Source organism: Saccostrea cucullata, unplaced genomic scaffold (assembly GCF_032062105.1).
Source record: "Saccostrea cucullata isolate Sc308-1 unplaced genomic scaffold, CSIRO_AGI_Scuc_v1 ctg1116, whole genome shotgun sequence".
NCBI classification, from domain to species: domain Eukaryota; kingdom Metazoa; phylum Mollusca; class Bivalvia; order Ostreida; family Ostreidae; genus Saccostrea; species Saccostrea cuccullata.
The window spans coordinates 129183-201271 of NW_026925174.1; the positions used below are offsets into that span (position 1 = coordinate 129183).

Here is a 72089-nt window from a genome sequence, read left to right on the forward strand (position 1 = left end):
AAATGCTGACTGACGTTTTTCATTCTAATTGTTAGTCCACTTTTATACACTGAATTGACAACGGACTTTTCCGTTATTTTCCGGTCATGACAAGAAGCACACGGCGGGTGTCAGCAGGGGATGCTCACTACTCCATGGCTCCTGATCCCTCCTCTGATGTTTCTGAGGTCTGTCTTTGCTCTGCTCCTATTTTGTATTGTTTTATGGATTTTGACATTGCATACTGTTCGTAATCACCATATCCTTATACTAATAAACACATTACAAACATTTCATACAAAAACACTTTGAATATAATAAATATACGTGTAACTAGATGAGATCTCGTTGCGAGCAACGAGTAGGTCTTCCGTCCGATTTTTCGATAAGATGAGATATGATTTTGATAATGATCTTTGTAACAAAATAATGATATCAAGACTTCCCTCACTTGATTGAATTGTTTTGATTTATTAAACAATATCTAATACTTATTGATGACAGTGATTTGGCCCCTCTCGGTCCCTTATTAAGGGGGCCAGCCCCTTTTTCTTGATTTCAAATGAAAGGTCTCGTGATTTTTAAGACTTTTTGTTCAACACCTATTCACATATTTCTTTTCGTTGAAAAGATATTTTGCATGGAAATATTTAGGGGTCACCTATGCAAGTCCTTAATGGACCGTTTTTCAAAAACTCAAACGATGCATATTGTTTGAATCAGTATTCTGACCATCCTTTGTTCAAAATCACTTATTATAATATTCCCAATTTTGAGATATAAACGTCAAAGATTTCACATTTTGGCCCCTTTTGACCCCCTTTTACGTAACATATGATCAAAATTTTATAATATATAGTTGCAAATCCTCAAGATAAGCATTTTTTCTTCAGTAATGTATTAAAAAATATTGATCGTTAACGAGCTTAAAGATAAAAGACTTTTGGCCCCTCTGGGCCCATAATTTGAGGAGTCAGCTCCTTTTTCTTGATATCAAATGAAAGATCTTGTGAATTCAAAGACTTTTTGTTCAACACTTATTCAGAGATTCCATTTCGTTGTGGAGATATTCTGAATGTAAATATTTAAGGGCTATCCATCCAAGTCCTTAATAAGGCTGTTTTGCAAAAAATTGAAGTATGAATATTGTCCAAAACATTTATTCTAACCATCTTTTGTTTAATATTGCTTATCAAAATATTCGCCCTTTTCGAGATATAAAACCTCAAAGATTTAGCATTCTGGCCCCTTGTGACCCCTTATTACGTAATATATGAAGAAAATTTTATAATATTTAGTTGCAAATCGTCAAGATAAACATTTTTTCTTAAGAAATCTATTACAAAATATTGATCGTTAACGAGCTAAAGATAAAAGACTTTTAGCCCCCCTTGGCCCCTAATCTAAGGAGTCAGCCACTTTTTCTTGATTTCAAATGAAAGGTCTTGTGAATTCAAAGACTTTTTGTTCAACACTTATTCAGAGATTTCTTTTCGTTGTGGAGATATTCTAAATGGGAATATTTAGGGGCTACCCCTCCAAGTCCTTCATGGGATCGTTTAGCAAAAATTTGAAGTATGCATATTGTTTAAAACATTATTCTGACCATCTTTTGTTTAATATTGCTTATCAAAATATTCGCCCTTTTCGAGGTATAAAACCTCAAAGATTTAGCATGCTAGCCCCTTGTGACCCCTAATTACGTAACATATGATCAAAATTTTATAATGTATTGATGAAAATTTTTAAGATAAACATTTTTGCTTCGGTAATTTATAACAAAACATTGATAGTGAACGAGTTATAGACGAAGGTCTATTGGCCCTTCTAGGCCCCTAATTAGAAAAAGCAGCCCCTTTTTCTCCATATCAAATCAGAAATCTCGCATCTTTGAATAACTTTTCTTCTGTATGTCTTAACAAAATGTTTACAGATGAGAAGATATAATAGAAAAGTTGTTAAATTTTGTGAGATATTTTTGTGTCATATTTTAAACCCAGGCTAGCTTCGGTGCCTTTTGGGCTCAAAAGATATAGGCTCAAAATGGCACTTCTACAATCCATCCTCTATCTACACTGAAAATCTCAACTCCATATCTTAAGTCGTTTAGGTTGAGTTACCCGGACAAGCTGACCCTCTGAAAATCAGAAAATCCCCATATCTCACGACCAGAAGTGACGAATTACATATAAAAAATTTCCAATAAGGTTCAGACCAATATCTAATAAATCTGAAAGTTTCATGAAAATCCATCGAGCTGTTTCTGAGAACTCGCGTGCACAAAATCGGTAAGAATATAGAAAAATAATAAGAAGAGGGAAAAAGAAACAGAACATAAACATTAACGTCTTCCGTTGGAAACGGAAGACCTTTATAAACATAAACAGCACCTATTTACTTACAGTGTATGGCAGCTTAAGTTAAAAAATCAAGATAAACGGCAAGGGTCTCATTGTGTGGGTCACACAAAGGAAATTAACACAGCAATTGAGGAATTTAGGAAAAGTAACTCCGGACTTAAAAGTAAAAAGATAACTCTTGAAATTATAATATAGATTACTATTTGATTAAGAAAGATTACTCTAGCTCTGAAATACATACAGTAATTTAGTACAATATATAAACATATAATTTTAATGTTCATAAACATTACAATGAAACCTATGCTTTTGGCCAATCAAAGCCTGACTTTACACTGTGATAAAAAAAAAAGTTAAAGGAAGTTTTTTTTATGTAGAAAAAAAAACATACAAGTCTTTGGTAAATTCAAAGAAATGGATTTTTTTTAATAAAGAGAAAAGAAATTAAAATTAAAATGTTGGCTTTGAAAGCGTGTTCAATTAAAAATCAAATCAGAATTTGATTAAAAATCAAATCGGAAAATGGGGGGTCAATACATTGTATGCCTCTTTTGGTAATAGAGTACATATAAATATGACCTTTGTGCACTGACCTCTTAATAAAAAATTACATCTTTGACTTTTTCCTTATTTATTCCAAACAAAGCATGGAACAAAATAAACTTTAAGTCAATTTAAAAATACACTTAAAAATTGTGATTAAGAAAAAAATTCAAATCGTTTTGTATAATCAATTATTTGACCTTTATGCATGTGATTTTTCTGGCATTAAAAATTTAATAAACCAGAAAATTATTTTGAAGTCTTACACTTTTGCTGAATTCATGCAGATAGGTCAAAGATATTTTACATATTTAGGAAAGATCATCTATATATTATAGTATATTATATAAATGTTTAGGTATCTTTAAAATCTTATGCTAAAATTGGCTCAATTTTTACCTGGATTTTCATAATACATTTACTATTTTTGTCAAAATTCGTCGAAAGAATTCATAAAAAATAATTTAAACGATGTTTCAGAACCAACATAACACATTTCATTGCAAAAACAGTTTTTTGTGTAACCAATAACCAGCATGGAAGAGAAGAAATATAAAATTAACTGTACAGTATAAAGTTCAAAAGGGAAAAAAACTCACCGCAACAATCACGTCTGTTGTATACAAGTACTTTAGATACGCTGGTAGTATTGGCCAGATCAATTCTTAACCACGGACTGAATTCAGCCAAGCTGTGAGGTAATTTATATACCCCGCATTTTGTCACACCATCTACTGCAAATGCTGATCCAAATTGGGAAGCTTGAATACTACTTAATACAGCCCCTGCTGCCACTGGATATGAAATACAACATAAACAATAAGAACATTTTGAAAGGAAACATTTGGATATAACAAACAGCATTCAAGATCATAAGTCCATAAAACAATACAAAATAGGAGCAGAGCAAACACGGATCTCCAAAACATCAATGGTGGGATCAGGAGCCATGAAAGAGTGAGCATCCCCTGTCGACCGGTCGCACCCGCCATGTGCTTCTTGTCGTGATCAAGAAGTAACGGACAAATTTGTCAATTCAATGTATACATAATGGACTAACAATTAGTATGAAAAATGGCAGTCCTATGGTGTATGTTATTTCAGACATTCACACATCAACGTAGATTGATTGATTTATTGTATATAGTTTTACGTCCTATTCGGTAATTTTTCACTCATGTAGAGACGACACAAATATAGTAGTTAAAGGTTTAAAATTTTGACCTAAACTCGGCACTCAGGGTCATTGAGCATTGAGGGATTCTCTCCGTGCCAACACATATCGTGACACCGGGCCTCAGTTTTTCAGGTCTCATCCAAAGGGTCCGCAACTTGTAATTCAAAGTGCCGAGAGCATGGCGAAGTAACACTTAAATGCTACCCATTTTTATCGACTTTGGTCAGTCGAGACCTACCGATCACGGAGCGAGTGCTCTACCGACTGAAATACCATGAACGTTTATCAAAGTAGAACGGAAATGTAAATAATTCCAATCTCATTTCTAAACCTGCATAAACACAGGTGAAGGAGGATATATTTGGTGATTGGCAATCTCTTAATGCTAGTGTGCATGTATCAAAGTTCTTAGTCTCCCATTTTATGAACATATATACCTACCTAGTCCTTGTTATACACACGCGCACATGGGGCAAGGAATATATTTCTCCACTTCTCTCTATCTTGAGCATTTCTATGCAGTTCTCCCAAAGTTAGTTTCTGGTCCCTCATTTCTTTTCCAACAGTTTTCGCCGGGTGGTTTTTGGTCGACCAGGTTTCCTCTTCCCTTCCGGTGTCCATTTAAGGGCTACTTTAGTGATGCTGTCGGCTGGTTTCCTCAACACATGCCCTATCAATCGCCATCTTCGTTTAGTCAACAATTATATTCGCATGTTGTCTGTGTTGGCCTTCTCATGGAGTTCCACATTGGTAATTTTATTTGGCCAGGAAAATCCTTACGATCTTTCTGAGGCATCTTTGGGGAAACTAGAAAGTCTGCATATGTCTCCTGTCATTCCCCAGCATTCCGCCCCATAGAGTAGGACATATAGGACGCAGCTATTATATATTTTTATTTTTGTCCTTCTACTTATGTCATTTGATTTCCAAATTTCTTGAGGTTGATGAAGGCACCTCTAGCTTTACTTAGTCTGGCCTTTATAATTTTGTCTGCACCTCCATCTGATGTTACTATGCTGCCAAGATAGGTAAATGTTGTGTTGCTCAGGTCATTTCCATCAACCTGTATTCTTGCTGGTTGTTTGGTGTTTAATGACATAACTTCTGTTTTCCTGGTATTGATTTTTAGTCCAATTTTTTGTCCTCCGCTTGAAAAGTGGGGGATATTAATTTGGGTTTGTCCGTCCGTCTTTCTGTCTGTCTGTAACGCTTTCGTTTCCACACGATATCTCGAGAACCCTTTGAGCTTTTGCAATGAAATTTAGCATAGCAACTCCCTGTGGACTAAAAAAGACCCCTATTGATTTTGAGGTCAAAAGGTCAAAGGTCAAGGTCATAAATAAGCAAATTCTGTCTGTTAAAACACTTTCGTTTCCACACGATATCTCTAGAACCATTTGAGCTATTGCAATGAAATTTTATATAACAACTCCCTGTGGCCTAATGAAGACCCCTATTGATTTTGAGGTCTAAAGATCAAAGTTCAAGGTCGTAAATTTATACATTCTGTCTGTGTGTAATACTATTATTTCCGGGCGATATTTCAAGAAGATTTTGAGCTTATGCAATGTAATTTTATATCAAAACTCCCTAGGACGTCTCTCGCCCCTCTCAAAGTGCCCCGCCCCGTTTGTTTTATTAGTATTTATAGTATTACATGTCGCTATTTTTAGTGCAGGGGCATGAGGAGAGTTATTGCGTATAAAACAGGTTCTCAGCGGACTTTATGTTCTTATTACATCTATTAGAACTGTTTAATAAAGGCTAAATAAATCAAACACCATGGATTGTGTAAAATTTTGAGAATACCGAACATGAAAACATGAATATATACATGTATGTGACTTTACTTCTGCATATACTTCACACCATGTAAAGCGATTCCGTGGTCCAGTGGTTATGTCTCTCGCTTCAAGTAAGAGGGGTCCCGGGATCGAATCTCGGTCGAACTTTCCCTTTTTTTTTTCTTTTTAAAAACTTTTTTTTAATGAATGATAGTATTCAGCATGTGAAATGAAAAATTTATGAGGTTATAAAATCATCATTACAGTGTGATAAAAATTCCATTTAAAAAATCTTCTATACACATAATGAAGAATAAGCAATCAAATCTTTATATGCATATTGACATACATGTATTTTATTTGCTTCAGTATACATGTATACATTTAATAATTCTACAAATTCAGTCAGGGGGAGCCGACTTTTTCCCTAAGCGGGGGACACGAATTCTCTGAATTAGCTTGTTTTTTTGCATTTCTCTGTAATTTTGATGTTTTACGTTGCATATGCTTTTCCAGATGTGATAGTAGCGCCAAGTCATCTGCGTAGTCTAGGTCTTCAAGACTGGTAAAGAGGGGCCATCTTATGAACATGTATATCAAGTGATAATTAATGCTATCATGGCTGTGGATACAGAAGGGTAAAATTATTTTTATAAAGCACTTATTATTGGGATTGCTTATTACTGTACAAGTAACTCATAAAAGATAAAAAAAAATGGCTACATAACTGAAATACTTTTTATTTTTAAGCTACAAAATTATTCAACGATTTACCTTTAAAATGAGCCTAGGATGGATTTCTGGAACTAAATTTAACTGAGCTATTGAAAATCATTTCAAATATGAATAAGCTGTAATGCATTGGTAATTTTACAATTCCTAGGTTTAAGTTAAAAAGCTATTTACATTGAGTAATGTGTCACTGGCGTGGCACAGTGGTTAGAGCAATGGTTAGAGCTTTCGTTATAGAGGAGAGGATCCTTACATGGCACGTTCGAATTCACTGCGGAACATGGAGACGGATCCTTTTGATGAGACCGGATAAAGCGAGGTATGTGTTGGCTGGAAAAAAGATTCGTAGCTGCTTTTTGGCCTAAGTGCCATGTGTTGGTTTAAAATTTGCAGCCCCCCACTGGCAAATGGTGGCATCTCTACAGGAGTGAAGAAATTTCGAAAGGGACGTAAAGCAAACAGAGAAACTAACAATTTATTGAACCATGCCTATGATATCACGGAAGTCTATTATTATTTCATATAGAATCTTTAGAAAATCTTAAACTTTTACGTCTATTTCACAATAGGACTTCTCATAATTCTCTCAAATTTTTAGATCGTATTTCTTTTCAATACAAATGCCCGCGCAGTGTCCAAATACTGTAAATGTATTAAATTTAGCGTGTACAATATTTGGCGGAAATTGAATTTTGAACAAGTTAGTGTACATTTGATTTAGCGCATTTCTAAATGTTGTTATTAATGAATATATGCGCAAGACATTTAGCGTTGTACTTGAATAAGCGGATGTTTCTTTCCGCCAAAAGCGCTAAAAAGAATACACAGCTAAATGTAATACGTTAACAGTATTACAATGCTTAAAAAAATAAGCCCCTTTTTCGTGGACCTTGTTGAATTTTTATAAAAACAAGTAATTGATGTAATAGCGAGAAATAACATTAATACTCTAAAAATTGTTCTGGAAGAACGATTTTAAAGATTTTGGAAACATAATGCTCATTGAATATTTTCATGCTAGAACAGGAAGTGCAGCTGATTATCTGTTCAATGATAGCAATCAATATATACATTTATTTCAAACACTGTTGAAAATATATTATCACTATGATAATGAGTATATATATATATATATATATATATATATATATATATATATATATATATATATATATATATATATATATATATATATATGTAGGACTCCAAAGTGCGATGGGACTCCAAGTCCGATGGTCACGCCAAAGTCCGATGGTCTGCGCCAAACCCCGATGGTCTGACACGCCAAAGCCCGATGGCGCAGAATACAATTAACGTCTATGACGTCATAGTACTGCTGCGCAAGAATTCGATGCCACGCCATGCCAAGTCCGATTTGTTTAAAATAAAATAAAAATAAACATTAAATGCAAAGATGAACCCTCATCTTTTAGATATAGGTGCGAGACTAACACTTATCAATCGAAAAATGTGTTAAAACTATAAGCTAGATATCCTGGATGGGTGCAGGACTAACCCAAATCAGTCCAATAGAGTCTAGTGAGTGAGGACTTACCTTAAAATTTCTCGGGGAAACACATTCGTGTTCAAGAACCAACCCTTATCAGTCGAATGGTAAACAAGGACTAGCCCTAATAGCTCTGGTGGGCGAAAACAATAAGCAGTATCAGTGAAAATGTATGTGAGACGAATACTGAATCAATGGATTTTAAATGCAGGGCAACGTCATGACGTCGGACTATTGTGACGTCATAAAAATTGATTGTTCCTCTGCACCATCGGACTTTGGCGTGTCAGACCATCGCACTTTAGCGTCGCGCGTCTCATAGGAAACGAGCAATCGGACTTTAGCGTGACCATCGGATTTTGGCGTCCATAAAGACAGCGAGCCATCGGGGTTTGGCGCAGACCATCGGGGTTTGGCGAGACCATCGGACTTTGGCGTCACCATCGGACTTTGGAGTCTTACATATATATATATATATATATATATATATATATATATATATATATATATATATATATATATATAGAAAGCACAAAGAAATTCACTTTTACATGGATACCCACTTCCGCCCCAGCCCGGGGTTGAACTCTCGACCTTCGGAATCTGTCTCCTAGCAGTGCAGGAACAGCGCGCTAGACCGCTCGGCTATCTAGGCAAGTCAAAAAAACTTGCTTTCGATGCCGATGGAATTTGCGGCGCTGCCCTACACTACACGGTCATTGAGAATAGAAGTGAGATACGGTTATTTTGAACATTAGTTTTAACAGAGGATTGTTACCAATACATGTTGTAATGAAATTAATTATTATTTATAAAGCACATTTTACAACAACTCTTAAACTAACATAACTGCCCTTAGTGAAGAAATATTAATATAGAAAGCACAAAGAAATTCACTTTTACATGGATACCCACTTCCGCCCCAGCCCGGGGTTGAACTCTCGACCTTCGGAATCTGTCTCCTAGCAGTGCAGGAACAGCGCGCTAGACCGCTCGGCTATCTAGGCAAGTCAAAAAAACTTGCTTTCGATGCCGATGGAATTCTCGCGGCGCTGCCCTACACTACACGGTCATTGAGAATAGAAGTGAGATACGGTTATTTTGAACATTAGTTTTAACAGAGGATTGTTACCAATACATGTTGTAATGAAATAAATGATTATTTATAAAGCACATTTTACAACAACTCTTAAACTAACATAACTGCCCTTAGTGAAGAAATATTAATATAGAAAGCACAAAGAAATTCACTTTTACATGGATACCCACTACCAATAATTGGTAACAATCCTCTGTTAAAACTAATGTCCAAATAACTGTATCTCACTTCTATTCTCAATGACCGTGTAGTGTGCGCCGCTTGTATTCCATGGCATCGAAAGCAAGTTTTTTGACTTGCCTAGATAGCCGAGCGGTCTAGCGCGCTGTTCCTGCACTGCTAGGAGACAGATTCCGAAGGTCGAAAGTTCAACCCCGGGCTGGGGCGGAAGTGGGTATCCATGTAAAAGTGAATTTCTTTGTGCTTTCTATATTAATATTTCTTCACTAAGGGCAGTTATGTTAGTTTAAGAGTTGTTGTAAAATGTGCTTTATAAATAATAATTAATTTCATTACAACATGTATTGGTAACAATCCTCTGTTAAAACTAATGTCCAAAATAACTGTATCTCACTTCTATTCTCAATGACCATGTAGTGTAGGGCAGCGCCGCGAGAATTCCATCGGCATCGAAAGCAAGTTTTTTTGACTTGCCTAGATAGCCGAGCGGTCTAGCGCGCTGTTCCTGCACTGCTAGGAGACAGATTCCGAAGGTCGAGAGTTCAACCCCGGGCTGGGGCGGAAGTGGGTATCCATGTAAAAGTGAATTTCTTTGTGCTTTCTATATTAATATTTCTTCACTAAGGGCAGTTATGTTAGTTTAAGAGTTGTTGTAAAATGTGCTTTATAAATAATAATTAATTTCATTACAACATGTATTGGTAACAATCCTCTGTTAAAACTAATGTCCAAAATAACCGTATCTCACTTCTATTCTCAATGACCGTGTAGTGTAGGGCAAAATTCCATCGGCATCGAAAGCAAGTTTTTTTGACTTGCCTAGATAGCCGAGCGGTCTAGCGCGCTGTTCCTGCACTGCTAGGAGACAGATTCCGAAGGTCGAGAGTTCAACCCCGGGCTGGGGCGGAAGTGGGTATCCATGTAAAAGTGAATTTCTTTGTGCTTTCTATATTAATATTTCTTCACTTAGGGCAGTTATGTTAGTTTAAGAGTTGTTGTAAAATGTGCTATATATATATATATATATATATATATATATATATATATATATATATATATATATATATATATATATATATATATATATATATATATATATATATATATCACTCATTATCATAGTGATAATGATATTTTCAACAGTGTCAATAGGGAAACTTGCATGGATAATAGAAGATAAGAACTAGTATTTTTTTTTTAATTGTAAACCTATCTCGTTTTATGAGTGACATGTTTTGAAATTTCACATAAATTATCATGGTAGTAGTGTTGTTGATTATCTTCTGCCTACCTACAGAATTTTTTTTTTTGCATATTTACAAACATTGTGATTGAAAAATATTCTAAAAAATCATGCTCTTTTGAGTTTGACACAAAATTCTACCTTCACATTTAATTGTGTGTATCTAAAACACGATATATATGATCTCATTTAAAACCGTGTAAATAGTGGCTCCTGCATATCTAACAAACCGTGAATGACATACAAAGGACAACATGTAAGTATATATACACTGGACAGAATTGCTAATGCATCACCTAAGAGAATTATTGTTTTTAAGTTTAAAAACCTGTTTATGATGTGTTTGGTATATAAATGTGTTACTTGAATGAAAAATGAGGCATATTAATATCAAACCTTATAAATTACTACAATGTTTACTGAAGTCTGACAAATTCAAAGAAAATGATAAAATATTTTCTATTCTATTTTCAAAGAGAAAAAAAAAATAAAACTTGTGTTCTTTACATTCATACTACTTAAAAACTAAGAAAAAAAAGTTACACCGTATGCGGCGTTTGACGCAAGAGAAGCGTGCTTAAGCAGACAGCATGGATTGTGCAGGGAGTTCCTTTACGGAAATCTGTAAAAAATGAAAACAATACAAAGCATACTAATTCCTCTCATGAAAACATGTTGCAAATAAATTAGCAAACATCAAACAGTTTACAATAGATAACCACGGAATAAAGTTAGAAGCATAGAATAATTAAGTTGAAAATTGTTCCACAAAACTAGGTCAACCGGAAGTTGAGTGGATTTGGTATGGACATTAAGGCACCGGATGATTACTAGGTGATATGAGAGTCAATAACAGTTTGTTATTTGATTTATAGCTGGGGGACTGCTCCTGCGGCAACCTCACAGACCACTTTTAGTAATCAAGAATTGTATATCTGGGCAGCTTTCAGACAGCTTTCCAAAGAATTTTAAATAAAATTCTCCATGATACTGAGGCGCCATGTAAGCGCTCTGACACACCACTGGAAACAGAAGGAAGGCGATTTGTAGGTACACATTTCCATTTGTTATCAGCATAATAATTCACTTCAATTCACTTCAATTCACGAAAAGAAATATTTTGTGGAACCGCTGTTCCCCTTTTTTGTGTTTGTTATGAATGTTTTCTATGACACCGTGTAAACTAAATACAAAATTAAGCCAAGAAATATTAATAATGAATATTTTTGAAAGTTTACGTCAAAATATGAATAAAAATTTAAGCTGTTAATAAGATAGTCAATATTTTCAAATTAAAATTGAGCATTCTTGAAACCTAGATGATAAATTATTTAGACGTCTAGGTTAGTTAACTTATTGTCCTCTATGCGATTTAAAATGCGAAACTCTCAATATGCATATTTTAAAACCTTTCATTAGAAAAGCTTTGAAAATTACAAGCCTATGTTAATTTAGTGCACTTTTAAATTTTGAAATTTTAATGACTGCATATTTCAAATCGTTCAATCTTTTCTACGATTTCATTGATGTAATATAAACTAGAAAAATATTAATGCAGCACTTGTTATTCCATTTGTAAATTGATCTGCATTTGACTAAATGATACTAGTATATCTAACATACCATCTTTCCCAGAAGTAAACGAAGACTTCATCGGATATGCTTAATGCAGCATTCCCAAGTAATGCAATTGTGCACAAGCTTGAAGACTGTAATTTAGATACACAATACCTCAGAGATCAGGGTTATGATGGGGCAAGCGTTATGTCTGGATCAAAACTGGGAGTCTGTTCTCCTTTACGGGACGGGACGTCCAACTGCTTGCTGAGTATCACCACTGTCGGGCACATGCATTGAATTTAGTTATACAGTGTATCTTCTTCATGCAAAAACATACCTATGGTCAGAAACCTCTTTGATGGTGTTAATCAGCTGACATGGGTTCTTGAGACCAGTCCAGAGAGAGTTTCGATTATGAAAAGGCATTTGCCAAGTGCAAAACAAAATTTATTATTTAAATATATATATCGAAAATGAGGTAACCGAAAGCAAATAAAACATAGAAAAATAGCTTTTGTGAACATTTTGTCAACGCTTTGTGAAATTAGATGTTCTGCTAGATTTGATACTTTTTCAGTTGTGCAGCCATATTACGCCCGAAGATGTCACAAATGAAAGCACTGTTTCTTGTACAAAAGCCACAGCATTTATAAATATGATGGAGAGGAGTTTAAACTTATAACTGAGTTATGTAAGGTCTCAAATTGTGGCTCTCCAAAGTTCAAAATGTGATGTATACAAAACCTTTGTTGACGCACAGAATTGCAAGAAAGTTATCAATGATCAGCATCGTGAGAAAGATTTTTAGAGGTGTATATGGTCAAAGGCCACAGAGCAAAAGTTGTTCTTGTCTGCACTGCTGAAGAATACAACAGAAGAAATACCTGCCATTTGTTGATCATTGTTTGAACGAACTCAATGACAGGTTTTCTGATGAGACACGTCCTTCATTCCTAGACTTCAAGCTTCTTCCAGGCCAGATTGACACACGTACCCAAGACGAATTCGCAGATAAGACCGCGGAACATTAACTGGCAAAATTGGAAATATACAGCTTACGTCATTTCTATCTGTTACAATCAAAACATTCAGTGATAGACAGCGTAATGGGCGGGTACAATTCGACGCGGACGTTTCGAAAACATCGGATTGAAATTGCAGATCGAAATTAATTTTCAATCCACCTCAGCTACGCTACAATTCGACGCGGACGTTTGGAAAACATCGGATTGAAATTGCAGATCGAAATTAATTTTCAATCCACCTCAACTATACGCTAGAAGCCACAGTGTTACTGACTTATCCAGAAGAAAAATAATTTCAATTTTGGTACAGTTCGAATTTTTGTCCAGTGTTAAAAAAAAAAAATATTAAGGGACAAATATTTCATTTCTGCTTGGTAAATATACGTTTGTTTTAGGGGAGGGGGGCTTAACAATTTTAAATAAAGTTGTCCAACATTTTTCAGTGAGAATAAGAATAAAACTCATGCACTCTAATAATCCTAGATATAAAATCTGTTGTCATGTAAACATTACATGTAAGTCATGACCTGACTCGACAATTTTTTACCCCCCCCCCCCCCCCAGCTTAGAATCAAATATCTCCTGAAAAATAATCTTTGTCTTCTATCATCTTTCGCGTCCCTAAAATTATAAGCTAAAACTTGTATTTATGTGAACTTCAAACAATATCCTCTGATATGTATTCGGGAGTTGAAATTAGTTGATTTTTGGATCATATATTCACTCTTAGCTTTGAAAACAGTTCAGGTGGATTGAAAATGAATTTCGATCTGCAATTTCAATCCGATGTTTTCCCCACGTCCGCGTCGAATTGTACCCGCCCATTACATTGTCTATCACTGAATGTTTTGATTGTAACAGATAGAAATGACGTAAGCTGTATATTTCCAATTTTGCCAGTTAATGTTCCGCGGTCTTAGTTTAGAAAGGTTCGAGGATGATTTGCCTGACAGAGATGTACTTAATCAAAAATCGAATATTTGAAACTGTTCTGTGGAAACTTTTCGAATGATAGTTTTGAAAGACATTCCTTAAGCAGTTTTATTATATTGGCTGACTAAGACTTTCACCCAAATTTGCATGTTATTTTTCGTATTTTGCTCACCATGCCAGATGGATCTGTGCCTTCCGCAATGAGACGTCTAAAAGACTGGGGGAGATGAACAATGAATGAGGGTTGCACGGTCGGCCTGGCCCTGATGTTCATTCACAGACACCAAACTGCAATATACTCACCAAATCTGCTGAACTTTAACAGCGGAGAACGCAATTGAAGTATCAAATCTAAAGAAAACTAAAAAAAATATGAATTCATTTTTAAAAGTGTAATTGAAGTTTGATTAAACATCTTTATTTACTTTATTATATAAATACTTCTGCAATAAGTAATATTAGATGCAAGCTGAAATATTCTATATTTATTATAGAAATCGATAAAATTACAAAATTTCTGTCCAGGACAAGTATTATACCTACCTTCTAACACCTTCAAACTCATTTTACAGACCCCGATCACAATAGTTTTGCCTCACTAGGCTAGGCTTTTAACTCAAGCTACCCCCTGGTAACGACTTCAAGGATATGCCGATAATACACAAGACCATTTGCAAAAATTCAACAAACATACTTAAAAGAATTCTCTTTAATTTTAACTTGTATAAGTTTTTTTTTTTTTTTTTTTTTTTTTTTTTTTTTTTTTTTGTTTTTTTTTTTTTCGGGATGATTATTGACTAGAGTGAAGCATATTAACAGTCCGACGATATCCTATAGTCCTATAACTGTACCTTATTCAAAGATTGGATTTCAATATACATTGTGTAGAAATCAGTCATCATAATCAGTCAATACAACATAAACAAGAGAACTGGCCCAGAACCTGTGCTTCTTCATCTTCATCTTCATTACAAAAGGAGTTTATCAATAATAGGGGTCTCTTTGAAGAAAAATAAAATAAATTATTAATTTGAACCTAAACAGTGATAAAAATATTTCATTAATAGGGGTTTAACTAAAATTAATTGGAGAGGCAGAAACAGAAAAGATAATACACATTTTTACTCGTATTTAAAAAGTTCTATTGTACTAGAGGGATTTTTGGTCAATTTAGAAATAAGAATAATTTCTTGATTTTTTTTAATTATTTCTGGATTCTAATAATTTCATTATCATCAAAACATTCAAGGATTTTTTAAATCGCTAGTAATTGCCTTATTTCTGCACGTCTAATCTTTCACAGTTTTGACAGTTTTCACTAATACATTTTTCAACCCATTACATGTATCTGTTTTAAGTCCTTGTGCACTTTTACGTTTTCATGCATGATATATTTCTAGGACGAATTCATTCCTCAAATGCAAATTGATTTCTATTTGATGATAGGTATAATCTGTAATTATTTTTAAACATGTAATTATCATGCATCAATAAATACAGAATGCATATCAAAATTTCAAACAAGATTTTTTAAAAAAGACTTTGTCTTCCATTTACTTTTTTAGTCTGTATTGAATACCTATTACTCTGTTAACTAAAAATGTTATGTCAACGATGAAGATGGATTTTGGAAATTATCACTTATTTGATAAAAGTTTTCCAGCTTCTAGAAGATTGTATTATTAGTCATTAGAAGTGTGCCTGATTGTGTATATGTATTGAAATATTTGTATATGAAAGTATTTACTAACAACATTTTTGTTCTCTCTTATTGCAATAACAAAATAATATTTTTAAAGAAAAGAATCGAATGAAGAGTCAAAGAATTGAGGAATGATTATAAATGTTGTCCATCAAAACCATATAGGTAAAAGAGTAATTGTGGTTCATGAAAAATGCAGGAATCTTAAAATGGATATTAGGAGTTTTCTTATGCATGACATCCAGTATTGAGAAAATGTCCCAGATACGTTTCTCCTTGAGAGAGTTTGGTCGGAGAATACTGGTATCTAGTATTTAAGTTACTTGTTTATGAGCGTTGTAGGACATAGTAATCAGAATTATGCAGTTATATTCCAGTATCGCCTAAGATGGCTGTTAATGCTAGAATCTTCCCTATAAATGATGAGAACACGGGTTTAAAAATTGCATGCAGCAAGATAAAATCAAACAAAGATACATGGAGATAAGTAAAGGTAATGTAGGTCAAAGTCCACTGAATGAAAAAAACGTGAAAAAAACAATCAATCTCTTAAAATACTACAAACACAAGATTTCTGTTATCAGGGTATAAACTACAAATGTATAAATTCCGGAAATTCCAGATTCAGGGGTGAGATCGGGTGCCTTGGAGGAGTAAGCATCCCAGGTTCATTGGTCATATGTATTCATTAAGAAGAGGGCGCATCCATAGTCAAATTTAGTAAAGAGACGCAAAGGCCTAACGATTGGTATGAAACAAGTTAGCTTAAATACGACCTTTATAGGTTATATTTGCTAATAAGGTCTTTAAAGTGACAATAAAATAACGAAATTCAATAAGAATTTAGAGCAAATTTGGACTTCTAACAACATCAAAGGGGGGTTACAGGGAGGGGTAATTAAGCACCCTCTGTCGATAAACTCACCATGTGTTCCCTGTGATACCGGGAAAACGGGAAATCCGTAGACAACTCACTCAAAAAATTGCCGAGGAATCTTGTCTTTATGATAGATTGAATTTGCTGGCCATTCAATCTACCATAAAATTAACGAAAAATGGATTTTCAACAAGACTGTTCATATTCGATTTTGTTTCATGAACGCATTTGTTATTAACTTAATTCGTTTAAGATACGATTAGTAGGTAGAATTTGTACTTGTGCATTGAATCGTTCGGGAGACAAAAAAAATCAAAATAAAAGTGAGTCATTTACTGTACTTTCCATTATTTTAAATGTTCTTAATTCATTTGCTAAAGAATTCATTGGGAGTGTTCATATAACCTTTGTCCTGTCAGAGCTCAGTTTTACCCTTGTTTCCCTTTCAACCACCATCATTTCTTTCCAACCCCATCGGGCTCAACGAGAAGGATATGGAGAAAACGAACAGTTTTCAACATGAATGTCCATGAAACAATACAAAATAGGAGCAGAGCAAACAAGGACCTCCGAAACATCAGAAGTGGGATCAGGTGCCATGGAGGAGTGGGCATCCCCTGCTGACCGGTCACACCCGCCATGTTTTTCTCACTGTCATGATCAGGAAATAAGTGGAAAATCCGTCGTCAATGGACTAACAATTAATATGAAAAATGAAGTCAGGATTTGGCTCAATGATAAATTGTATTTGCTGACAAGGACATTGTATCGACCATAGAGCTTACAAACTGAAGACTTTAAACGAGAATGCATATATTCTTGTTTCATCAACTTGCTTGTCAATAATTTACCTCGTGTTAGAAAGTGTTCATACGTGAGCATACATGTACAACGCCCTTAAAGTGCAACATTATAAATGCATTCTTTTTTCATATGCAATTATTTATTTATTTATTTTCTAAGGTCATTCACAGAATTGTGAGTTGTGTCAGTAAATGTCTGTTAACAGCTATTAAAAAATCATAATTGTAATTAAAGGATTCTTCAGATGTAATTATACATTGAATTGACTAGAAATTAACATAATATTGCGCTTTGTATTATCCCTCTGACATTTTCATTTGAATGAATTCCTTTCTGTTCATGTGTTTAAATCAATATCAAAGTTTTCCGAATACCTCTATTTCACACACATTGAGTATATCCTGTTCTCCATTCTTGGAATGAATCATTACGGTAACACTTTTACCCATGGCGCCATTTTCACAAAGAAACAGGAAGCTGTCGCCATTATTCGCCGGCCCAGGATAAAAGCCACATGAATAATTTCGCCCAGTCTCTGGTTTGTTTACACTCACAGAAACATCATGTAGCCGCCACCCTATAACAAATTTAGAAGCAAAATGTAATCAAAAATATTTTTCATAGAGGACACAAATTAAATTTAACCTTTATATCCTTTTATCAATTTTTTATAGACAATCGAAGTATTAATAATTTAATAAACAAATATTGAGGAATTGAACTTATTAAATTTTTTGAGTTTATAGTATACGATGGATTTCATTGTTTGTATTTTTTCAAGAATAATGCTTGCATTATGTACGAATTTAAGAATACTTTATCACAGCTATAATGATGAACAAAAATATAATTTAGTGACTCAGCCATGCTGAATGTTTGCAATATGAACAAAGTGTGACTTTATAAAAAGTTTTTCGATATTTGTTTTCAATATTTTTTTTATGCGTCAAAGTGTATTTTTAGATAAAAAACAACTCACCACAACAATCATGCTATGAGAAATTTCATTTATACTGCAATTTGTCACACCATCTACTGCAAATGATGCATGATATTCACCATAAACAGTGCTTAAGTGAGCCGTTAATGCCACTGAAAATACGAATATATTCAATGTCAATATCGAGGAAGTCAACAATAAAATGTCGATATCGAATCGTTACCGATCCTCACTAGTACTATATAAATTAGATATACCGGATACCATACATGAGAATCTAAGTGCTATATCGATGACGTTAATATCGACAATAACATACCAATATCCTATCTATATCGATCCTGATATGCACAATTTGCTTCAGGTTAAGGTATAATACAAGTAAACAAGGCCACACGAGATGTCAATATTAATTGATTATTGGCATGAAAATTTGAATTAGTAATGATGAGGAACAAAGGGTAAATAATGGGTTGTCATTGTCTTGGGTAAGATTTAGAGTTTTTAGTTAAAGTGAAATTAAAAAAAAATTATGTATTTATCAATCATGATTCGATATCGATACGATATTGTCGATATCGACTATATCGACAGTTCGGCCAAGAAGCTAATAACAAAAAAATATACACACTGGTATTGCATAAAGAAAAGCTGCCACTAAAGTGATGATGAACGTGATTCGATATTGATACGATATCATCGATATCATCGATATACAAGTACAATCTTTTTAAAAGTAAAGTATTTTGACATAGAAACAGATACAAAGTAGCAAAAAAAAGGTAGTACAAAAAGGAGTGGAGCAAACAATATGCGATATACAAGTGATATTGTTGCTATTACTGTAAATGAACTTTTATTTTTACGTAGATACATGAGACAATGTGCTCGCGAAAAAATGTCTTTTCGCGTATATTAGTATTTTAAAGATTATAAAGAGCAGAAACAATAATCGTGAAAACTTTGTCTCAGAATAAAGAGTAAATCTCTAGCTCACGAAAACAAGGTGTTGCGAAAAACTGAGTGATCTATAGTACCAGAAAGACCTTCATGAAGTGATAGTAATCAAGAAACTCACAACATTAAGGGTGATAACCAAAATCCACTGAACAATCATGATCCTATATTGGCACGATATCGTAAATACTGACGGTTAGGAAAGTTTCGTACAAAAGAAAATATTCTATGATATACACACCTAATGTTTTCGTATAAAAGAGAAAGAATGAAAACGGTTGTGTTTTTTAACCTTTGATGATTTTAGATGTTTGTGTTTGGTCTCTTTCTGATTTGTATTGCCTGAATGGAATTTTCAGCATGATCACTATGTGTTATCTTCCTATTTCATTATGCTTATCAGAGAGGCTTTGAATGTTTGTTTAGTATACCTTGACCCTCGTATTTAACTAATATTATATAATAAAACTTGTAATTCAAAATGCTTTCATTTTTTTTTACAGAGGATTCCTGTTAACCTTGATTCAATATTACAATACACACAGTTTACGTGCACAACTTACTTTTCATGAATACTCTAGCTAACTCTAACATTTGCTATAATTATATTTAACTATAGTTTACTTAAGCTGCCTATAGTAAAATAAAGTAAAACTTTAATTCAGTATTTTGACCTTGAACATTTTAGAAAATGGCTAATCTGTCCCCCACAGTCGATTGTTTAAATTATTAGTCCTTGTTTGTGTGTTTTCAGTATGGTGAAACATACAAGAAACAAATAAAGATAACGAACTGTATTCAAGACCAAACATATATAAAGCAAATACAAAACAGGAGCAGAGCAAAATGGACCTCCAAAACATTAGAAGTATGTACATATATTTATCCTGCAAACCCTCTTGTTATAATAAAAGTTACTGTGGAATAATCAATATTCATGGATTTAGTGGGTCTACCTTATCCAAGAATTTACATCACCATGACATTTATTTTGACAACATATTTATCCATTGAATCCTTTATATGTATGGGTTACCAACGAAATTACATTCCCAAGAACCAACAAAATTTTGCTTACCCACGAATTAAAATGATTCTACAGTATCTAATAAACCAAAGCTTTATTTGGTCAATGTCCTAATAAAACCTCTTGCGTGTATTTCGACGTTCTAAAAGCATTGTGACGCCACGTATACTACAATTTTTACGCTATGGTGTCTCAGTTTCCACTGCAAAGGGGTGTCTAAATCAGACTGAAAATTAATTTTGGAAGTCAGATGTCAATATAAAAAGGAAAATACATGTTCATTGTCTTGAAATATAAGCGATATTTGGGATAGGGTCGAAAACGTGACGGAGACTCGGCAAGCTCGCCCTCTATGACGTTTTCTTACCCTCGCCTAAATATACGCATATAGCATATATTTCAAGATAGTAACCATGTGTTTTATGTATATATTAATTCTATGTTTCAACATCTACGATCATGCTCTACTTACTATTTCTTCTATTCTCATTTTTCTATTAAAAAACAAAACACACATGGATATAGAATTGTATATATAAATCTTATATATGTATAAATCTAGATTTTTTACGTTCACGGTACAAACATGTATTTAACAAGGGAAAACATCATTTCTTGAAAGTCATCTATATCCTTTTTTAAAATGATTTATAATTTCTAATTAAATTTTATTTGTAAAAGACCGGCAAGTCAAGCTATTTAATTAAGGGGGTTTATGTGTATTTCTTTATTAAAAAACATTTTTAGTTTTATATCCTTTTTTTTTATATATATTTCTAATATTTGTTTTTTAAGATAACGAAGCTTTTAAGAATAATTTACTAGGTAATGTAAATACTTTGTTCATATTTAAATCTAATACACACTTACCATTTCTAAGTATTTACAATCAGGTTGGTCGTCAAGGTAATCCAAACCTATTTTCTTCCATTCACAGCAAACTCGACATTGGAACAAATCGTCTCTGATCTGACATAATTCTATCCCTATACACCGCTGATCATTGATACAGAAATGGGTACATCTTCCCAAAGTTTTAGCAAATGTCGTTCCTTGTGAGAAGAACACAGTCTTAGAACCTATATTGGAAAGCTTCCCAAAAGATCTGAAATGAAATTCACCACGAAATATATTCTGATGAACTACGCTTTCAGACACGGGAATAAGAAAGCAGGCAATTTGTAGGTATACATATCTTTTCAGATACATGATGTGTAATAAGAGTTATATCATTGTAGTCTACAACTGACACAGAGAACGGGAGAGTGTATATTTGGTCATTGGATTGTCCTTCTGTTCTCTTTACTCAGCGACAAATCTTTTTATCACATTTTAATTAAAGTATACTCTAATGATCTTTAAGACTAAAAGACATTAATATCACTTAACAAACGCTTTCCACTATTAAATTAGTCATTCGGTGAACCGAAACTAACTTGTAGACAATCAGTATTTTCTTTTCTGTTTTCTTTTATTGTTATTTAGAATTTTGATAAATTGTTTAATTGCAGGTGATGAATTATTTAGAAAAACTCTTTGATTTAATCGTTTTGACGATGTAGTAATGTTCAGATTGATGGGATGATGAAAGTAAAGAATATTCCAACAAAAAACCCTGAAATCTTTAGAAATATATTGTATTGATCGATATCTTAATATTTCATTGTATCTTATCTTATCTTATAATTAGTACATGTAGCAGAATGATTTTTCTTGTCTTGTAACTAGAAACAGAATAATTTTTTCTTATCTAATTACTGGTAACAAATGATTTTTTATCGTATTAATAGAAACAGAATGATTTTTCTTTCATTATTTCTAGAAACAGGATGATTTTTTTCTTATCTTATTACCAGTACCAGAATGAGTTTTCTTCTCTTATTACTAGAAACAGAATAATTTTTCTTATCTTATTACTAGAAACAGAATGATTTCTTATCTAATTACTAGTAACAGAATGATTTTTCTGATCTTATTACTAGAAACAGAATGTATTTTTTATCTAATTACTAGAAACAGAATGATTTTTCTCATCTTATTACTAGAAAACAGAATGATTTTTCTTGTCTTATTACTAGAAACAGAATGTTTTTTATCTAATTACTAGTAACAGAATGATTTTTCTTATCTTTTTAGAATGTTTTCTTATCTATAGCTAATTACTAGTAACAGAATGATTTTTATTATCTTATTACTAGAAACAGAATGTTTTTTTTTATCTTATTACTAGAAAACAGAATGATTTTTCTTATCTTGTTACTAAAAATAGAATGTTATCCTCTGTCCTAAACTACTTTGAAGAGCATCTATCTTGAATAAAGAATCGTATATGAAATATTGACGGATTTCCCGTTATTTCCCAATCATAACAGGGAGCACACGGCGGGTGTGACCGGTCGGCAAGGGATACTCACTCCTTCATGGCACCCGATCCTACCCATAATGTTTTAGATGTTTGTGTTTGCTCTCCTCCAAAATTTGTATTCTTTAATGGATTTTAAAATGGTGAATACTGGTTGAAAATTATACCTCGATATATTTCATGGAAAAGAAAATAGCATAAATGTGCGATTTCAGACTAAAACTGTAAATTGTTGATATTTTTCATTTCTTATCATAGTCTATTGAGTGGCTGTGTAAAATTTGTTCTAAGAATATGAATTCAGACCTATAGTTCATTTTCCTAGCGTATTGTAAAGGAATGTGTTCTCTCAGTTAAAAAACTATGGGACTAAGGTTCCAAGATACTAGTTTTAAATTAAACCAATTTGTAAATTTAAAAAAAAAAAATCTCTTCTAAATATACTTCCACCAAAAAGAAGAATCACTCATAAATCTGGCTTTTTTTTTTTACTTTGTAAGCAGTTTTTTTTAAATTATTCTAGGTGTAAGTTTATTGGAAAAAATATGACATTAATGCAATTTTTTAATACGTTCCTTAAATATATGTTTTGTATTTCTTGGTATTACAAAAATATACATTGTTGTCATTTTCTTGTTATTTCCACATTGTTTTCAATGTTTTTAAATATAAGTTCACCAAAAGTTGTGATCGAGATGGGCCATTCAAAGATATTTTACCCATAAGGGTTATTTAAGAAATATCAAATGCCTGGTAAATAACGTACTCTATTTTTTTTTTTTTTTTTTTTTGTGAGAAAACTTCCTTAAAGCTGAACACGACTCGTAAATAGGCATACGCCATTTTCGATAACATTTCTACGATACATCAATACCAGGGTATACTCGTCGCATTTGTTACACCTGACTGCTTTATTGTCACGGGTATCGGCGTGGAATGGCGACCCGTGTTCGTGCTGGTTATCTTGCATTACCTTTGTTTATATTTTATTGCAGTTACGTTTATCTGTGTTGTTTGTATACTGCACTGACTTATACAACTATAATTGTAAATTTATTTGGTATCTTATTTTCCTGCATTAGACGAAGTATTACGTTATTATTCTCGCTACCGAGTTCTGTATAGCATACGTCCGTCTACACCGGTGTCGACTGATTACACTGAACAGTGACCAAGTTTTGTCCTATTTATAGGGTTCTGCAGAGTAGCGAGACTCGGAACAAAAATGGCGGACAGATTCCTTTTACGAATCGTGTTCAGCTTTATTAAGTTCCTTGAATTCAATGACAAACTCTTGAGAAAAATTATATTTTTAGAAACGTGTCGACTGACCTTAAACCGATGCAAGCTTCTCAGTCATACGTTGACGTTACAGGGATTTCAACAACCTCGTTTAGAGTCAGCGTTTCGTTAATTCTGTAATCGTTATGATGACCTGATTAGCAAATATGACCTGTCACTGGGTGGAATTTTATTTCAAGTTAATTGTTGGATGTTGTTTTTGTACTATATTTGACTACGGAGTGTTCTGTCCACTTGGTCGGTGCATGGGGCTCGTGGTGGGTGTGACCGGTCGGCGGGGAATGCTAGCTCCTTGCGGGCACCTGGTCCCGTATCTGTAGTGTTTCGGGGGTATGTGTTCCTGCCCTGTTGCCCTGATTGCAGATTTGTATTGTTTGAAGTTTTTATGAGAAAGATCGCTGTTGTTATCTTGACCTGTTTCTGTTAAATACTTTTTTCTATAGGTTAAACAAACGTCCATATCCAGCTGGTTATTCTCAACTATGAAGAGTATGCCGGGTTCACTCTTTTACACAGACCATGAGAGTTGTTCTCTACCATAGGAAACGGCCTGAGGTCGCTCTTTGCTATTATACAGTATAGGATAGCTACTCAACCATAAAAGATGGGGTTTCTCTATGAATAAGAAGGTTAAGATAACGAACGGTGATTAACCTTTAGTTAGAAATCTTATAAAACAATACACCTCTGCAGGAGGGATTTAACACAGATCACTGGAATTTCCAGAGGTGGGATCCCGTGTCTAGGAAGAGTAATTATGAAAGATGTGGCAAAAACTTTGCGGTTTCTTTAATATCAAGTTCACTGGGATATATGGAATCGACCTATCAATAAACATAAATTTTGTTAATCGATACTTAAATTGTGGATATACTAAAATTTAAATGTTGAGGTGAAGGCCACAGCACATGTTTTCTTCTTTTCAAATAGAAGGTGTTTTTAAATAAATTCTGTTTCTTAGGAATATAAAAACAAGTCACTAATAAATGAAGGAGTACTATTCAATGATAACTACTCTTTATCATAAGGGAAGTTATGGCTTCACTATGCTGTACTGTACATGGAATAAAATATGTAGATAACATCAAGTCATCAAGCTCAGAAGTCCATTGAACAGTGTTGAAACTCTTCTCTTTCATTGAGAAATTTCTCTACTGTACTTGAAGTAATAGAAGATTTTCACATTTACAAAAGTCATTACCCTTTGTGGGGCCAGTCTAGAGTTAACCAGCATAACTCTCTGCTTTCTCTCTATATCATTTCGAACTTTATAGGGCATCTCTCTAAGATACAGAAGGTTACTTTCCAACATACAGGGAATGGTAATCACTCTACCATATAGAATTTAAATGAAAACTTTCTACCAAAGTCCACATGATGGCTTCGCTTTACCATGAATTCATGACAGCCTCTCCCTAACATAACTTTATGACGGCCTCACCCTACCCTTATTTCATGACAGCCTCTCCCTAACATAACTTTATGACGGCCTCACCCTACCATTAATTCATGACGGCCACTCCCTAACCATAAATTCATGATGGTCCTTCCCTACCATAAATTCATGACAGCCTCTCCCTACCATTAATTTAGGACAGCCTTGATGACTTTTTGATGACTTCTGTCAAACATCACATGATGGATTTTCTCAACCATACAATGCATGGTGATTCTCTCTTTACTATTCAATACATAATGTTTTATATTTACCATACAGAACGTAATGACCTCTCTTCACCATGCAGTACATGATGCTTCTCTTCAACAAAGAAAACATAAAGGTCTTTTTTTTACCATACAGTACACAATGACCTTTCTATACCACACAGTACATCATGGTATTTTTTTACCATCTTATACATAATGGTCTTTCTATACCACACAGTACATCATGGTATTTTTTTACCATCTTATACATAATGGTCTTTCTATACCATACAGTACATAATGGTATTTTTTTGACCATCTTATACATAATGGTCTTTCTCTACCATACAGTATATTAGGGCATTTTTACCATCTTATAAATAATGGTCTTTCTCTACCATACAGTACATCATGGTATTTTTTTACCATATTATACATAATGGTCTTTCTCTACAATACAGTACATCTTGGTATTTTTACCATCTTATAGATAATGACCTTTCTCGATCATACAGTACACAGTGCTAAGAAAGATTATTTTCTCACAAAATACACCTGTGAAATATGAATGACATAGCCCAACACACTCAAAAGTTACGGAAAAGGTTCAAGTTTTTGCTTATAAAACAAACAGCTTTTAAAGCAAACAGAAAAGACAAAACTATATACTCCCAAATCTCCTAACTTTATTTTACTTTTTTATTAGTCACACAGTAAGCATTTGGCTCTCCTTATTTGTTTATCTTCTTAGCTCACTTGTAATAAAAGTCAAATGACGAAAGGGAGGCACTATCTTGTATACAATTAACCTTTAGCCAGTAACAAAGACTAAGAATATTAAAACCTTGTAGAAACAATAATTTATTGAAATCATCATACTTAACATAACACATCACATGAATGTCTGAGTTTATATGTCACTGTGTACACATCTATCTCACTTTCCTTCCGGATTCCAGCATGTCATCCTTTAAATTGTTTATAAAATCCCTAGGCAAGGCATGTTCAGTATCGTAACCAATAGAAGTCGGCTCTGAGTGAGGGGTAGTCTGGTACGGCACCACAGGGTCCTACAGCGGGGGAAATAAAACAGTGATGGTAGAGTGATCATAAGGACGTAAAGACCGAGATCATTTGATTTACGTGACATAAAATGGGATTTAATAAATACTGAATAAACTCTCTTACCGACTGTGGCTAAAGCTGGACATCTGTCATAGATATATTTCATACATGTGTCTTTAACCTTCTGGGGGGTAACAGCCTGTTACATAGAGAAAAAAATGTCACCATACAATGTTTAGTGTAAACCAATTATTATTCCTGTCATCTTTTATTAGTGATTTGTCAGTTTAAAATCAATCTGCGATTGATGAAAACTTTTTGTGACTCAGGAAAAATTCTTTACAAATGCAAACCAAAAGAAATCGATCACAGCAGTTAATATGTGTGGGTAAATAGTAGGTCTCCAGTGTCACAAATATTTCTTGCATGCTAATAGAAGTTGGTTTAAAGTAAGAAAATATTAAGTGTTTACAATTATCATCAAGTCAAAATGTAATATACAGAAATTTTTCTGAAACATCGATGTGGATATACTTCATACCCTACCTATTCAAACTTATATAAATACTGCAAGCTCCTGTCAACATCCTACATTAAACTTACATCAATTCTATACTCCATCTCTTCTAGGGGAACCCGTCTTCCATAAGCCAACATTTGTCTGAAAGAAACAAGAAACACACAGTTAGGAACATTGTTTTTAACAACTGTCATGCTGAAAAAACTGTGATGTAGATGTACAAAAAGAAAAGGAGGGTAGAAACATTGCCCAGAATTCCTCATACAGTTCAGGAAATATTTCCTGCAGCGTTCACAATATCTAAATGTGTAACTGAAGTTCACTGATTGGATAACTAACTGTACAACATTGATTGGATAACTAACTGTGGCACATTGACTGGATAACTAACTGAGGCACATTAATTAGGTAACTAACTGGGGCACATTGATTGGATAACTAACTGGGGCACATTGATTGGATAACTAACTGAGGCACATTAATTAGGTAACTAACTGGGGCACATTGATTGGATAACTAACTGGGGCACATTGATTGGATAACTAACTGAGGCACATTAATTAGGTAACTAACTGGGGCACATTGACTGGATAACTAACTGGGGCACATTGACTGGATAACTAACTGAGGCACATTAATTAGGTAACTAACTGGGGCACATTGATTGGATAACTAACTGGGGCACATTGATTGGATAACTAACTGAGGCACATTAATTAGGTAACTAACTGGGGCACATTGATTGGATAACTAACTGGGGCACATTGATTGGATAACTAACCGCATCACATTGATTGGATAACTAACTGGATCATATTGATTGGATAACTAACTGGGGCACACTGTTTGGATAACTAACTGGGGCACACTGTTTGGATAACTAACTGGGGCACATTGATTGGATAACTAACCTGCCAATATCTTCACAGATGGGCGTGGTCCCATCCAGCTGCAGCCTCATATTGGCCTTGAGTACATTTTTAGCTCGTTCCACCTCCACATCTGATATCATCTGACAAATTCTCACCCTGAAACCACGGAAACACAAGGTCAGCATGTCCATAAAGAATCAGTGTCAATGTTTGGATGATTAGGGAGGAATAACCTATCTGGGACAATGTGAATTGTACAACAGGTTTTCATTATCATATACATCTCCAGCTCTCATAAACCTAAAGATGTTTCTTCAAAGAGTAAATAATGAATGCTCAGTGCATTACTGTATGTGAACATAAATTGAGATTTTTTAAAATTTAGCGGTTACTGGATATGGAATTGTTCGCGTAATCATGAATTAGCACTACACATATTTGTGTCAAGTGTTGTTTTTATAAATGAATTCTTAGTGGTAGTCAGGAAGTAGCACATTGTTGTTTGTACCAAGTTCGCTAAAATATGAAGCCGCTTATAATATGTATACAACAGTAATGCCATGTAAATGAAGATCTCAAAATGCAAGACAATTCTAATTATTACCATTCAGTTGAATTTATATAGTCTGTTATTTTCTAATTACCATTCAGTTGTTATGTAATCTGTAATTTTCTAATTACCATTCAGTTGTTATATAGTCTGTAATTTTCTGCATGTGTTGTCCCTCTCCAATGAAATATGCTCCCCTAGGAAAAAAATAATAAAATCTTAAAATACATTCTGAAGGTGCACTTAAAAGTTTCCACATTTTTATATGTGCACTTCTTTAAATTTTCTCAGTGCACATGCATAATAAAAATTCCTGAATTGTCTATGCAGAAAGTTTACATTTTTTGTACACTTCGTTTAATATCCACTTTCTATAAGATACTCATTGGCCAGATTGCTCACCTGGCAGGAAATTATTTTACAGATTTTCCCCCACACATTCCTTTTTAAAACTTTGATCCTTCATTGTGACCCATAACTCCCAACCCTGGTGTGTTATGATCAAAACATGCTTGATTCAACACCACCTGAGGATGTTTCCATATCAATATGCTGACTAAACATGGCTGTGGTGTTCTTGAGAAAACAATTTTTTTCCAATAGATTCCCATGTAAAACTTTGATCCCTCATTGAAATCCCACCCTAACCCCAGGGATCATGCTATAATCAGATTTGAATCTACACTATGTAAAGGAGGTTTTCCATAAGTTTATCTTTTGTCCCAGTGGTTCTTGAGAAGATTTTTAAAATATGCCACCTGATTTTTACAGTTTCTTTGTATGAGGATGTGGTCCTTTATTTAAAATCTGAATTCCCTTCATCCAAAGATGCTTTCTAGCAATTTTAGTTGAAACTGGCTCAGAGGTTCTGGTGAAGAAGTCAAAAAGGTGAAAAGTTTACAGATTTAGGCCAATTACTGACAGCTAGACAGACTACAGACAAACTGTGATCAGAAAAGTATACACGATTTCAGCCCCTGTGAGTTAATAATTGCTGTGTATTAGGACACTAGTTGAAGGTATTAACTCAAAATATGGCAGACCCTGAGTAAGAGGATCATTATAGTTGAATCCACACTTTTCAAAATTATGTCCCTTGGCCGCCATCTTTGGGGAAAAACCCATAGAATCCTCACAGTAGCCATTATAGTTTTCTGGTATGTCATCTGACTGGAAATATTATGCGCATCTTGTACATTGATATCATCAAGATGGGGCTGCCCATATATCAAAAGAAAAAAATTTAAACACAGTAGATTTATTGGAGCACACCCAAATGTTAAGTAGCATAAAGAGAAGAAATGTCATTGCTTTCCCTTTTGAACATTTGCAATTGGTTGACCCTGCAAAAGGGAAATAACTATTGTAAAGTGTGGATTGGACTATAATGATGAAGCTGAGACTGGTGTAAACCGAGCCCCTATGTCGGTAGGCCATCTTACCAGAGTCCCGTGTCAGAGTAGTTCGTGTTGAAGGACATAAAGCTGTGAGCGGCTGGGTTGCCGGCGAATTTCGTTGCTAGCAGACTGACTAGGTCTTTACCCCCCATCATTGAGCGGTCCCAGCTCCCGCAGGCCATGTTAGCGATCATCAGCGGGATGTTGTCAGGGTCCTTCCACCCGCATGTCTCCACGGCGATAGCCACGTGACAGAGCGGCATGAAGTCATCACGGATCCTCACCTACAAAGAGGAACCCAGCATTACGAATAGTTGCTCAGTCTTCTGAGAGAAAATTCAGTTTTTCTTTACTTTGTTATATATGTACAATAAATGCTAAACACAAAACAAAAGTATTGAATTAAATTTATTTCCAATTTTAATATTTTGCTTGTATATCAGATTCTGTTATTTCTTCAAATTTTGTATTTCAGCATGGTTTAACACACACCACATTCTGTAATGTTACACGTAAACTTACATCTCCCCCTGTGAAGCGGCACGGCTCTTTGAACGATACGTCTTTCTGTAGCGAAGTGTCATCAGTTTTACCGAGGTTTCCAAAGTACTTCTCTCCAAGATCTTTCAATTTCTGATGTTCAACACCTAACAAACCATCCAATATGTCAATCAATAGGACAAAGAGATATAAACCAGGTAAATAAACTAAAGGTAATGTTCTCTCTTTTTCATGAAAAAGAGAACTGATTTACAGCTAAGTCAAGCACTGATAATTACATGTAGCAATGCCCAAAAGTGTCATTCACATAATTATCAGCCTCTCTTTTCTTCATGTAAGACAAAAAAATCTAAATTAATTCTACTTTCAAACCCACCGAAAACAAAGCGGGAGGGTGTATGGTGAGTTTTTATTGTTAATCTAAAAATCTTACCTCCCATTCCAGAGAGAACAAAGCGGGAGGGTGTGAAGTGAGTTTTTATTATTAATCTTATCTCCAGTGAGAACAAAGCGGGAGGGTGTAGGTGAGTTTTTATTGTTAATCTTACCTCCAGCCCCAGCGAGGACAAAGCATGAGGGTGTATAGTGAGTTTTTATAATTGTTAATCTTACCTCCAGCCCCAGCGAGGACAAAGCGGGAGGGTGTGTAGTGAGTTTTTATAAAGTTGGTCAGATCCTGCCTCTTTAGGGATCTACAAGGAAAGGATTGAGGAAACGTGAGTAATTGAAAAGATCAAGGACAAAAATGTTTTACATCGGATTTATATTTTAACCAACAGGTATACAACTGTTTAGCACTCTTTTGATTGTATTGCAGGCAGAAAGAAGAGTTAAAGCATTGAATAAAATACCGTAATTTCGGCATTATAGGTCGATGGGGTATATAGGTCGAAAGGCTCATTTTCAGCCTTAATTTTTGAAAAATCCTAAGATAGGACGAACTTACTATATAGGACGAGGCTTTGTTTCCCATTTTCTAAAGATTCTTACGCAGATACAACGTATCAGAAAGGTAAACCCCTAAAATTACCGGGGTAATTCCGTGACATGAACGTATCAAGAAAATAAGGCCTAGAAAAAAAATATGTTTGTTTCCGCTTTCCCGACCGACCCTAATTTATAGTGCCGACCCTAAAAAATTTTTTAATGCTTTTGTCCCATCATGAAGTGCAAGATTTCCCCCAGGGAATTATAGTCTCCAACTTTGCAAGCTTTTCAAGACATTAAGAAGTTTGAGTCACCTTTCTATTGTAAGTTTAAGTCATAGAAATGCTTGAAAACACCATTTCTTTTGTCATTAATGTTACTTCTACACACGTTTTGATTAAAGAAGTTAAAAAAAAAATTTCAAAAAAAAAAATTTGCCTACCTACCTACCCTATATTTTTTCAGCCTGGTTAATTACGGTTGCGGTTTTACTTTTAGTACACGATCGCGACTTCCTAACTTCACAAGATGGATACCGCATGATGTTCATGGATAATACGTTGAGGAATTATTTAATAGATGAAGCAATGTTGTTTTCCTTTGTCATCAACAGATAATTAATGGAATTTATTTTGTAAGAAAGCTATAGAATAAATATTTTATTGTTTACCGGGGCATTAATTTTTTTGAGAAAAATAATCAAAAAAGTTACGAAAGTGGCACGAATTTGCTTTGAAATTGACGTAAATTTTACTGATTGGGGGCATTTTTCGTAAACTTGAGCCTTAAATAGGTCGAATTCTGTATATTGGGCGACCCCAGCGGTTCTGAGAAAAAAAGTATTGACCTATATTCCGTAAATTATGGTACTGTAGAATAATCATTGTCAGGGATAATAACAATGAGAAAATGACTTAAGACAAAACGTGTGGTATAATCTACACACATCAACCTTTCAAATACTGTATACAGTGAAATTTTCACCCTCATTTTATTTTCGCCCTTGTCTAAAGTCAAAGAACGCAGTCTAATTTAATAAATGGAACTGTGATTGGGCGAATGTAAGCCTGTATTCAGTACACGTCTTGGTCAAACAAGAGAATTAACAAAGTTGATTCTTTTGTGAGGGTCCTATGTTTGTTAGACGTTTACTCACTTGATATTTTGTGTGGGTCCTATATGTGTTAGACATTTACTCGATATTCTGTGAGGGTCCTATGTTTGTTAGACATTTACTCACTTGATATTCTGTGTAGGTCCTATGTATGTTAGACATTTACTCACTTGATATTTTGTGTGGGTCCTATGTTAGACATTTACTTGATATTTTGTGAGGGTCCTATGTTTGTTAGACATTTACTCACTTGATATTCTGTGTAGGTCCTAGAATCGTCCGTCCTAACGGTGTGCCTTGGTAGGCCGTGGCGTGTAGGTGGTCAAATATCACTTCCTGCATGTTGGTTTCTACTTCCTGTTAACAGATTTCAAAATTTTACAGGTCCTCTAATACAAAACAAGATTTCCATGTAACTGCAAAATTTACTTTTAAAATCGATCAGATCATTCTGATAAAAAAAATTCAGTATTTTATGATTATGTCTATAAAAGCTATGGTTTTAAAATATATTTGTTCAAATTCATGTGGCTACCCCATCTCATTCTATGTTGCGCTCATCTTACTTACTAGGTGTGTTGATATTAACTACATGTAACTAAGAACATTGTCGGTGGTTACCTCCATTTCCCTCAGAATCACGTCCCTCTCTCGTTCCACGTCCTGCTCGTCTAGTTTACTGTTCTGTATAATGTCGGACAGGATGTCCATGGCTAAAATGAATTTAAACATGAGAAATTAGAAAACTTTTATCTCATCTATTAGGAACACTAACACTAGGGATTGACATTGTCAAACATTATTCTGCAGTTTCTTGAAAATGAGAATTTTTAGTTCCAAATAAAACCATAAATTCCTGTCTTTACTTTGGAAATAGAAAACTTTGTAACTGAACAACTGCATAAACAAGGGATTCAAATACCAATTCTTATCATGATTCTGAGAGACAAAAATCAATTTTATGGCTGCCTGCTAAATGTTTTCATTTATTGCAGCATTTTTTTTTTCTATCAAATACTTATCTTCATGGATTTTATTATTGTTATTTTTAAAATATTTTATATTTACTGTCATGGTTTGATTGTCTTTACCTTTTTCTACGTCTTTGGATAAACATTTAGCGTAGAACACAGTGGTCTCCCTTGATGTGTAGGCGTTCAGATGGGCCCCCATGTTCTCTACCTCTAACTCTAACTGAGTTCGCGACCGTTTTCCTGTCCCCTAAATTACAAAAAAACTGTCTTAAAAACTTACTAGCACTCATTTCAAAAAACATTTTGAATTGTTTTCGAATTTTTTTCCAGCTATTTAAAGAAATGTTAAATTGATCAAGAGATAAATTTCCTGTGATTCCATGTTGTACATTCATAATAAATTACTTCACAATTCTTCATAAATTCTAATTAGTATATTTAATCCTTTTTCTTTTACTTATTAATAAATCTTTAGTGTTAAAGTCTTTTCTAGTAAATCATGTAAACTGTTACTTTTTTCCTCGATTATCATGAACAATTTTTTTTTTACTGACCTCAATGTTTCTATTTTCAATAAAACGGACGTGTTTACCTTGAAGAACATGTGTTCTAAGAAGTGAGCCACCCCGTTGTTTTTGGCTGTCTCATATCGACTCCCGACATCAATCCACAGACCAACCTATCAGATAACAGTCCTCCTTGTAAAACATTGTCAGACTTCACATTGTAAGCATTCATTATCACAGTCAGAAAATTGGTAAATAATTCCTCAAAAGTACTCATTTCATAGTATGAGTGGTTACTTTATATTTTCATTACAATTTTTTTTCATTTTAGATTCAAAATTTTCACTCTTTTCTTTTGAAAATCAACATGACCTACATGAATTTACTGCATAATTTTAGTAAAAATTGTTTACTTCGAATTTATAATAATAAAAGTACCATGCCAATATGATACATGTGGGCGTGCCCAGTCTATCTGTGTATCACCAACAGAACTCTAACAAGACTTACAGTACATGTGGGCGTGCCCAGTCTACCTGTGTATCACCAACAGAACTCTAACAAGACTTACAGTACATGTGGGCGTGCCCAGACTCTCTGTTGCTACTGTCATTCCATTAGGGAGTGTGGATACCACCGTCTCTGGCACATTGACCTTGACCTTCCTCTCAGCTTGTGTTGAGGCTGCCCTCCATCCTGGGAAGACCACCTGACAAAAACATCATAATATAAATTATAATTCAAACGCAAGTGTTTGATAAACCAAGTTTTGATTGGCTAGTGCACTGATGTTTGAAGCAGTAAAACGAGCATTAACAAGAGTGAAATATTTTCATCGTGACATCATAATATAGTGACGAAAGAACACAATGCTTCATGACTTAGATATTATATAAAAAAACAAAACAAGACAAACACAACAAACAAAATCCAATGATTGCATTAGAATTGAAATAACTATCTTCTAATTTGATTTTAAGATTTCAATGATTTTTACACAAATATAAAAAAATCCATAAAATCTAGGCATTAATTATAACAAATATTGCATCATTCATAGATTTCTATACCTTGCCAATTATTTCAATTTGTAAACAATATCAAATTACTTTCAATTTAATCTACCTAATTAATTTTGGAAATAAAAGGCTGGCCATCAAATATAAACTGACCAACAGTTTTCCTAATTCGAAGGATGCCTATAAAATCATGCTCTGAAGAAATAAAGAGACATGTCAGATTTTCTACATTGAACACATTAATTAATCTTTAACCGGATGACTTGTTTTGTTTACTCCCAAAAGATTATTGGATTCCATTGCATAAAACATTTTTAAAACATATAAAACATTGTTTTATGTGCAAGTTCAATCACAGTTAATTGAAAATATTATTGTTTGGACATCTCATTCCCATAAAATTAATTTTTAATTCTTTATGTAATATCAAAATAGTTTCCACCAATATGTGGTGTCATTACTTCTCATCAAATTCATTTTAAAACTTTGGCTAGCCAACAAGAGCTATTTTTAATCCAACAGGCTTACCCATTTGGCCCAATACTCAAGGGATATAAAAGCAGGGCTCTGACAGCTACTCCTCACACTAAACTCATTAATTTCTCTCTCTAATTTGACATGCAATTTTCTGTTATCAAAATTTTCTTGACCAGTGCTCGCCCAAATGACGACCTGGGAGACAAGGTGGAATATTAACATACATTATATTTGTATATATTTTAAGTTTATGCTAAAAAAATAAGTATTTTCTTGATTTAACATTTTTCTAATAAAACCAATAGTTTTACATTTTTTTGAATGTGTAAATGCCGAAAAAAAAAGACATTTTTTTTAAAAATTCCTCTTAAATTAAAGGTCACAGTGACCTTAAAATTCGACACACCTCCTACCTAAGATGCAGAAACTGGCCAAGTTTTGATTTAAAATAGTTTTCTTTAATAAAGTATTATTTGGCTATAAGATATAAAAGAGAGCCAACTTTTTGTGCATGACACACCTTCTACCTTAAATATCAGCTGACAAAGTTTGATAATCAGGCCTTATAGTATTAAAGTTATGATTTCCGGACATGAGAAAACTTTCTGATCATAATGATTGTTTTCTGCTGCTACGGACACGAAGCCTATAACATAATACGTCCCGTCTTAAGACGGGCGTATAAAAACAAAACAAGACAAACACAACAAGCAAAATCCAATGATTGCATTAGAATTGAAATAACTATCTTCTAATTTGGTATTTGCGACCACTTATTTTTATAAAATATAAAAGAAATCATAAAATCTAATTCATTCAGTATGCATCATTGTTCATTATCTAAAATCGTAATTATTTCAATTTGTCAACAGAAGTACTTTCAATTTGACTTCACGTTAATTAAATTGCTGGTCAAAAATGTTTTTACATTTTTTCATACAAAAATAACAATTTTCTATTAATTATCTTAAAAATTGTAAACAACTTGTTTTGTTTACATTAAGTTTTGTTTCGAAAGATTAACATTGTTTTATGTGCAAGTTCAATCACAAATAATGAAAATTTTATTGTTTTGTCTCATTCCCTAATGTTCAAAGCCTGAATTCTTTAATAAACGATTTATTTCCACCTGTGGTTTCAGTGGCGATAATTATTACCATGGATGCTAGAGGCTACGCAGCGCAAAGAAAAAAGTATCTCGCTGTGAATCTCTAGCATGCTGGAGTATGGAATACCCAAAAACCAATGTATGGTGAATGTATGATGTTGGAGAGTCAAAGATTAAGCCTAGCTATAGGCTAATAGGATATGCTATCCTATTAGCCTATAGCTCTTTTTTTTCTAGAGAAAATTCGGGTCATTTTCTTTCCACAATTATTTTTTTAAACAGATGTACTAGAGATTATATCTTTTGCAAGTTTTGAACACTTGTTGATAAAACAGGACTTTTCATGAACATTCTAACAAGATTTCACAGAAGTTTTCAGCGACCGGTGAAGTGTAATTTTCAGATCTGATACATGACCTTCACTTCAAAAAACGAACTCATCTCATTTAAATCAGAAAGAAGTATGTCCATTTGTGTTCCAAGCACCTATGCAGGTAGAGCATGGGATTTTACTGATTGTATGAAGCATCGTGTATTACCTGCTGGGAACGACAGAGATATTTAGTCAAAGGACTGGCAGATCCCAGTATTCGAGAAGACATGATTGTTGTGTTGAGAAAGCGCATGCGCCGAAATTAGGTAAGTTGTACTTGGTTATTCTTGTTGGTCGTCCGTCGGGATCGGTGTACACAAGCAGACGGAGTTCAAGTACAGCCAAAATGTTACGTATTCCAGTTCAGAGGATTTTTGCGAATTCCTTGCGGATAACAATCTTTAGAGATTGTAAAGATCCTTCTGTTTGTCCTAAAGTTCTGAGATGTTATTCGACACAGGCGGTGACAAAAGAAGACTCAAATGCAGCTGTGACCGAAAAACAAACAGAGGAAACTCGAATTAAGAAGAGCCGACCGTTGACAAATACACCATTCATTAGAGAGCTCTTTCTGGGGAGGTTTGCTAAAGTAATAAATATTATCTTTTCCTTGATATAGATAACATGAAGGACAAGTTGACAATCTCTATTTCATATTGGGGGAAGGGGGGGGGGGTGATAATAAACTTTATTGAATTCTGATGCTCTTTTGTAGAAATTGTCTTTCAAAATTACACAAAATTTCCCCTGTTTTTGAAGATATTATAAAATTCTAATTTCTAAGGGCCTGTGTCTAATTCCTAATTTGTTATGGAAAATCCATACAATCTATTACTTAAAATAAAATATACACGAGAGCTGTCATATTTGTGTTTTATAATTTATAGGAGACATTAGTTTATCCTGAAATGACTAAAGAAGAATTGGAAAATCTTAATCAAATGGTACAACCAGTGGAAAAATTCTTCAACGAGGCATGTAAGTAACGAGTGGTGGATCTAAGTAATGAGTGGCAGAGTGGTGGATCTAAGTAATGAGTCGGTGATCTGATATGATTTGTTCCAACATTTTTTTTATTTATGTTGACAGTTCAGAAATAAAAAGATTCAAATTTTTATGAATGAAATTTATTTAACTAAGTATTTAAATGTACAATTCACTATGTACATGATGTATGTGAGAAAATAGCTGTATTCCAGAAATTTAAATAAAAATTCAAACTACTTTTATTATTAATCTGACTTTTGTTTGTTTTCCTGATTTTGTGATTGCCTTTCAGTGGATTCCAAAAGTATTGATGTAAATGCAAAGATTCCGGATGAAGTTTTACAGAGTTTAAAAGACCTTGGACTCTTTGGACAACAGATTCCTGAGGAGTATGGTAGGTTTGGTAAATAAATGTCATTCACTAAGAAAAAAATTATTCACAACTTTAACTCAGCAGACCTACATGTATTAAATTTTCTTTATTTATACATGCAGATTATCATAGATCTCTTCTCTAAATGAAACAGAAAATGATTCATATTCTTGTTAAGTTTAAATGTGTCATTTTTCAAATGTATTGCTGAAAGATATTTTACTTGTAATTATCTCTGCATATGATTTTTAAATTGCTATTATTGTCATTTTTTTCATCTTTTATCTTTACTTGGAAGATTAAATTCACTGACCCCGAGATCATGAAACATTTTAAGATTAAGTCAAAATTTTACATATTTTTAAGTCAGTCTTTTTCTAAATTAATTATTTTATTTCTTTATTTAATATTCTGCAGTAATTATATAACTCCCGGTCACTCGTTCTATTTTTAGAATAGTTTGTTTTCACCTGGACACTCATTAGGAGTGACGGTCATTTGTTTATACCCCATCACTCCTTCGGAGTGATGGTCATTTAGTATATATATGGGTACTTATTTGAAACGGGGACTGTTTTGATATAGTTCTGTTGGGATATACTTCGCTCAAAAATTGTTCCAGGATTAATTATACAGTGTTTTATTGTGTTGATTTTGGATGATTCTTAACTATGATCATGTGTAGATAAAGAGACATGTTGTTAATTGCAAATTTTTAGATCAGTTCAATAATTAACAATCATTTTACAGAGATTTGTAAATTTGACCTAAGTCTAAGTCTGTTTCATGATCCTGGAGCCTGATGTCAGTCTGCTTACAAAAAAATGTTTGATACAAATGCTGCAGTTTTTCTTGAATACTGGTTAAGTATACCTTCCTCATGTTTATTCATTTAATTCTTACAACAGCTCATTCATAACTTTGTTTTAAGGGGGACTTGGACTGAATGCTACTGAGTTCGCTCGCCTGGCTGAGATCACTGCCTTGGATGGGTCAATAGCAGTCACACTGGCTGCTCATCAGTCAATAGGCTTAAAGGTAAATCTTCATCAGTGTACAGACTTGAAGGTAACATTTGTCTCCATCAGTGTATAGGCTTAAAATCTGTCTCCATCAGTCGATAGGCTTAAAGGTTAAATCTGTCTCCATTAGTCTATATGCTTAGAGGTAAATCTCCATCAGTCTATAGGCTTAAAGGTAAATCTCCATCAGTCTATAGGCTTAAAGATACATCACCAACAGTCTATAGGCTTAAAGGTAAATCTCCATCAGTCTATAGGCTTAAAGATAAATCTCCAACAGTCTATAGGCTTAAAGGTAAATCTCCATCAGTCTATAGGCTTAAAGGTAAATCTCCATTAGTCTATAGGCTTAAAGGTAAATCTCCATCAGTTTATAGGCTTACAGGTAAATCTCCAACAGTCTATAGGCTTAAAGGTAAATCTCCAACAGTCTATAAGCTGAAAAGTGAAATCTGCCTCCATTAGTTTATAGGCTTAAAGATAAAATCTGTCTCCACCAGTCTATAGACTTACAGGTCAAGTCTGTCTCATTATCAAAAACAGATATAAATGTGAAGTTATTTAAGTGGGACATGATGAATTTTCTTCAAAATGACAAACACCTTGGACTCTTATAATGGATATCCATGTCAAACTAGGTTGCTTATCTAGTTTTTTATGTACAAAAACCAACAATTCATTATTTAATTTGCCTGATATTTTGTGTATGAGTACACTGCATTGTTATAGAATTCCTCTCTATTTACACAGGGCATATTGATTGCTGGAAATGATGAACAGAAAGCTAAATACCTACCTAAACTGGCCACGGGGGAACACACAGCCGCCTTCTGTCTAACTGAGCCCTCCAGGTGAGTGAAGGACAAGGGGCACTGAGTTATCTGCTCTTTGTATTCTCAATTTTTTCATACTTTTAACTTGCATTTCCTTGTGTTAAGTTTAATTCAGTTCAAAGAAAATTACATGTATCAAAATTCCCCATTTGCACTGTTTAGGTATAAATATATATACACTGTATGAAGAGCAATTCAATAATGCGTAAGAATTTTATCTCTTGACTTATTTACCTTGAAACCACTTCTGGAGATATTTGATTCATAGAAGTCTTTCAAGATATTTTTTTATCAAACATATGTACTCTTTTGAGCTCTGTCAAAATTTTTTTTATTACATATCTGGATTCTTGATCTCACATTTTCATTAATCTTATTTTACTTTCAAAACATTTTATTAATTTTGTAAATTTGTTACTTCATACAGTTGTATCTATGGATAAACTGTGATATACCTGGTATTTATATTATATGAACATAGTTAGACCACAGCAGGGATTTTCCACTACTCCATGTTAAGTTTAATTCAGTTCAAAAAAAATTGCAAAACCACATTTGCACTTTTTCCCAAAAATGAAATATATATTCAATTCTTGAAAGCAATTCAATATTGCAAAAATTTTAACCTGAATATAATTCACAAAATACAAACATGTTTAGGTTTGGAAATTTTTATGAAATGAACAAAATTTTGAAGAATCTGATAAAATTTTTTTTTATAATGATCAATTCTCTGATTCATAGTTCTGAATAACTAAGTAAAAGATCAACTTTTATTCATCTTATTGTATTTATTTCTTGAAAAACATCATACGATAAAATTTATAATAAATGATAAAATGTCGTAAAATTCCCAATTCCAAGTTCCCAAAAGTGAGTGGAAAATCCCTGCCAGAGGGAGTTAAATTTCTTGTGCTCTATTTTTTTCTGACACAGTAGCAGTGATGCTGTCTTTCTTCATTTCTAGTGTACTATTTTTTCTGACACAGTGGCAGTGATGCCATCTTTCTTCATTTTTAGTGTACTATTTTTTCTGACACAGTGGCAGTGATGCGGCCTCCATTCATTTCTAGTGTACTATTTTTTCTGATTCAGTGGCAGTGATGCGGCTTCCCTTCATTTCTTGTGCACTATTTTTTCTGATACAGTGGCAGTGATGCGGCCTCCATTCATTTCTAGTGTACTATTTTTTCTGATTCACTGTCAGTGTCAGTGATGCAGCCTCCATTCATTTCTAGTGTACTATTTTTTCTGATTCAGATGCAGTGATACGGCCTCCATTCACATCTTGTGCTTTTTTTTTCTGATACAGTGGCAGTGATGCAGCCTCCATTCATTTCTTGTGCACTATTTTTCTGATACAGTGGCAGTGATGCGGCCTCCATTCAGACCAGAGGTACACTGTCAGAGGATGGGAAGACATTTCTGTTGAACGGAGGAAAAATCTGGATCTCCAACGGAGGAATCGCAGACATATTTACTGTGTTTGCTAAAACAAAAGTCATGGTAGATGTAAGTATAGATTATTATTTGCTTATCAAAACCATTTTCTGTAATTAATTTTCTGATAAGAAAGATATGAATATATATGGGTCTGATTTATTCATATTGTATAATTTGTATATACAAACCAAACAGAAATTTGAAACATCAGATGCTATAATAACAGTGACTGTCATTGAATCAGTACTTTATACTTGAGTTATGGTAATCTAGTTCTGTCTACAAATATTTGAATCCTAGGCAGTGAAGCTTTAGTTAGACATATAAAACAAGATCATTGTACCAGTAACTATTCCTTCAGAACAGAGCTATGGGGATGTACATTTCATTATTTATGGGCTTGTTTGTGTGATGTGTAAGTTTCTACCTGTGTGAAACAGATTCGATTTGTAATTTGATTGTGTCAAATGCTGTCTTGCTAACTATTAGTCTGGACAGTTACCTTTAAAGTTTCATTCAAATTAATTCCTATTTTATCAACTATTAATTATAATCTTGATTTGAATGTTCAATTTGAACCGTCTTGATGATATCAAGTTTAACGAGCATTATAACAAATACATATACTCTGTAAATATCAAATTTTATTAACAAATTTTAAAATGAAGGGTGTAGAGAAGGACAAAGTGACAGCTTTTATTGTGGAGCGAGCTTTTGGAGGAGTCACGAGTGGAAAACCCGAGGACAAGTTAGGGATCCGTGGATCTAACAGTAAGTCACTTCAGAAAGAGGCTTAGAATGGGAACTGTGATTTTATTTTACAGTAAATGTAGTCTCTTTGAGTGTAAACATTTATAAACAATGTCATGTATACTGCAAATGATCAATTACACATACATCTTATTGAATAGCATGTGAGGTTCATTTTGAGAACACCCCTGTTCCCTTAGAAAACGTCCTTGGTGAGGTCGGTGGAGGGTTCAAGGTCAGTCAGAGTCTACTTCAAAAGATAGGGGGCTGATTTGGTATGTAAAAAAAAAAAACAGATATCTATTAAAAAAAGAAAAATCTTTCTATATTTCTTTTAACTAAAGTGAGATTTCTCCTTAAGCCTTCTAAAGTCATATAAGTGAAATCTAAGATGCAATATTTTCATTATATCTAATTGATATATTAGTAAGAAAATAAGAATCACAAAGGTACAAGAATTTTAAAAGAAAGTTTAAACTGATTTTGAAAATTTCAGGTGGCCATGAATATTTTAAACAGTGGCCGGTTCAGCATGGGAAGTTCTGGGGCTGGAATCCTCAAAAAGCTAATTGGTGATTAAATATAGTAACATACTTCACAGCCAATCGGATTTTGTTACTAATACTATTATAAATGTACAAATGAAAGTTTGCTTAGGGATATAAATTTTTTTGTGCAGAAATTTATAATCTCAATTTGAATCTTTTTTTTCATTCACATAATTGTAAGAAGCTTACCTAGAAATGACAGGCTTTTGTTCTGTGTTGACAGGAATGACGTGCGAGCATGCCGTCACTAGGAAACAGTTTGGGGCCCCACTCTCAGAGTTTGGGCTAATTCAGGTAAAGGGACAAAACTTTACTTCTACTAAACACATCTACAGTTAAACATATACGAATTCACGGATATAGCGAATCCCCGGCAAAATTGTTAACAAATCTTTGTAAAAATTTACGGTTATAACGAACTCTGATACAACGAATTTACGGATATAGCGAACTGATTTTGAGTCCCGTTGAGGTTAAATATAATGAAATTTACATCTTTTATAACGAACTTTGAATGATTATAAAAAAATTGATAAATTAAACTGACTTTATTTCCTTTAAGCATTTGTATATATAATTAAATTCATTATAAAACCTGGTCGTAATACCTGAAGGAAAACATGCATATTGCGAATTCGCTATAATGTTTGTACGAATTCGTTATTCGGATATAACGAATTACGGATATAGCGAATTAAATTCACAGGTCCCGAGGACTTCGCTATAACCGTGTTTTACTGTATACTGTAGAAGTACTTTTTTCTGCGTGGTATTAATTTTGCTATGTACATGGTAACAAATTTTCCGCGGAAATTTATCCAAGCGTACTTAATATAAATGCAAGGCATATAGTGACAGTCTGAGAAATCCGCGTAATTTTCAACCCGCGGATTAAAGGAAAATTAAGATTCCGCGAAATTATGACCCCGTGGAAAAAAGTACGTCTACAGTAATGAAATAATTGTTAAAATAAGCATTATTAGAAAGAATGCATCTTTACCAGGGACTGACAAATCCCATTGCCCGACGCCCGGGGCTAGTGAATTTAAGAGGCGGGCAAGTGAATTTTTAATAGGCACTTGCCCGTGGGCAAATGACTTTAAAAAAAAATCAATAAATATTTTTAAAAATGTCATAGTTTTCCACGAAATAAAAATTATTTTGTTGTAAGAGTTATCTTCCTTTGTTTGTCACACTTCGTATGTGAACCAGTTTAAATGTGTCATCATTATGCAATTCATTACAAGTTTTACCCAAATTTATAAGTACATGTATTTGTACTTAATTGAAAGTGACAAAATGGCATTGGAGAAATGGAGAAAGTTTTGACAGTTATAAGGCAGAAAACGATCATTCGATCAAAAGCCGATGATAAGTACATCGTCCATAACAATGTTAGTGAAAAGCTCAGTACAAAACCGTCTAAGCATACCAGGTATGAGAAAAGAAAAAAACAAAGGTCCGAAACCATTATTTTAAACAAATAGCAGATATCATGACTATAGCTGAAATATGATAGCAATTTTACGTCTCTATATGAGTAGAAAATTCTCGAATGGGACGTAAAACAGTATACAATCAATCAACAGATTGTATGGTACATAGTACTTAATGGAAGGTGGTTTTAAATGTCGCCAATATTCAAAACAACAATCCTAGGCTGCAAAATATTTTGATTTAGAGACAAGTTAATTCATTATGATGAATATAAAGTGGTGGTGGGGCAAGTAAAAATTGAAGTTTGACCATGCACTTCCCTGTGGGCAAGTGTTTGAAAAATCTATTTGTCAGCCCTTGTTTACAGATTGGTGAAAAATTTAATTCCATTTCATCGTATTGAGGTTCATAGATAGGTTTAAAAGGTGATTTCTTTCAAAGTTAATTTACTCAGTAAGGTATGCTGATGTAATGTGCATTTCAATTACATTTTAAACTCTTTTCATTGAAAACTCATAAAAAACAAACATGATTTAGTGTTTGGTTGAAATTGGTTCTTATTTTTATTTTCAGGAAAAGTTTGCTCAGATGACGATTACGACGTATGCGATGGAGAGCATGGCTTACCTGACTGCAGGAACACTGGATCTTCATGAGAAACCTGATGTCTCATTAGAAGCTGCCATAGTCAAGGTCAGAACAATCAGATCTTACTGTCAGATGTCAAGGTCAGAACAAGATCTTACTGTCAGATGTCAAGGTCAGAACAATAAGATCTTACTGTCAGATGTCAATATCAGAACAATAAGATCTTACTGTCAGATGTCAAAGTCAGAACAACAAGATCTTACTGTCAGATGTCAAGGTCAGAACAAGATCTTGCTGTCAGATGTCAATGTCAGAACAATAAGATCTTACTGTCAGATGTCAATGTCAGAACAACAAGATCTTACTGTCAGATGTCAATATCAGAACAATAAGATCTTACTGTCAGATGTCAAGGTCAGAACAATAAGATCTTACTGTCAGATGTCAATATCAGAGCAACAAGATCTCACTGTCAGATGTCAATGTCAGAACAATAAGATCTTACTGTCAGATGTCAAGGTCAAAACAAGATCTTACTGTCAGATGTCAAGGTCAGAACAACAAGATCTTACTGTCAGATGTCAAGGTCAGAACAAGATCTTACTGTCAGATGTCAAGGTCAGAACAACAAGATCTTACTGTCAGATGTCAAGGTCAGAACAACAAGATCTTACTGTCAGATGTCATTATCAGAGCAACAAGATCTTGCTGTCAGATGTCAAGGTTAGAACAACAAGAACTTACTGTCAGATTTCAAGGTCAAAACAAGATCTTGCTGTCAGATGTGTCAAGGTCGAAACGATTACACAACATGATTACATGCTCTAAACGTTTCTTAAACGTTTACACGAAGGTCATTATTCAAGAAATAAAGTTTAACACAAACAAATTGTTTTATTTCATAATTTACAAAAGAAACACCATCTTTGACCATTTGATAAGTCAGAAACATATTGTAAAACCCGATACGGTAACATATTTAAGATTTCCAAGTTGCAACTAGCGATGTTTTATGACACTTGAAATATAAAACTTGATATATTTTGACTAAATATACATTTTCACAAGTCTTTGAAAAGTGTCATGGTCAAGGTCTTGTTTTACAATTAAAAGATCCATCTTTACAATTCAACAAGATCTAGCCAAACAAACCAACTGTCAGATGTCATGGTCATAATGACCAACAATGAAATTGAACTTATATTAAAGTGAAAGAACTGATTATTAAAATTTGAGTTTCATGAGGTCCAACATAAAACATGTCCCGTTTAAAGATCTTACTGTCAGATGTCAAGGTCAGAACAACATGATCTTACTACCAGATTTCAAGGTCAGATCAATCAGATCTTACTGTCAGATGTCAAGGTCAGAACAACAAGATCTTACTGTCAGATGTCATGGTCAATACAATAAGAACAGAACAACAAGATCTTACTGTCAGATGTCATGGTCAATACAATAAGAACTTACTGTCAGATGTCAAGGTTACGTCAAATGTCACTGTCCGTTAGTTAGGGTCAGAACAACAAGATATTACTGTCATAGTCAAGGTCAGAACAACAAGATCTTACTGTCAGATGTCAAGATCAAAAAAAACAGAGAAAGTAGTATATAACTAAAGTCTCTTGTCTTACATGCAGGGTCAGAAAAAAAGAAAGTAGTATACAGCTAATCATCTCTATCTTATATGCAGGCTAAGATGCAGCTTTTTTGTGTATTTTGATATGACAGGATAGTAGCTTTAAATGTCAACAAATTGACATTGTAGATATTCAGGTCAGAGGGATGCTGGATGTATGTTATTGACATGACATGTAGATGTTACATTGACATTGTAGATATTTAGTTCTGAGGGATGCTGGACGTATGTTAATGACATGACATGTAGATGTAGATGTTACGTTGTTGATATTCAGCTCTGAGGGATGCTGGACGTGTGTTATTGACATGACATGTAGATGTTACATTGACATTGTAGATATTTAGTTCTGAGGGATGCTGGACGCGTGTTAATGACATGACATGTAGATGTTACATTGACATTGTAGATTTTTAGTTCTAAGGGATGCTGGACGAGTGTTAATGACATGACATGTAGATGTTACATTGACATTGTAGATATTTAGTTCTGAGGGATGATGGACGTGTGTTAATGACATGACATGTCGCTGTAGATGTTACATTGACATTGTAGATATTCAGCTATGAGGGATGCTGGACATGTGTTATTGACATGACATGTAGATGTTACATTGTCATTGTAGATATTTAGTTCTGAGGGATGCTGGATGTGTGTTATTGACATGACATGTAGATGTTACATTGACATTGTACATATTCAGTTATAAGGGATGCTGGACAAGTGTTAATGACATGACATGTAGATGTTACATTGACATTGTAGATATTTAGTTCTGAGGGATGATGGATGTTTGTTAATGACATGCCATGTCGCTGTAGATGTTAATTGACATTGTAGATATTCAGCTCTAAGGGATGCTGGACGAGTGTTAATGACATGACATGTAGATGTTACATTGACATTGTAGATATTCAGTTTTGAGGGATGCTGGACGTGTGTTAATGACATGACATGTAGATATTACATTGACATTGTAGATATTTAGTTCTAATGGATGCTGGACGTGTGTTAATGACAAGTAGCTGTAGATGTTACATTGACATTGTAGATATTCAGCTCTGAGGGATGCTTGACGTTTGTTAATGACATGACATGTAGCTGTTACATTGACATTGTAGATATTTAGTTCTGAGGGATGTTGACATTGTAGATTTTCAGTTCTGAGGGATGTTGACATTGTAGATATTCAGTTCTGGGGGATGCTGGACGTGTGTTAATGACATGACATGTAGATGTTACATTGACATTGTAGATATTCAGTTCACAGGGATGCTAGATGTGTGTTATCGACATGACATGTCGCTGTAGATGTTACATTGACATTGTAGATATTTAGTTCTGGGGGATGCTGGACATGTGTTAATGACATGACATGTAGATGTTACATTGACATTGTAGATATTTATAGTTCTGAGGGATGACATGTAGCTGTAGATGTTACATTGACATTGCAGATATTCTTTTCAGAGGGATGCTGGACTTGTGTTAATGACATGACATGTAGATGTTACATTGACATTGTAGATATTTAGTTCTGAGGGATGCTGGACGTATGTTAATGATATGACATGTAGATGTTACATTGACTATGTAGATATTCAATTCTAAGGGATGCTGGACATGTGTCATTGACATGACATGTCACTGTAGATGTTACATTGACATTGTAGATATTTAGTTCGGAGGGATGACATGTAGCTGTAGATGTTACATTGACATTGCAGATATTCTGTTCTGAGGGATGCTGGACGTGTGTTAATGACATGACATGTAGATGTTACATTGACATTGTAGATATTTAGTTCTGAGGGATGCTGGACGTGTGTTATTGACATGACATGTCGCTGTAGATGTTACAATAACATTGTAGATTTTCAGTTCTGAGGGATGCTGGATGTGTGTTAATGACATGACATGTAGATGTTACATTGACATTGTAGATATTCAGTTCTGAGGGATGCTGGACGTGTGTTAATGACATGACATGTAGATGTTACATTGACATTGTAGATATTTAGTTCTGAGGGATGACATGTAGCTGTAGATGTTACATTGACATTGCAGATATTCTGTTCTGAGGGATGCTGGACGTGTGTTAATGACATGACATGTAGATGTTACATTGACATTGTAGATATTCTTTTCAGAGGGATGTTACATTGACATTGTGGATATTCTGTTCAGAGGGATGCTGGACATGTGTTATTGACATGACATGTAGATGTTACATTGACATTGTAGATATTCAGTTCTGAGGGATGATGGTCGTGTGTTAATGACATGACATGATGTTACATTGACATTGTAGATTTTCAGTTCAGAGGGATGCTGGACGTGTGTTATTGACATGACATGTAGATGTTTCATTGACATTGTAGATATTCAGTTCTGAGGGATGATGGTCGTGTGTTAATGACATGACATGATGTTACATTGACATTGTAGATTTTCATTTCAGAGGGATGCTGGACGAGTGTTAATGACATGACATGTAGATGTTACATTGACATTGAAGATATTCTGTTCAGAGGGATGCTGGACGTGTGTTAATGACATGACATGTAGATGTAGATGTTACATTAACATTGTAGATTTCAGTTCTGAGGGATGCTGGACGTGTGTTAGTGACATGACATGTAGATGTTACATTGACATTGTAGATATTCTGTTCAGAGGGATGCTGGACGTGTGTCATTGACATGACATGTCACTGTAGATGTTACATTGACATTGTAGATATTCAGCTCTGAGGGATGCTGGACGTGTGTTAATGACATGACATGTAGATGTTACATTGACATTGTAGATATTTAGTTCTGAGGGATGACATGTAGCTGTAGATGTTACATTGACATTGTAGATATTTAGTTCTGAGGGATGCTGGACGTGTGTTAATGACATGACATGTAGATGTTACATTGACATTGGAGATATTTAGTTCTGAGGGATGACATGTAGCTTAGATGTTACATTGACATTGCAGATATTCTGTTCTGAGGGATGCTGGACGTGTGTTAATGACATGACATGTAGATGTTACATTGACATTGTAGATATTCAGTTCTAAGGGATGCTGGACGTGTGTTAATGACATGACATGTAGATGTTACATTGACATTGTAGATATTCAGTTCTAAGGGATGCTGGACGTGTGTTAACGAATGACATGACATGTAGATTTGACATTGACATTGTAGATTTTCAGTTCTAAGGGATGCTGGATGTGTGTTATTGACATGACATGTAGATGTTACATTGACATTGTAGATATTCAGTTCTAAGGGATGTTGGACATGTGTTATTGACATGACATGTTGCTGTATATGTTACATTGACATTGTAGATATTTAGTTCTGGGGGATGCTGGACATGTGTTAATGACATGACATGACATGTAGATGTTACATTGACATTGAAGATATTCTGTTCTGAGGGATGCTGGACATGTGTTATTGACATGACATGTAGATGTTACATTGACATTGTAGATATTCAGTTCTGAGGGATGATGGTCGTGTGTTAATGACATGACATGATGTTACATTGACATTGTAGATTTTCATTTCAGAGGGATGCTGGACGTGTGTTAATGACATGACATGTAGATGTTTCATTGACATTGTGGATATTCAGTTTTCAGGGATGCTGTACATGCGTTAATGACGTGACATGTCGCTGTAGATGTTACATTGACATTGTAGATATTTAGTTCTGAGGGATGCTGGACGTGTGTTAATGACATGACATGTCACTGTAGATATTACATTGACATTGTAGATATTCAGTTCTAAGGGATGCTGGACGTGTGTTAATGACATGACATGTAGATGTTACATTGACATGGTAGATATTTAGATGCTGACGTGTGGACATGACATGTCGCTGTAGATGTTACATTGACATTGTAGATATTTAGTTCTGAGGGATGCTGGACGTGTGTTAATGACATGACATGTAGATGTTACATTGACATTGTAGATATTTAGTTCTGAGGGATGCTGGACGTGTGTTAATGACATGACATGTAGATGTTACATTGACATTGTAGATATTCAGTTCAGAGGGATGCTGGACGTGTGTTAATGACATGACATGTAGATGTTACATTGACATTGAAGATATTCTGTTCAGAGGGATGCTGGACGTGTGTTAATGACATGACATGTAGATGTTACATTGACATTGTAGATTTTCAGCTCTGAGGGATGCTGGACATGTGTTAACGAATGTCTACAGATCCTGGGAGGACTAGGCTACATGAAGGACTACCCTTACGAGCGTTATCTCAGGGATGGGCGAATATTGATGATATTTGAGGTAGGAATTAAGATTATCTCAGGGATGGGCAAATATTGATAATATTTTAGGTAGGAATTAAGATGACTTAGGCTTCAGGGTCATTGTTTTATATAGAGTAGAACAAAATCTTTATTGTTTTAGTTTGTAAGCACTTGATCATGAGTAAAATGTAATGTTTGAAGTAAAGTATATTAACATAACTTTTTTAACTAGTGATGCAGTAAGTAAATGATCTTAAGGGCAGCTCCAGATAAACATATGATCTGAGGCAGGTTAGACTGATATGTAAAGAAATGAAAATAAACAAAAAGTTGTTGTCAACTAAAATATTGTAAGTTTTTACAACATTTCAGGGTACCAATGAGATTCTACGACTCTTTGTTGCTCTAGAAGGAATGAAGTACGCAGGAAAAGAATTAACACAGGCTCTCAAGTAAATTTTAATTTTCATTACCTGAATAATTCACGTGTAAATACCGTATAAGTAGAAATTTTGGCATTATTAGCGAGGCTGTTGAGATCGCTAAAATTGAATATCGCTAAAAATAAATCGCATGTTATTTGTACTAGGTTCTTTAGTGAGCATTTTAAAATCGCTAAAATTACTTCTCGCTAAAAATAAAATACCAGTTTTTAAGGAGAAATCGCTAAATTTGGGTCTCGCTAAAATTTCCACTAATACGGTATAAAATTTTATTTTTGAAAATCAGTTTTAGTATTTACTGATTTTGTTTCTAAATGTCCTTTTGATTCAGTTAGATTTAAATGGGTTAGACTATAAGTACATTCAGTTAGGCTGTATGCCATACACATCATACAAGCATGTTTAAAGCTGTAATCCTTCACCATTAAAATATTCTGTTTTTTTTTTCTAATTCGTATTCTTTATAAAAAAAATATTTTTTATTTAAAGGGTATTAAGAAATCCTTGGCAGAACCCAGGGGTGGCCTGGAAAACCTTTAAGAAAGGATTGAAGCAAAAATTAAAGAAGAAACCAGAAAGTAAAATATTAATCCCACAACCACAGAATTCAACACTTCAACTTCTGTTATCTCTGCACAACACACTACAGGTACGTTATATAACAACCACAGAATTCAACACTTCAACTTCTGTTATCTCTACACAACACACTACAGGTACGTTATATAACAACCACAGAATTCAACACTTCAACTTCCATTATCTCTACACAACACACTACAGGTACGTTATATAACAACCACAGAATTCAACACTTCAACTTCTGTTATCTCTACACAACACACTACAGGTACGTTATATAGCAACCACAGAATTCAACACTTCAACTTCTGTTATCTCTACACAACACACTACAGGTACGTTATATAACAACCACAGAATTCAACACTTCAACTTCTGTTATCTCTACACAACACACTACAGGTACGTTATATAACAACCACAGAATTCAACACTTCAACTTCCATTATCTCTGCACAACACACTACGCATAAGGAAGCACACACTAAATCAGTGCTGCATTATGACGTCATAGTAGGCAAGATGACGTCAATTTTAGAAATCAGGTTTTCGTAATATCGGTATTTAGCGATGTAATTTAACTCTAGAAAATGATTAGAAACCTGTAAACATTAACAAAAATGAAATGTTTTAATTTTGTTATACTATAACAGTCATTATGATTGAAATCTACCACCGATGACGTCATATGTGTACATCAAGTAACTTGGAAATTGATCAGGTCGTGTAAAGAGAATTTTGCTAAGACAGCACACACGGAAATATTGTGTTAAATTCACATGGATTTCAATTAATTAAACAGGTATGCTAATTTATTTTCATCGATTTTATTCTCTTTCGAAGACAGTCAGCTATATTACGTATCCCGGTCGGTCTATCGTCCGTCATTCTTGACCAAAAAATGCAACAGAACAACAATAAGCTGGATATTTCAAAACATACGATTTCTACAGATTGAAAGTTTGCGTTTTGACAAACTCGGAAAGTGCTGCTAGAATCCCGAGTTAAGCATGGTTGTACGAAAAATCTCGATTCATGTGTATAAAATTCAAAACAAAGGGTAAGGTTTCGTGCAAATTTGTGTAATAAATATTTTACGGACAAGATAGTGGGAACACACTTTAGACAAAAAAGATGTTTTTCAGCAATATTATATCAAAGAAATTATCAAACTCCGGGGTAGTGTTGTTCTGTAAGCCTTTTTATTAAGGAAAATTTTGCTATAAATAGAGGTCACGTGATGCCGTAGCGTTGATGAACGTCTTTGCGTTAGACACGCTTTTATCTGAATGCATTGGTAAATAACAGTTTACGTTTATTAGTGGTTTTGGTAATTTATTAAACTAAATTTTCTTCAAAAGTCTAAATTTCCCGAAAAATTACTTATATGCTTCCTTAACATACCCGCGTACAGGTACGTTATATAACAACCACAGAATTCAACACTTCAACTTCTGTTATCTCTACACAACACACTACAGGTACGTTATATAACAACCACAGAATTCAACACTTCAACTTCCCTTATCTCTACACAACACACTACAGGTACGTTATATAGCAACCACAGAATTCAACACGTCAACTTCCATTATCTCTACACAACACACTACAGGTACGTTATATAGCAACCACAGAATTCAACACTTCAACTTCTGTTATCTCTACACAACACACTACAGGTACGTTATATACAGAATTCAACACTTCAACTTCTGTTATACATACGTTATATACAACCACAGAATTCAACACTTCAACTTCCCTTATCTCTACACAACACACTACAGGTACGTTGTATAGCAACCACAGAATTCAACACTTCAACTTCTGTTATCTCTACACAACACACTACAGGTACGTTATATATCAACCACAGAATTCAACACTTCAACTTCTGTTATCTCTACACAACACACTACAGGTACGTTATATAACAACCACAGAATTCAACACTTCAACTTCTGTTATCTCTACACAACACACTACAGGTACGTTATATAACAACCACAGAATTCAACACTTCAACTTCCCTTATCTCTACACAACACACTACAGGTACGTTATATAACAACCACAGAATTCAACACTTCAACTTCCGTTATCTCTACACAACACACTACAGGTACGTTATATAACAACCACAGAATTCAACACTTCAACTTCTGTTATCTCTACACAACACACTACAGGTACGTTATATAACAACCACAGAATTCAACACTTCAACTTCCATTATCTCTGCACAACACACTACGCAGGGGGAATAAGGAAGCATACAAAATATTCTACCTTGGCTAAATCAGTGCTGCATTATGACGTCATAGTAGGCAAGATGACAGAATTCAACACTTAGAAAATGATTAGAAACCTTAAACATTAACAAAAATGAAATGTTTTAATTTTGTTATACTATAACACACTACAGATGACGTATATGTTATATAACTTGGAAATTGATCACGTCGTGTAAAGAGAATTTTGCTAAGACAGCATGTTCAGAGATACGTAAAATGGAGTTTAAAAGGAAATATCGGAAATATTGTGTTAAATTCACATGGATTTCAATTAATTAAACAGGTATGCTAATTTATTTTCATCACAACACACTACAGGTACGTTATGACCAAATAACAACAGAACAACAATAAGCTGGATATTTCAAAACATACGACTTCTACAGATTGAAATCTCTGACACAATCGGAAACACACTAACAGTTGTACGAAAAATCTCGATTCATGTGTATATAATTCAAAACAAAGGGAAGGTTTCGTGCGAATGACTGGAATAAATATTTTACGGACAAGATAGTTATCTCTACACAACACAAAAAAGATGTTTTTCAGTTATATAACAACTCAAAGAAATTATCAAACTCCGGGGTAGTGTTGTTCTGTAAGCCTTTTTATTAAGGAAAATTTTGCTATAAATACACACGTGATGCCGTAGCGTTGATGAACGTCTATATAACACGCTTTTATCTGAATGCATTGGTAAATAACAGTTTACGTTTATTAGTGGTTTTGGTAATTTATTAAACTAAATTTTCTTCAAAACTAAATTTCCCGAAAAATTAACACACTACAGGTACGTTATATAACAACCACAGAATTCAACACTTCAACTTCTGTTATCTCTACACAACACACTACAGGTACGTTATATAACAACCACAGAATTCAACACTTCAACTTCCCTTATCTCTACACAACACACTACAGGTACGTTATATAACAACCACAGAATTCAACACTTCAACTTCCATTATCTCTACACAACACACTACAGGTACGTTATATAACAACCACAGAATTCAACACTTCAACTTCCATTATCTCTACACAACACACTACAGGTACGTTATATAACAACCACAGAATTCAACACTTCAACTTCCTTTATCTGTCCACAACACACTACAGGTACGTTATATAACAACCACAGAATTCAACACTTCAACTTCTGTTATCTCTACATAACACACTACAGTTAAGTTATATAACAACCACAGAATTCAACACTTCAACTTCTATTATACACAACACACTACACAACACACTACAGGTACTTCTGTTGTACACAACACACTACAGGTAGTTATATACATGTCACACTTACCTATCTCTGCACAACACACTAACATGGTCATGACCGGTCAACACTTCAAGTGTTTATCCTACACAACACACTACTGTTATATATTGTCAAGAATTGATCTTTTATCTCTACACAACACACTACTACTTATATAACAATATAGAATCCAATTCTTTATTCTTTTAAATTGAAAACCAATGTGAATATTAAGCAACAAAGTTTGAAGAATTCTTACAATTGAACACAACACATATACGTTATATAACAACCACAGAATTCAACACTTCAACTTGATCCTACACAACACACTACAGGTGTTATATAACAACCACAGAAGTCAACATTAAAATTTCATCTCTACACAACACACTACAGGTACGTTATATAACAACATAGAATACATATCAATTTTCATCTCTCCACAACACAGTGATAGTATATAAAATCACAGAATTTTTGTTACACTTACACAACACACTGGTATGTACACACTACATGTTATATAACAACCACAGAATTCAACACTTCAACTTCTGTTAGTCTCTACACAACACACTACAGGTACGTTATATAACAACCACAGAATTCAACACTTCAACTTCCTTTACCTCTCCACAACACACTACAGGTACGTTATATAGCAACCACAGAATTCAACGCTTCAACTTCCGTTACCTCTACACAACACACTACAGGTACGTTATATAACAACCACAGAATTCAACACTTCAACTTCCATTATCTCTACACAACACACTACAGGTAGGTACACACTACAGGTAGGTTACATGTCATCACTTACCTATTAAGTAAGCCTAACATGGTCAGGTGACCGGTGGCTAAGTTTTTTTAAATTTTAAATTTCAAGAATTTTCTTTAACATTATGATAATTTTTTTAATCATAGATATACTTTATTTCTTTTAAATTTCTGAATGTTATCCATTGATTAACAGCGTGTAAACATCGTAGGTAATATCCTACATGATGTGGAAATCTTCAACAACGTATAGTAGTACATTAAAATCTCATTGTAAATGGCTACCGTAGAAAAGTGATATTTCAATTTTCATCTTAAACAGTGATAGTATACTGAAAATCACAGAATTTTTGTTACACTTTTTTTGTGAATACCAACTTTTTATGTTTATCAAAAATACAAAAAAATGTGATAATGCGGCTACATCAAAACGGATGCGCGCGTCCATCTGTAAACAATTTTATCAAAATGCTACTTCTCCTACAGTTAAGGTCTGATTTTAATATGACACAAGTAGACTACACTAAGATACTTACTTCTCTCTTTATCTATTTTTTATTTCGATGAAAGGTGTTGCTTTAAGAAATTTCTTAAAATACTTTCAAAATGCTACTCCTCCTACAGTTTTGATCTTATTTATTTATCCCATGGCACACAAGTAGACTACACTAGGATACATAAATATTTACATTACAAATAAATTTCCCCTATGATTCTTTACAAAAAAAAATGCAGTTCATTTTCTCATGAACTACATTACGTATGTACCACGAATAAGCATGAATATCTCCATTGTTACGTCATAATACATGTAAAACTCTTGACGTCAAAAAATATAGTGCACACTCTTTAAAAATGACAGTTGAATGGCGTAAATTTATGGCAGTCATCAGAAAAAAATGTAAAAATATAAGAAATCTTTCAAAATGCTACTCCTTCTACAGTTTTGGTCTGATTTCAGTACAACTTGGCACAATTCTTTGCATTGGTTTTTAATTTCAATGAACAGTGTTGCTGTGGTTACTAAAAAAAGTAATTTCTGTTAAATACTCTCAAAATGCTACTTCTCCCACAGTTTTAGTCTGATTTCAATATAATGCAGCATTCAAGTATACTACAATTAGATACATAATTCTCTTTATTGTTTTTTTATGTTGATGAATTATCTTCCCATAGTAATTTAAATTGAAATTTCTGTAAAATTCTTTATGAAGGCTACACTTACAGTTCTAGTCTTATTGCAGTCTTGCCGCAAAAAGAGACTAAATCAAGGATCATTATTCTATTTATTGCTGTTTCAAGTCCAACTGCTCCTTCTCCTTTTTTTATAAGTACAAACCAGTAGAGCTAGAGTTTGCGACAGAGACTTCTGGTTTTGATATTTCTTTGTGTAAGAATGTCACAATTAAGACTTGATTGTTCCAACTTAATCCTAAAATATACAAGCAGAATTGATATTTTGCCAGCAGGGGCCTAAGATCACTGGTATTTGTGCAAAAATAAAGTATTTGCAAATTAAACTTTTTTACAGTACAGGTTCAACAGCAAATGATTTTATCAGAATATATTAAGTATTAATGATCTGATTTCAGATAGAGGCCCAAAATCTAGAAGGTTGCACCCTAGCATTTCAGAATGTGGTAGAGCATCTTCTAGTCACGCATGGAAAGGTCAGTCTTCATTTCAGATCTTACAATCAGAAACCTATCAACTACTGTAAATCGAGTTTCAGCACTACTTTGTACCGACATAAAATATTCACCACTCCTATTTCATTAACAGGACATAGTGAATGCTCAGATGGACCTGGCTAAGGTCGCCAACATTGTGATAGATATCTATGGAATGACAGCTTGTATAAGCAGATCTAACAGGTCTTATTGTCTTGGACTACAGAACGCAGATCATGAGGTAATAACAGCTTGTATAATCCGATCTAACACAGATCATGAGGTAATGACCGCTTGTATAAGTCGCTCTAACAAGTCTTATTGTCTTGAACTACAGAACGCAGATCATGAGGTAATGACAGCGTGCATAAGCGTGTATAAGTTAATTCCACTTGTTGTTTCAGATTCTTCTAACAAAGGCTTTTTGTAAGGATGCCATGAAGAGAATTCAAACAAATATTACAGAGATATATGATGGTGAGTGTGACCTAGATATCAATTATTTTCATAGAATATGTAATCTATAAAATTCTTTTTAAAAACCATTTTCAAAGGTTCTTTTTTCTGAGATTTGATTATGAATTTAGTGTTACCATTTTACATAATGAAATCAAAAAGTTTTGTGGAATGGATTTAAATGTAATATTTTAATTGTCAATCTTATCTCTTAATTACCAAAATGTTGAACAAGTTCTTTACATGAAATATTTCTGAAATGTAAATTTATGCATTTTTTTCCTAAAAACAGGACCAGTGAAGAACAATTCCGAGAATTATGAGCACATCGCTCAGGCTGTGTTTAAACATGGCGGCTACGCTGCGGCTCACCCACTGGAAAGAATGTGGTGAATCACAAAGTCATGTGACCTGATCATGTGACCTACTTAATGGCCTATATCACTGGCTATTCAAACAAACACTTTCAGAGATACTGAGTGACGGAACATTCTACATTAATGACTTCTTTTCTCTTGAAAACTGTGATATTTAGAGGGAGAACAAATAATAAGACGGTTGTATTAATTTGTGTATATATAAGTTATTAAAATCATGTTTTTCATTAGCTTCTTAGTTGATTTGTACTCCTCCTTCAAATATGTAGAGTAGTACAATACAGTATTCGACCTAAAATCAGTTTCAGTCACAGAAAAAGACCCTTAATATAAATACACCATGTATAGAAAAACATCCAAGGAATGTGTTGATATTGATTCAATAAACATATTAAATAAGAGACTTTCACTATGTAAAAAATGTAACAACAATTTTATAGTGAAAACAAATAGGGAAGAATTATAAATTATTTAGGACAGGCAGACTGATTAATTTCAAATATGAATACACAGAAAGGACAAGCTTGCTAAGGCCCTATTGTGCCCTAGCTATGCAGTGTCTCCAGGAAGGATGCAATGATTCATCATGGCAAACCTTAATTAGTAAACCCTCTTACAAATTGAGTTTGGATGTAAGGGCTAATGTACGAGTAGCGCTCCATTCCTTAAAAGCAATAGAGCAAAGGCGCCGAGGCCCATTACTTTTAAGGAATGGAGCGCTACGAGTATATTAACCCGCGTAAAATCCGGCTTTTTAATTCTTTTATTTATTGTTTGTTATTATAAAATAATGAATATTAATATGATACACTGTAAATAGACATTATATATTAGTAGTATTTATTTTTTATATAAACTATAGAAAGTAAGGCGAAAAAAGTGTACTAAAGTTATTCTAATCCTATGTTTTTCAACAGCTCCGATAGCTCGGTGAAATCAGTACCCGACTGCAAAGCGGAGGGTACCGGGTTCGATTCTTACCTTTGGCAATAAAATTTTAATAATGTGAAAATTAACTCCAACATTTTCTAAAATTCTTCTCTAAAAGTTCTTTCTTCGGTAGAGGCACGCAAAGGAGAATAAGAACATAAGAAATTCCGTTTTCAATGAAATTTAATTTGCAACTCTCCATTCCTTAAATTAAAGTAATGGAGCGCTCAAACAAAAGAATAACTTTAATCTGAGTTATATTACAACCAAAGGTCCACAGAAAGGTCAGAAAATCTTCTCTGACATTTAGTTTAAAAACAGGACATGCTTGCCTATTTCCCAAATTTAAATATTTTATGCATTAATATCAGATGCTTCTTGTGTATAGAAATCTCAGATAGGCTAGTTAGTGCACTATGAAACATGGAGATAACGAAAATTATTCAAGATCGTAAGTCCATAAAACAATATGAAACAGGAGCAGAGCAAACACGGACCTCCAAAGCATCAGAGGTGGGATCAGGTGCCATGGAGGAACTAGCATCCCCTGCTGACCGTTCACACCCACCATGTGCCTCCATGTCATGATTGGGTTATAATGCAGGCATTTTTGTTTGCCAACATTGCTTTTACTATTGGATGTGTTCATTGAAAGGCTGGTTGGCTCCCCCACTTTTTTTTTGCCAACGTTGCTGTTACTATTGGAAATGTTCATTTGAAAGGCTGGTTGGCTCCCCCACTTTTTTTGCCAACATTGCTTTTACTATTGGACGTGTTCATTGAAAGGCTGGTTGGCTCCCCCACTTTATGGTACACTAAGTTAATATCAAGGAAAATGTAGTATAGAAAGGAGGAAAATTGGTACCGAAAGAAGTTGGCGTTGGAAAAAAATATCTCAGTTGATTCGATACCAAAGAGCATGCTCTACGTATGAACAATTTCTGAAACGAGGTAAATTATTGACAAGCAAGTTGATGAAACAAGAATATCAGCAGTCTCTTTTAAAGTCATCATTTCATAAGTTCTATGGTCGATACAATGACCTTGTCAGCAAATAAAATTTATCATTGAGTCAAATGCTGACTGACGTTTTTCATACCAATTCTTAGTCCATTATTTATACACTGAACTGACGACGGATTTTTTCCGTTATTTCTTGATCATGACAAGAGGCACACGGCGGGTGTGACCAGTTGGTTTTTTTTGATGTGGTTTTTTTGCACTTATTTTGTATTGTTTTATGGACTTTGAGATTGAATACTGTTCGTTATCTCCATATCCTTCTACATGTACATGTAGTAATTATCTAAATGTAACTTATTTATTTGTTATGAATCAGTGAGGAATGTATATATACTAATGTCTTAATCATTACTAACTGTCTTCCAGTTTCTAAATCTCAATGCTCAAAGTGGAGTGAATTTGTAAATCGGACACTAGGAGAAATGATGTCACAATCTCTATTTTGTCAAATGGGCATACTGCAATTCTAGCTTTGTGAAAACTTGAAGTGTATAATTAAATAATGAATCACAAAAGCTGATGCCTCATTGATATAAAGTACTAGTATATTGTGAAGAAAAACCGTTTTATGTAAACATTACTTTACCCTGGAATCATGCATTGTTACATGTAACTACATTTTAATTTTTTAAATTGAAATACCATTTAATATAAAGATGTGACCCATGTCTGAAATTGATCCTTGTGTGAATGTGAATTAAAATTACAGTCCAGGGCGTATGCAGTGGATACATATCAAGAAAAGAGAGTAACTTATAAGGAATCACTGTCTAGGTTGTTGGGTATGCCAGGGCATCAATGACAGTTTATAGTTGCATAAAGCCCGTTCTATGCAAATTTTTCCACGATTCCAACTATCTTTGATGTCCATGGCATATCCAATAAACTAGACAGTGATTCCTTATGCTTACATTTCATTGCAATCTAATTAAAACTAGATGTTAGATCCGCACGCATACTCGCTACACTTACATCTAACAACATCCCATTGAGGGTCACTTCAGAGGTCAAATTCTATCAACCAATCAAATCGTCAACTTTAAAATCATCGTTTATTTGTTGAAGCGAATAAGTCGAGTTCTTCCGAGTTTGACATGATCCTCTTTTGGATGTAGTTAGATGTTAGTGTAACCAGTAATTATGCAAGAGGATCTTATCTAATTTAAATTAGATTGATATAAGAAGTAAAAATACTTCTTTACACTACAGAAGAATTTTTAAAAAATAAGAATAATTATAAACAATAAACTTTAAATCATTTCGGAAGTTCTATGGTCTATTTAATCTAAATATATTTAATAATGAATATACATAATAGGATTGGACAGCAGAAATTGCCTATACAAGTCCTCTCCAAGATATGGTCAATTAAATGACGTCAGCAAATATAATTTATGGAGATAATGAACAGTGTTTAAGCCCAAAAGAAGTACATTTAACAATGCAAAAGAGGAGCAAAGCAAACACGGATTTCCAAAACATCGGAGGTGGGATCAGGTACCATGGAGGAGTAAGCATTCCCTGCCGACCATTCACACCCTCCATATGTGCCCCTTGTCACGATCGGGAAATGATCGGTAAAATTTCGTCATCAAAGTGGTGTTAAACTTTAGTGTCTAACAATAAGTATTTCAAAGAATAAATAACAGTATTTCAAACATAATTTAAGCAGTTTCGTTTTAAGTCATTATTTCGTAATTTCTATGGCCGATACAATGACCATTTCTTGAGTCAGATGCTGACAGACGTTTTTCATTCTAATTGTCAGTCCACTATTTATACACTGAATTGACGACGTTTAGCTGCGGTGATAGCGTCTCTCATTGCTACTAGAAGATGAGTTAATGAATGTTTTGTTCTACCCGGGGATTCTGTCTTGAACTTCCTCTTGAAATTCCATTCGTGTTCTAATGTAGTAGTGAATTTTATTTCTTCAAATATATTTTTTGTTATTTAATGTCTTAATCCAATGCCTGTTAAGTAAAGATCTATATCCGAAAAGTCTTTTTCTTTTTAGAGCTATAATTTTATATTCCATTCAAAGTATAAAATCCGAACGGACTTTGGAATTCCACTTGGTAAATTTGTCCAAACTTGGATAAAGTCATTTGTTGTTGCCTCGGAGACAACCCTCTTGTTTACAAATCAATGATCAGAGTGTGTATAAAAAGTTAATCAGCACATTACGATTAACGTAGCAGTACCCGTCTTTTCGGTATAGAGTTTGCAGGGATTTCATAATAAGTCTTACTGAATCAATGCAGATAAAGATGACAGACATAATGAAGCTTTTTTACCCTGTTTTAATATTTTTGGGAGTAGAGTGTCAGGAGCCTCGGTATCATGGGGAATTTAATCTGAGGTTTTATGGGAAGCTTCCAAGCAAGGACTACCAAACCATTTTCTCAGCAGAGAATCAAACGTTTGGAAGAACGATTAATCAGTGTTCCCAATTTTGTATCAGTGACCAACGATGTATAGGGATAGAAATTTGTCAAATCAGACAGGATTTGTTTCAATGTCGAGTTTGCTGTGAGTGGAAGAAAATGGGAACAAACAATATTGATGAACATCCTGGATGTAAATACTTAGAAATGGTAAAATTTACCAGCCAAATAATAACCTAATCTTAGTTTTAATGATTAGTTTTTTTTTCTTTGGATGTAGTTTAATTTTTTTCCTTCTAACTCGCCTATAAGAAATTAGACATACATAATATTAATAAGAGGACGATATCTTCTCTATGGTTTTTTTTTAATATAACTTAGTTTTATAATTGGAAATTGAGTTTATTTGAGCTGCTTAGGGTTTTAAAACTATACATGAACCTTGGATCATGTAGTTCTTATTTTGAATTTAATTTTGATAATTTTATGACTTCTATATTGTATGTATCTTTCTCTAAATCTATATAAATTCAATGATATATATTTTATTTTTAGGAAGAAAAGAGCAGAGAAAACTGTAAGTAAAATGTTTTCATTGTAAATTTACCTCTAAAGACTTTTAATTGTAAAGAAGGTGTACCACCTATAGAATTACAGTGATCTACCATTAAAAGGGAGGCAGAAAATAGCCTTACCTAAAAAATGATAACCATAATCTGTAATTACAATTAGGAAATTAGATATCATTCTTAGGGTTTCATGAGAATATGACTTGAATTTGGTCATGTGATTAATTTCTATGACGTCACGTGAAGTCACAGTTTAGACCCTCCAAAAGTCTTACCTTGTTTTCCATATCATGGAAAATCATGTGACCAAGTGCATCTCATTGAAAACTGACCGTAAACTTATTTTTTCAAGGAAGTCCTTCTCTAAATGTAAATATTGAAGTGAATTTGTCACTTCAAATTCCCTGGTTCCAATTATTGAGTTTCATTCTAGCCGACTTTAGCAAACCTTAAGAAATTTTGATCCTTCGCCTTATAACTTTTCTACAGTAGCCATGAATGCCACATTGAGCACAGTTTTCGATATCAACCACTTAGCCTCCTACGCAGTGGACAGATTGACAACTTGTATTATAACATCAGCACCGGCTCGGATAGCGCACACTTTGCTTGAGATGCGACCATGGCTGAAGATCGGTCTGAAGAATTCCGTTAATGTTCAGAAAGTGTTGATTTACAACAGGCAAGACTGCTGTGGTAAGTCATGTTGATGGGTCTCTACACACGTCTTAAAAGAAATTCCGAGAGTATACTGTAGATCGTAATATTTCACGTTACCTATTTAAGGGGAAAATCTTCATTGTATTTATTAGCGAGACAAAAATGTCGCGGGCTGTGGTGTCTATTTTATCCTTTATAATTTTAATACTGTAGAATCATCATTGTTTGTAAGGGACCAATGTGGATTTCGCGAGTCACCCTTATCATGAATCCCCACGAACGTTTATTTTGTTAACATACTGATTCATGAACTACGTAATTACGGGTAATCCACGAAATGATGTCAAAGCAAACAGGACAATTTTTGCTTACCATCGAACATTGACCCCTACGAATTAAAATGATTCCACAGTCTTCGATAGAACATTCGCGAGCAAACAGCCTACTATGAAGAAAATTCTCGCGAATAAAATTTGATTTTCAGTACATGTATGTACCTATAAAATTTTATGGTTTTTACATATTCATTAGAAATTGATGATGCGCTATAATTTATGTTTCATTTTATACCTATAAATGTTTAAATTCAGCAACTCTTATTTTAATCACTTGCCAAAATATCTGTGTTACATTGAAATAAAAATAAATGAAAGGAAAACGGAAAACATACTGAACTAAAGAAACATGTTTAAAAATATATATACTGACACGCAAAAGAAACGCAACAAGCAGTAATCTACAAAAGTTTGAATTTTTTATCTAATGATTTTTTTAAAAAGAAAACTGTTTCTCAATCAAAGTTATGGAAGTCAGAAAACCCGATTATCATATATTCATTGAAAAAATGATTGGAACTGGTAAACGGAAAACGTACTGAACAAAAGAAACATGTTTAAAAATATATATACTGTATATAAACATAAAAAGAAATTAAATAAGTATGAAATAGATTAAAACTTACAAAATTCATTAAAATTGATATTCTTATAACGATTTCCTAAAGAATACCCATATAGATATTTAAATTTTTAATTTTACAGGGGAAAGATTTCGTAACGTCGAGGTGAACGTAACAGAAAACGGACAGAATACTCCATGTGGATTTTATCCCGGTCCTGCTGAAAGTAAAGATCGCATATTATTTCTGTGTGAAAATGACACCCGAGGAGATGGCATCATCATATCCATTGTGCGAAATGAACAGCCCGTATTTCTTGGTGTGTGTGAAGTCGAGGTGTTTGGTCAGCCTTAAGATGTAGAAATGTAGCCCTTTCATGAGGTCGATTTTTAGTTATACATGTGTATCGACCTCACAGAAAGAAAAAACATTTAGACCAAGCAACGACGTGAAGTAAATGTGTTTTTGGATTGCCCAGATGAAAAAGGCTACATTTACTTCCTTTTTCTCCTACAAACGTCTAATTTGTTAAATTAAATTTTTTTAAAATTCAAAACCTGAAGTAAATGAATCTTCAGAACCTACCGCTCAATTCGAGTACTCTCTGATTAACAATACATCGATGTATTAATTTTATCAAAATATGATTGCATATGAAATAAAACCATATTATATTAGAAAATATGACTTTTTTCAATAAAAAATTAGTTTAACACCATAAACATAAGTCGATTGTAATTTCTTAAAGAAAAAATGATTCTGTGCTAGTGTTAAAATATATTTCTACGTTTCTAAAAAAAAAAAATTAAACCATTATCATACAGATGTCAATAAGAAAGAAAGTGCAGTTTGAGCTCTATTGTGCCCTAAAATTTTACTTTGTGAAAGTGAAGGATATCTGTTAAGTACACCTCAAAATTCACAGACTTATTAATCTACAAATAAAAAGGCCTGAAAAACACCTAGATGTGTATTTTGGTTTCGTTTGGTCAAAAAATATCTTAATCATATTGTTAACTAAAATATTCTTAACTTAAAATCTATTACCTAACCTATTCAAGACAACCTAGCTGATGTATCTACCTTTACTCTCCTCACTTGTGTTTTAGCATCTCAGATCAAATCAAACGCATTGTATTAGTAGCAGATACCGGTAAGCAATATTATTTCTGAGCAGATTCGTAAAGGAAGAGAACAATCAAAGGCGTTTGATTGATTTTACCAGTAAATGAACTCATCCTCATTAAAGATCAGTTGATCAATAGGAAATGAAACATGAAGTGCAATAGGCTGTAAAATACGTATATAAAATTGTTTTCATTTATGATATTGATGCAATTAAGATAACTATATTTCTAATGATAAGATTTTGTCATCACTTCACATTGCACGTTTAACTTTACATTGTACCAAAACGTTAAAAGGGTTATTCTTTACAGAAAGATATAACGAACAGTATTTAATATCAAAGTCCATAAAACAATACAAAATAGGAGCAGAGCAAACATGGACCTACGAAACATCAGAAGAGGGATCAGGTGCCATGGAGGATTGAGCATCCCCTGCTGACCGGTCACCGGTGCTCCTCGTCATGATCAGGAAATAACGGAAAAATCCCTCGGCAATTCAGTGTATAAATAATGAACTAACAATTGGTATGAAAAACGTTAGTCAGCATTTGAATCAATGATAAATTGTATTTGCTGACAAGGTCATTTTAGCGACCATACAACTTACAAAACGATAACCAGACTGCTGATATTCTTGTTTCATTAACTTGCTTGTCAATTAGAAATTGTTCATACGTAGAGCATGCTTTTGCGTATCGAATCAACTGATATATTATATTTGCTCTCCATATGCAGGTGATAAAGGTATATTGCTGCATAAGTAAGGGAAATTGACGATAGAAAAGTTTAAGTCATCACGTTTATCATATAGCTTGGTTGTTAGATTACCATTAACGTCTTTTTAAAGTAAAATATCCAAGTATGAAACAGATGGATCAGACTCTGTGATATCTTTTATCTCAAGCTCACCAGGATATATCGTGTCGACATAGGAATGGAAATTGTTAATTGACAATGCGTCGTCGAAATATCTAAATGTCGAGTTGAAGGCCACAGCAAGTGTTTTCTTCTTTTCACGCATAAGATTTTGCACAAATTCTGCTTGATATGAAGATAAAAATAGGTCTGCTAATAACGGAGCGCAATTGGTACCCATGGATATTACAATAGATTGTTGGAAAACCTGGTCTTCAAAAACAACATAGATATTGTCAATCAGAAACTCAAGCATTGTTTTGATGTCAACTTCAGAGCCCTTGTGTCTTCAATCAGAATCTGTTTTAACAAAATAATTTTGCTAATGACCAATGACCAGGTAAGTAAATTTACGAGTATCATTTCTATTGAAAAAGCAGTTGTCAATGATACCAAAAAGCACTTTAATTTATCGATAAAGATAAAAATGAAATTGAATGATAAATTCCTTTTCATAGTATCTTTGAAAAAAAAACGAAAAGAATGAAATGCTGATATTCGATCTCGAATAATTATTTCAATATGATAAAATCTTTATGAAATTCATTACAGTTTTTATGGCATTACTCCGACGTTGTCTAAAAGGGATTTCTGCTTTATTAAACTATTTCATTCAGAATTCTTTTTCATTCTTTTTCATCGAAATGTGAAAAAAATGTTTACTCACCATCTTCTATTTGATTCCAATGAATCAATGATAGGAAAAGGAACATGAATTGCAATAGGCTTTGAAATTGGTATATATAATTCTATTTAATTATAAGATTGATGCAATTAAGATAACTATATTTTGATAAGATTTAGTCGTCACTTCACATTGCACATTCAACTTTTAATTGTGCAAAAACGTTAAAAGGGTTATGGTTATTCTTTACAGATAAGAATGAAATGGAATGATAAATTCTACTTCATAGTATCTTCAAAAAAACCCAAGAGAATGAAATGCTGATATTCGATCTCAGTTTATCATTTTAAGATGCAGAAATTAACCTAATTGTATCTTTAATTTCTATGCATAACTTTTTCACGAAAATTTGAAGCAGCTTCGTAGAAAAACACAGTATTTATAAGTATGATTGAAAAACTCTTCCATGGCCTAATGAAAAATTGAGTTCGCTAACATGGTCAGGATATCGACCATAGATTACAATGAAAGTACTGAAAGCACTCATGGGAGATGAACATGGTGTGATAGGGAGGTTTAGTGATTGAACAATATTATTCTTTCAAATACAGACAACTGTTTCAGATTTTTTGAAAGGGAATCTAAGTTTTACATAGAAATATATATGACAAAACTTTTAAATTCTTCTTCTCAAGAACCTCTGAGCCAGAAAAGCTGAAACTTATGTGGAAGCATCCGTGGGTAGTGTAGATTCTAAATAACTTAAATCATAAACTCCGGGGATAGGGCTGGGCCTGACTGGGAGCCCAAGTTTTACATAGAAATATATAGGAGAAAACTTTAAAAATCTTTCTAATAACTACTGGTTCAGAAAACCTTAAACTGATGCGGAAGCATCCGGGGTTAGTGTAGATTCTAAATTGTTCAAATCATGAGGGGTAGGGCGGGGCCACAATAGGGAACCCAAGCTTTAGATTGAAACATATAGGAAAAAATCTTTTACAATATTCTTTTCGGGAACTATTGGGCCAGAAAAGCTAAACATTATGCCAAAATATCCTGGGGTAATCTAGAATTTAGAATTGTCCAAATTATGTTCTCGGGGTCACAAAAGGTGTCAGAAGGGGGAAATCTGGTAAACAACTGCATGGTAAAATATTTTCAGGCGAGGGATGTGGCCTATGGGCCTGTTGTAATTCAAAGCTCTTGAAATTTTGATTTTGGTAATAAAATTATTGAATGGGCGATTAAAAAAAAGATTCTGTCATCTCTACTACATCGTAAAGAAATACGCACGTTAACTCTCGATTCCAGCCTACATTTTGGAACCCTTTAATTCAATATAAATAGCAATTTGGTCATAAAATCTTTGTCTAATACAAAGAACAGTTCAATGGTAATTAATGAATTGTCTTAATACTAGCGCTAAACAGTAAATTATCCATAATTCCAGCTCTTGAAAAAAGGGGGGTAGACGATATTTTCCATTGAAATCGGAGTTTCAAGCATCACCATATTTTGAAATAGTCTTGAATACGAATATATGTTCCTTATATCTTTTTTCGTGTTTTAGGCAAATAAATAAAACATAATTATATCTATGAAGTATAATGTTTCCGTTGTAAATCGCTTTGAAATTGGTGGAAAATAAGCAATTTTATCGTTTTTTGTCAATAAACATATGTCCCCCCTTTGGTATAAATGTGTGAAATAACAGTCGGTCTATATTACCTGTAAAAAGAGAGTTTTGTAACACGGGGGTGGGGGGGGGGTGGAGATGTTTTAAAAATATTTTCCGTTTTCCGTTGATTTCTATAATGAAAAACATAATTGTACAAAAATTGTACAGTTATCTCTCTTTCTTTTCCCCAAATAAGTAATGTTTTATGAAAATCCATATAATTATCTATTTGAAAAAATATTAAAAATTCATCGAAATATTAACTTTTGAAAATTAACTTGGGGGTAAGCGGGAGAACAATACTATCGTTCTCAGTTATTTGCAGTTTGATGTCCAGAAACGTATATAGATAGAAAATATGGAGATAACGAACGTTATCCGAGATCAAAAGTCCATAAAATAATACAAAATAGGAACAGAGCAAACTAAGAATGGGGTAATTGAAAAAAAGTAATTGTAATTGACTGTAATGAATTACATTTTTATGTACTTGGAAAAAATTTGTAATTGAACATTTTTTCAATTACTTGTAATTACTGAAAAAATATATTACCATTTTATTTCAATTATTTTTTCAATAACATTCAATTACTTTATACATGCAGTTCACACCCCTGATATATTGTGACCACTACCTCCACATTTTACTGTCTTTTATTTAAATTGTTAAACATATCCTCAGTCCTTCAGTTGTAAAAAAAATTAAGTTAATGTTTACAAGCAAATAAACAATTGGTTTGATGATAATAATCTAGTTTCTTTCTAATCATTATGTAATTCTTTGTTATAGATTTATCTAGATATTGTACGAGGGTCATTCTAAAAATACGTAGACAATGCTTTTCATCGTCATATAATTATAACAAGATTATAGATCAACACATTTTCGTAAACATAAACATCTATTTTGTCGAAGTGTGTAGTTTCATTCCATTTGATTAAATAGAGCTCATATTAACCAAAATTTAAACCAACATGATTTGTTACCACGGAGCACGGTTAACCAACATTGTAACGTCAAAGATTGATTGATTGATTGTATATTGTTTAACGTCCCTCTCGAGATTATTTCACTCATATGGAGACGTCACCGTATGCCGGTGAAGGGCTTCAAAGTTTGACCTTTACTCGGCACTCAGGGCCATTGAGCAGTGAGGGATCTTTATCGTGCCAACGCCTGCCGCTGACACGGGGCCTCGGTTTTTAAGGTCTCATCCGAAGGACCCGCAACTTTCACTTCAAAGTGCCGAGCGCATGGCGAAGGAACAGTTGCTACCCATTTTATCGACTGGGTCAGTCGCGGCCGAGATACGAACTCACGACCTCCCGATCACGGAGCGAGAACTCTACCGACTGAGCTACCGTGAACGGTATAACGTCAAATACAACGTTGAGAAAGTTTGTCAAAATCATACTAATTTCTTAATTTCAAACACGGTTTGTAGCGTCTTTTCCATTCAAAAAAACATATCCATTACACTTAACACCTAGTTTGCGAACAATTGTGCAAATATAGCTTGAATAAGAATGTCATTGTTTTCAAATTCGTTAATTTACCATGTAATTCTATTAATTCTGCAACAGTGAAGCACACATGTTCAATGACGTTCCTAACTCTTTCGACAATATTTTTAACTTAACCTGTTTCTTTGCAGACAATCCATCGTCCGATTCAAACTCGCTACCACTCAAAAATTGTATTTTCCATTTAATACAAATACACAGATAATTTTTCATACAGATATTTGTTTATACGGATTTTTTAAGCTTGTAGAAGAAGTTTCCTGAATGTAAAGAACAATTTTATTGCTACTTGCTGCGCCGTTACGTCCTCCAACGTCATGGTTTTTTGCTTTTTTTAATCAAGTCCATATGTATTTAGAAACTGATATCTTTTAAATGGAGCGACATATTACATAACCTGATTTCATTTTTTAAATACAGCAATACTTTATTTAAACATGTAAATTTTAGTTCGTTTCAGCTCCATTTATTAGAGGTATGGCTGTAAATACTATAAAGTAAAAATTAGTAAATTACTCAATTTTGACGGTGCTCCGTGACCCCATTTTTGCTGTTCTAAATCCTTGGTAATTTTAATAAATATGAAGATACATTCCAATTTTTTTACTCAAGTTATTTGAATCTGTTGTTAAAATATTTGAACTAAATTTGGATATAATATGACGTTAAATAAAAACGTTAGGACAAAAGTCTACGAACTTTTTGAATGACCCTCGTATTACCTCTCCTAGGTCTATTCGTTATGAAACACACATTTGTTATTCATTTTTTCTTGTTTGAGCAATAATAAAGAAAAAAATGTGTGTGTCATAAT

At 33.7% G+C, this 72089-nt stretch overlaps 4 protein-coding genes across 5 annotated transcripts in view; 3 read left to right on the forward strand and 1 right to left on the reverse strand.

Annotated features, from left to right (window-relative positions):
• Positions 1-26577: 26577 nt before the first annotated feature.
• LOC134268230 (mitochondrial-processing peptidase subunit beta-like) lies at positions 26578-37422 on the reverse strand. Its single transcript, XM_062750420.1, has 14 exons — positions 37310-37422; positions 34738-34875; positions 34253-34339; positions 33778-33907; positions 33308-33399; positions 32937-33043; positions 31258-31337; positions 30667-30791; positions 30190-30428; positions 28879-28944; positions 28237-28353; positions 27409-27466; positions 26929-27004; positions 26578-26810 (listed from the first exon to the last, which is right to left on the reverse strand). The coding sequence occupies exons 1-14, from the start codon at positions 37394-37396 to the stop codon at positions 26746-26748; spliced, it is 1467 nt and encodes a 488-aa protein (XP_062606404.1). The 5' UTR covers positions 37397-37422; the 3' UTR covers positions 26578-26745.
• On the forward strand, positions 37404-59163 carry LOC134268228 (complex I assembly factor ACAD9, mitochondrial-like). Of its 2 annotated transcripts, XM_062750419.1 has the most exons (19): positions 37404-37732; positions 38031-38121; positions 38423-38524; positions 39435-39541; positions 40276-40376; positions 41723-41870; positions 42470-42572; positions 42713-42786; positions 43048-43123; positions 43323-43393; positions 45110-45229; positions 48707-48733; positions 50982-51083; positions 51419-51498; positions 51979-52138; positions 58023-58100; positions 58213-58341; positions 58505-58577; positions 58849-59163. In XM_062750419.1, the coding sequence occupies exons 1-19, from the start codon at positions 37490-37492 to the stop codon at positions 58947-58949; spliced, it is 1986 nt and encodes a 661-aa protein (XP_062606403.1). In that variant the 5' UTR covers positions 37404-37489; the 3' UTR covers positions 58950-59163. The 2 variants fall into 2 exon arrangements, with proteins under 2 accessions (XP_062606403.1, XP_062606402.1); XM_062750418.1 differs by lacking the exon at positions 48707-48733 and having other exon boundaries at positions 50955-51083.
• A 3960-nt stretch (positions 59164-63123) lies between these two features.
• Positions 63124-72089, forward strand: part of LOC134268227 (pentraxin fusion protein-like) — a 15689-nt gene continuing 6723 nt past the window's right edge. Inside the window, exon 1 of the mRNA XM_062750417.1 lies at positions 63124-63483. Coding sequence (XP_062606401.1) covers positions 63145-63483 — 339 coding nt within the window. The 5' untranslated portion in view covers positions 63124-63144. The remainder of the gene's footprint in view (positions 63484-72089) is intronic.
• LOC134268226 (pentraxin fusion protein-like) lies at positions 64337-65836 on the forward strand. Its single transcript, XM_062750416.1, has 2 exons — positions 64337-64538; positions 65543-65836. Exons 1-2 carry the CDS (start codon positions 64337-64339, stop codon positions 65752-65754), a joined length of 414 nt encoding a protein of 137 aa, XP_062606400.1. The 3' UTR covers positions 65755-65836.

What these genes read in the sequence shown, in the direction of transcription:
- LOC134268226 (XM_062750416.1), top strand. Translation starts at nt 64,337, where the DNA reads ATGAATGCCACATTGAGCACAGTTTTCGATATCAACCACTTAGCCTCC. An exon ending in CAACAGGCAAGACTGCTGTG is followed by an intron (nt 64,539 to 65,542) that starts GTAAGTCATGTT and finishes TTAATTTTACAG; the next exon opens with GGGAAAGATTTCGTAACGTC.
- LOC134268230 (XM_062750420.1), bottom strand. Translation starts at nt 37,396, where the DNA reads ATGCGCTTTCTCAACACAACAATCATGTCTTCTCGAATACTGGGATCT. An exon ending in TGGGCACGCCCACATGTACT is followed by an intron (nt 34,340 to 34,737) that starts GTAAGTCTTGTT and finishes GTTATCTGATAG; the next exon opens with GTTGGTCTGTGGATTGATGT. An exon ending in TAGAACACATGTTCTTCAAG is followed by an intron (nt 33,908 to 34,252) that starts GTAAACACGTCC and finishes TTTGTAATTTAG; the next exon opens with GGGACAGGAAAACGGTCGCG.
- LOC134268228 (XM_062750419.1), top strand. Translation starts at nt 37,490, where the DNA reads ATGTTACGTATTCCAGTTCAGAGGATTTTTGCGAATTCCTTGCGGATA. An exon ending in TGTCTAACTGAGCCCTCCAG is followed by an intron (nt 40,377 to 41,722) that starts GTGAGTGAAGGA and finishes TTTCTGATACAG; the next exon opens with TGGCAGTGATGCGGCCTCCA. An exon ending in AGGTCGGTGGAGGGTTCAAG is followed by an intron (nt 42,787 to 43,047) that starts GTCAGTCAGAGT and finishes TGAAAATTTCAG; the next exon opens with GTGGCCATGAATATTTTAAA.